The sequence below is a fragment of the Hemitrygon akajei genome, chromosome 11 (genome assembly GCF_048418815.1).
Source record: "Hemitrygon akajei chromosome 11, sHemAka1.3, whole genome shotgun sequence".
Taxonomy (NCBI): Eukaryota; Metazoa; Chordata; class Chondrichthyes; order Myliobatiformes; family Dasyatidae; genus Hemitrygon; species Hemitrygon akajei.
Window position 1 is genome coordinate 32,579,352 of NC_133134.1, and position 59,375 is coordinate 32,638,726.

The 59,375-nt window shown below is 38.4% G+C and overlaps 1 protein-coding gene and 1 long non-coding RNA gene across 3 annotated transcripts; one reads left to right on the plus strand and one right to left on the minus strand.

Annotated features, from left to right (window-relative positions):
- The first annotated feature begins 783 nt into the window (after positions 1-783).
- LOC140735478 (uncharacterized) lies at positions 784-29,298 on the plus strand. The gene is made up of 3 exons (XR_012100753.1): positions 784-1,442; positions 21,728-21,785; positions 28,531-29,298. It is a non-coding gene; the product is annotated as an uncharacterized lncRNA (long non-coding RNA).
- Positions 15,710-53,474, minus strand: mettl22 (methyltransferase 22, Kin17 lysine). 2 transcript variants are annotated; one of them, XR_012100752.1, is made up of 12 exons: positions 53,339-53,474; positions 49,655-49,802; positions 46,359-46,685; positions 41,995-42,035; positions 41,768-41,912; positions 35,867-35,938; positions 31,735-31,788; positions 30,516-30,593; positions 24,072-24,174; positions 21,363-21,531; positions 18,122-18,269; positions 15,710-15,809 (listed from the first exon to the last, which is right to left on the minus strand). XR_012100752.1 is itself a non-coding variant. In XM_073060587.1 (11 exons), exons 2-11 carry the CDS (start codon positions 49,758-49,760, stop codon positions 18,222-18,224), a joined length of 1,143 nt encoding a protein of 380 aa, XP_072916688.1. In that variant the 5' UTR covers positions 49,761-49,802; positions 53,339-53,474; the 3' UTR covers positions 17,291-18,221. The 2 variants fall into 2 exon arrangements, 1 of the variants encoding a protein (XP_072916688.1); XM_073060587.1 differs by lacking the exon at positions 15,710-15,809 and having other exon boundaries at positions 17,291-18,269.
- Between the last annotated feature and the right edge of the window lie 5,901 nt (positions 53,475-59,375).

Here is a 59,375-nt window from a genome sequence, read left to right on the forward strand (position 1 = left end):
TGGCAACGTGGGACATTGGATTCCTGTACCTCCCACACAATGGTAGTACTGGCAAGAAAGGGTGACTGGTCAAATGCAGGCATACAGTGCTGAACACCTGTTCATTTCCTGCCCTCATCTTCGACGATTTTAATCTTGCTCATCGCTTTAATTGGCGCAGAGTAATGGAACTGGCCATGGGTATGTCTTCTGTCATCAGACCTCAGCACAGAGTTCACCCTGAGCGAACGGTGCCCTGGCCGTACCTGCACTCTCCATAGTCTAGTTCGCTGAATCTCCCAGGTGATTGCAAAAATGCCAGATCATTTAGTCAGTTCGAAAGAACATCCTTAGAAGGGAAATTGCAGGCTGCAGACTGCAGTGATTGCAATTCTGAAGAAGTGTAACTACCAGAGTCACCAGTAGTTTTGTGAGCAGTCTGCAAAACATAGCTACACACTCAAAATGCTGTGGAGAAACTCAGCAGGCCAGGCAGCATCTATGGAAAAAAGCTCAGCCAACGTATCAGGATGAAACTCTTCGGCAGGACTGGAGAAATAAAGCTGAGGGGTAGGTTTGAAAGGTAGGGGGAGGGGAGAAAGAATCACCAGGTGATAGGTGAAACTTGGAGGGGAAGGGATGAAGCAAAGATCTAGGAAGTTGATTGGTGAAAGAGACAGAGGCCATGGAAGAAAGAAAAAAGGGGCGGGGGAGGAGCACCAGAACACCAGAGGGAGGCAATGGGTGGGCAAGGAGATGAGAGAGGGGAAAGGGGATGGGAAATGGTGAGGTGGGAGGAAAGGCATTACTGGAGGTTTGAGAAATCGATGTTCATGCCATCAGGTTGGAGGCTACCCATACAGAATGTAAGGTGTTGTTCCTCCAAACTAAGTGTGGCCTCATCACAACAGTGGAGGAAAGCATGGACATATTGGCATGGGAAGTGGAATTAAAATGGGTGACCACTGGGAGATCCCGCTTGTTCTGGCAGTTGGAGCGTAGATGCTTGGCGAAGCAGTCTCCCAATCTACGTTAAGTCTCACCAATATACAGGTGGTCACACTGGGAGCATCGAAGACAGTAAATGACCCCAACAAAATCACAGGTAAAGTGTCGCCTCATCTGGAAGGACTGTTTGGGGCCCTGAATAATAGTGAGGTAGGAGGTGTAGGGTTTGGTGTAGCACTTGTTCCGCTTGCAAGGATAAGTGCCAGGAGGGAGATTAGTGGGGAAGGACGGATGAAAAATAGCTGTTGCTCACTGGTGCCATCTTTTCATGGGATCAAAGAGCTGATAGGTCTCTCACTGTGATGTCATAATTCTTTAGTAGCTGGTGAGGAAGAGATGTGGATGTATGAAATAAATACAAGTTCCTCTAGCTATTCAGCAAGGGCAGCAATGAAGAACAATTGAGAAAGGACATAACGTGAATTGTCCGCTGTTAAAATGCAAGCTGGATACAGGTAGTACAAATTCATATTGAGTCAGTATAGTGAAGCTGTTGTTAAGTTGCTGAGCTCAAATTGATTAAAGGCCATAGTTTTGCTGATCTTTAAATTTGTGCCATTTTAACTACAAAATTTTGTATTGGGACACATCCAAACCAAGGTCCTTATTATTTTGCATTTACTTGCCGCCCACTATGGCACTCTGCAGTTTAAATCCATTACTTATAACTTCTTGGGTTCCAAAATAATTTATTAAATCAAGAAATATTTACGCAGTTTGTAAAAATTGACGAAAAAGTTTTCTTTCTGAGATAAATCAGGGCAAAGGTTTGCTCTGGGGAAGTGCAAGGACTGGCATAGCTCCTCCATTCCCACTAACCTTTTAAACATAGTATTATGTGATTTTATATAAGTGCGTGGACATAAATGATATAGAATGGTAAGGGTCATATGCATCTCCAAGAACCAGCATGTACATTATGTATCATTGTGTACATCCTTCCATGAGGAGAATATTCTATAAACTGTTTATACCTACCTACAAACGTTTGTAGTTCATTTATTGAATTCCAAATGGCAAATTAGTAGATAATACAGCCTTCCAATTATTAAATGCAGGCTTTAAATTCACAATACATTGCTTGGGTTCACGGAAGGTTGTGAAAGAGAAACTTGTTTTAGAAGATCAATCCAAAAAAAGACAAGTCCTTAAGAGACATGAATTTTCTTCATGTTTGGAGGAAGAACTAATGCTTCTCAGTCACTCCATATTAAAAAGCAGCAGTCTCATTCCTCTTAACCATCTATAAGAACCATTAGTGAGCATTAATAGAAAGACTCATTCTGGAGGCAAGAAGCTTTAAAGAACGTCATAGGTTGAAACTAGATTGTGGTGACTTTAAATTTTTAGTGTCAAAGTTAAGGCAGCTTTAACTACAGTTTGATGTTGGGAGAAGAGAGCACAGTTGGTGAATACAAAGTGGAAATGAAGTAGAAATGAAGTAAATCCTGCTGAGAGGGATTCATTGTTGCAACACTCCAGAAGCTATTTGTTGCATCACAAAGAATAAAGATAATCCAAACCGTGCCATGCTTTTAAAATGGTTCACCAACTTTTGGTACTTGCTCTGATAAATAACTTTATTTATTAATAATTTGCTATTCCAATGATTACTAACTCTGATTAAATTTTTTATGTTAGTTGAAGCATTTATGCAACAAACATTTAAAGTTCAAAGATCAAAGTAAATTTATTATCAAAGTACATGTATGTCACCAAATACAACTCTGAGCTTCACCTTCTTGCAGACCTACACAGTAAATCCAAGAAACACAATGGAGTCAATGAACCACCCATTCGATTCTGGTTCCAAAATGGCGGTCCATGACCTCCTCTTGTGCTACAATGAGACCACCCTCAGGATCAAAGAACAGCATCTTACATTCCATCTGGGTAGCCTCCAACCTGATAGCATGAATAGTGTTTTCTCCTTCTGGTAAAAAAAAGTCTTTTCCTCCCCCTCGCCTCTTTCCTACTCTAGCCTCTTACCTTTTCCCACCTGTCTATTGCCTCCCCCTTCCCTTTCTCCTATGGTCCACTCTCCTCTCCTATCAGACTCCTTCCTCTCCATCTCTTTACCTTTTCTACCCACCCACCTTCATCCATCACCTTCCAGCTATCCCCTTTCCTTTCCTCCCACCTTTTTATCCTGGTGTCTTCTCCCTTCCTTTCCAATTCTGAAGAAGGTCTTGCCCCGAAACCTCAAATGTTTATTTATTCCATAGATGCTACATGACCTGCTGAGTTCCTCCAGCATTTTGTGTGTTCTGCTTTGGATTTCCAGTGTCTGCAGAATTTTTCTTCCTTAGAATCAATGAAAGACAGCATCCAACAGGACAACCTACTAATGTGCAAAAGACAACATGCTTTGCAAATACAAAATTAAAAAAATTAATAATAATAATAATAATAGGGAATAAAATCATGATCATGAGATGAAGAGTTCTTAAGTGAGTTCATAGGTAGTGGGAACAGTTCAGTGATAGGGTAAATGACGTTATCTCCACTAGTTCAAGAGCCTGACAGTTGAGGAGTACAGATTGTTCCTGAACCTATTGGTGTGGGTCCTGAAGTTCCTGTACTTTCTTCCTGATGGCAGCAGCGAGAAGAGAGCACGGCCTGGATGGTGGGTTTCCTTGATGATGGAAGCTGCCTGTGACAGCACTCCTTCACCTTGTTATGAGCTTCAATAAACACTCTTTACCACATGACTTGTAGTTTATTGTGATGATTTCACAAGAAAAAGCTAGTTTCTTGGTTAACAGCTTCAGGGTCGCCAAAACAAGGGGTCAAAAAGTTAAATTTAATATAATCAGTAAAGATTAAGTTAAGAAGTTTTGGCAGTTTAAGTAATGCATTTCTCATCCATAGATCTATGCTGGGAGATAAAACCTTTGATTCTCTTGAAAATAGTTATCAGGTAGGCTCTAATTAAAACTTGTCTAGGTTCTCAGCATATACTGTATTGCTTCAATGCTGAAATCAAACTTTTTTATACACCTAATGCATCTGTTCCCATGCAATCCAAAGATTCCCACATTTATAATGCTTCTTTTAGAATACTTCAGCAGTTGTTTTCAAGCTAAGGTTTTGCTTTTAGTAGTGGAATTATTGACAAAGTTGTAAACAACTGTCAATTTGCGCACACGGTCCTATTTATAGGAATATGATCATGACTAGCAAAACTGTTCTAGAAATGTTGATTGGGGGAGAAGTTTGACAACACATCTGCTCTTCTTCAGAAAAGTACCACACGATCTCTTCTATCCACCTCAACAGAGCAGTCAAGCTTGAATGCCCCATCTGAAAAGTTATGTTTCTGATAGTGCTGTACAGCATTAACATTGCTGCATCAGCCAATTTCTCTTGTGCACAAATCTGATTAAGGACAGGAATGTGGGATATTAGAGGTCAAGCTGGAGTCTGTCTATGCTCTTCATTCAAAGGCTGGCAACACAGATGGGGGGCATTCATGGCTGGTTTCAGACCGGGGTTTAGCAGAATTGGTAAGGGATCTATAACCATGAACCGATGAAGCACAAATCCGTGAATCCTCATTTTATTTTTAAGTTGACAAGTTCTAAGATTCCCCTGCTTCCACTCTATTCGTGGTCTTTTGCCTTTCAACGAGCTGGTCCAGAACTTGTTTTATTTAGAGATACAGCACGGCAACAGGCTCTTCTAGACCAACAAGCTTGTGCCACCTAATTACATCCATGTGACCAATTAGCCTACTATCCTGCATACTTTGGAAAGCAGGAGGAAATCAGAGTACCTGGAAGAAACTCATGCAGTTGCGGGAGAGTGTACAAGCTCCTTACAGGTAGCAGTGGAAATGAACCATGGTCACTAGTGCTCGAATAGCGTTACGTTAATTGCTACACTAGCAGGTAGTCAGCTTCCTTTCAATGGTTTGTGTTAGTGGCACTTCATATGTAACAATGGATGGAAATGTTGAAGATATCTCTAGCTCTGGCCTGGACAGAGTCTGCTACATAAAAGTTCAAGGTCATGAGACATGGAAAATGGTTTCCATCCTTCTCTGTGGTTAGATTTGTGACTACAGTAAGCCCACATTTAAGTGGGAATACCCTTGTAAAGCACAAATGTCTCACACATTACTCCTCAGTGAGGTTTGTATTGTAGAGCTATGCCCCGAACAGACTAGCTGGATATGGCATTGTGTTGAGAATACTTCTCCTTGCACCTGACAATTAACCCAATACCATGTGCTCTTCTCCTCCCTCTTCTAGCACAATACCCTGATCTACATGTCTTTTATTTATATCTCCAATTATCCAGAAGTAGCAAGACAATGGCGATGAATTAATGTACTCATATTTGTAAGCAGCTGTTTATGCAAAATATTTGAAATCAGGACAAAGTCATTTAGTACTTACTATGCTTTAAGATAAAACTGTGGACTTGAACAACTATTATAATCTCTAGAAAGCAACAACCCTTGTACAATCATAGTAATGGAAAGTACAAATTAATTTATAATTAACCTTATGATGATTCATTTTTAGCACGTTCAGCTGAGTGGTTAAGAATGAGGCTGCTGAGCTCCAAAATGACTCTGCAAATCGGCAGTACTTTTTACAATGACTGATAACACAATACACTTGCCCTTCACATTTCTAGTGGACTTTAGTCACATAAAGGCCAACAACCTCATTGTTATGCCGCTCACGATTTATGCCATCATTTGCTTGTGTTATTTTTGAATCAATTTAACAACCAGAGCATTTAAAATGCATAGTATAGTGCCAAATATTTTGTCCCTGGGTTTTTGATCTTATAAGAAGTCGTGCATTTTTTAATACCCTGTAAGAATTTTAATACATTTTAAGACTTCTACACCTGGGTCTCTGTATCTCCTTCTGCAGTTGGATCCTCACCTTCCTCATTGGGAGACCACAGTCAGTACGGATTGGTAATAACATCTACTCATTGATAATCAACACGGGCATACCTGAAAGATGTGTGGGTATTCCACTGCTCTACTTCCTATCAGTGTGGCTAAGCATAACTCAAATGCCATCATCTAATTCACAGATGACTCCACTGTTGTTGCATGTTGTTGAGGTTGTGTCAGATGGCGATGAGGCATACAGGAGTGAGACAATTTGGTTGGTTGAGAGTTGTTGCAACACCAGTCTTGCACTTAATGCTAGCAAAACCAAGAAATTGATTGTGGATTTTCGGAAGGGGAAGTCGAGAGAATTTGCACTAGCACTCTGTCTCTGAGCCCAGCACATTGATACAATCATGAAGAAGGCATGCTGGCAGCTTGACAGCATTAGGGGTTTGATGAGAATTGGTATGTCACCAAAGAACATTCTGACTGGTTGCATGATTGTCTGGTATGGACACTCCAATGCACATGAATGAAAGAAAAGAGGCTACAGACAGTTGTAGAGACTGCCAGCTCCATCACAGACAGAACCCTCCCACCATTAAGGACATCATCATAAGGCAGTGCCTCAGGAAGGTGGCATTCATCATTAAAGGCCCTCACCATCCAGGACATGCCTTCTCCTCATTACTATCCTCATGGAGGAGGTACAGGAGACGGAACCCCCCCCCCCCCCACTCAACGATTTACGAACAGCTTCTTCCCCTGTCGTCAGATATCTGAACAGTTCATGACTTTTGCACACAGTGCAGTATTCGTCAATGTAGAGCTGCAGAATGGAGAGCAAGTTGTAAATCTGGTGGGAGCAAAGGATGCTGGGAATAGCGAAGATGGAGCGCCGTGGGAAGGGTGTGGGACAGGTGGCAGAGAAGCAGTGCCAGGGGCAGGGGGGGGGGGGGGGAGGGTGGTGCGAGTGCAGACATATCCAAACCTGAGACACCAGGCAAGGTCATTTGGTTCCAAACAATTAGTTTACTGATCGTTACAGAATGTCTCTCCAGTGCTTCCTGCTCCCTCCCATTTTCCTTCCCCCTTTCCCAACCATGATTCCCTTCTTCTTGCCCCCTTTGCACTCTCAATCTACAATAGAGACCCACATCAGAATTAGGTTTATCATCACTTACATATATATAGCAACAGTACTGTGTAATACAACAGCTTCTTACTTGATGTCAGCAAGACCAGGGAGCTAATTATTTACTTAAGGAGAAGGAAACCAAAGATCCATGAGCCAGTCCTCATCGGAGGATCAGAGGTGGAGAGTGCCAGCATCTTTAAATTCCTTGGTGTTATTATTTTTGGAGGACCTGCTATATTTGCTGTACATATTGCTATATTTCTACACTATTCTTGGTTGGTGCAGCTGTAACGAAACCCAATTTCCCTTGGGATCAATAAAGTATGTCTGTCTGTCTGTCTCTCCTGGGCTCAGCACGTAAGTGCAAAAACAAAAAAAACACAGAAGCACCTCTACTTCTTCAGGAGTTTGTGAAGATTCAGCATAACATCTAAAACTTTGACAAACTTCTATAGATGTGTAATGGACAGTATGTTGACTGGCTGTATAAAAGCCTGGTATGGAAACACCAATGCCCTTGAACGGAAAAATCCTAGAATAAGTAGTGGATATGGCCCAGTCCATCACGGGTAAAGTCCTCCCTCCCATTGAGCATATCCACATGGAATGGTGCTGCAGGAAAGCAGCAACCATCATCAGGGACCTCCACTACTCAGGACATGCTCTCTTCTCACTACTCCTATCAGGGAGAAGGTTCAGGAGCCTCAGGACCACCAGGCTCAGGAACAGTTATTACACCTTTATCATCATGCTCTTGAACCAGTGGATAATGTCTCTCAACTTCACATATCCAATCACTGAACTGCTCCCAATACTAATGGACTCACTTTCAAGGACTCTTTATAGGCCAGAAGGGGTAGTGACAAGATTTAGAATCATAAATCAGATATGGAAGACGACACTGAAAATCAAATAATAGCTGATGCTGGGAAGTTGAAATGAAAACAAAAAGTCCTTACAGTACTCAGTATGTCAAGCAGCATTTCATGAAAAGAGAAACACAGTTAATGTTTCAGAACAGTGGCCTTTCCAAAACTGGAGGAATGATAAAATAAGAAAAACTATTTATTTGGGGGATGGGGGTGGGGTGGGGGGCAGTAGAGGATGGCGGTGGGATGGAGAGAGGAAAGGGAATCTCTGTGATAGGGTGGAGATCAGCATCATCTGAGTGATACAATTGACATCTAGTTAAAATGTGAATCAGATTGTTCAGACAGAGAATTAAAAAAATGGAAAAACATACTTGAAACATGAGACTCGAAATACAGAATATCTGAAACAAAAGAGGCTTAAGGAGATACCCAGAAAGCCAGTCAGCATCTATGGAAAGGTGGGTGACTTTACAGCAGAACCAACCTATTCTGATAAAGTAATGAAAAGCTGGTAATCTGAAACTGTTGAATTTTAAGGGCAGTCACATTCCTCTAACTTACAATGGGCTTGGTCCATCAGGATGGAAGTCAGAATGGGGGGGGATGCAGAATTATGGTGACACATTCCTGGTTTCCCCTCTGACTGAATGATGGCATTAAGCAAAGTGGTCATCCACTCTGTTTGGTTTCCTTAATTCACAAATCTCATCACAAACCGTGAATTGAATACACCAATCTGGAAGAAATGCAAAAAATAAAATGCTGCTTCAACTGGAAAGGTTGTTTGGGTGCTGGGCTAAGGAAAAAGATGGAGGTAAAAGGGTAGGTAATGCATTTCCAGTAATTGCATGGACAAGAGGTGTGGGGAGAGCAAACGGAACAGTTAATCAGGAAATCATGATGGGAAGTAGTCTCATTTAATATTGAAAGGGGAGAGGAAGTGAAGACATATTTGTTTGAAAAAATTGGACGTTATATATGGTAAAGAATTGTAGTGTATTTATATAATCATTTCAGCCCACAACTGTAAATTATATGGAAACATACAAAAGCTGCACTACACAACATAATCTGGCTTGCAATACATTTGTGTTGTCATTTAAGGTAAGAAGCAACCACAACAATTGATTAACATTGTATCTGAGACAAACTGCTGTAAAATGTGAATCTTCTAATTTTGAGCAAGCATTGAAAGCATATATCAGTGAAGGATGTACAGTACATCAAAACAACTTCACAGGGAAGCCAATTGAAAGGATATCAAACTGCTCAAGATGCTTGAATTAGCAAAAACCTTTTCATTTTAGAGAATAGTGCAGCTGAGTTTCAAAATCATTTTTCTAAAGGAGTTCAGACCAAAAGACAAACACTTGAGCAGAGTTGCTTGCTCTAAACCATAAATAGAGAACAATAGTCAGAATTACGAGACAGGCAGAACTCAAAATCATGCTTTTGGTGTGGTGGCAGTTATTTTTACAAAGTAGAGTGCCCTGCCACTTACTGTGGTATAGCTTAAACATTTCATGGACACTTGTTACACAGTGTCTTAGAACTCATCAGATGACATAGTGAATACTGAAATCAATAGAAATATCTGCAACAATTCAAATCATCTTTAGTATAGATTTCTTACTTACTATATTTATCAGGACTCAACTACAGGAGAAGTAAACATCTGTAAGTCACTGGTTGATAAAAGTGCATTTGCCAACCTGACTTGTGATCAAACTTTCAATAAAATTCACTTACCTTTATAGTGCAAAACTGCCTCGATAATTCCTTACAATGAGGTAAACACAATATCCTCATGGGGATTATTTTCATACACTTGATCGTCAAATCCAAGTGTTAATACAACTGTATAATTGCAAGTGATTGTAATATTCTGTTGAGTTTTGATATAGCATCAGCTCTTCATATTACCAACACCCCACATACAATGCCTTCATCATACTAGATGTGAAGGCCAGAGTAGCACTTTACTAATGTAAAATGAACTCTGCCCCAAAGCAATGACATTAATGAAGCTGAAGCTTCAGCGAAGTAAGATGTTGTTCTGTCTCTATTCATAAGTGATGTAATCAACACAAAAGGAAATGGTTCACCCTCTTGTGATGTCACAAATATAATATTTGCGTGTTTATAACTACCGTATAACTGCACCTACCTCTTAATCTGTGATATGAGGTAATTGCACTTTCATGTCAGTTGCTAATGGAATATATTAAGACAGAAAAATATAACCTGCTGGTGGAACATAGGAGGTCTTACAGCATTTACGGGGCAGGTGTAAGGAATTGTTGACATTTTGTGTGCAGGGTTTCAGCCCACCTTGATTTTGTACGGTTAAGATTTGCTTTATTTGTCACGTGTATATTGAATCTCTGATACAGTGAAATGCACCACTTGTGTGAAAGAGTAACAGAACCTTAGGATAGTGCTGGGGGCAGTCCACAAGTGTTGCCATGCTTCTGGCACAAACATAGCATGCCCACAACTCACTGGCCCAAGCCACATGTCCGGAATGTGGGAGGAAACCAAGGCACCTGGAGGAAACCCGTGCGGTCATGGAGAGAATGTATAAACACCTTTCATACAGCGGCAGGAATTGAACTACAACTGGCGATCAATGGCTCTGTAAAGCATTGCTACCACGCTGTGCCACCATGGCCGATTCTTTCTTCCCTCCCTCACCTCCCAGAGTCTGCTCCAACTGCTAAGCTTCTCCAGGAGATTGCTTGTTGCTCCAGATTCATGTCTCCATATTATAAACATTGTTCGCTAAGGTAATCAAGGATTCATAAAAACTAGCAATTGTTAAGGAGAAGAAACGGTTCCAGGAATAAACTATTTGAATGAACACAAATTCAACAAATACAGAATACCAGTAAGATTGAAAGAGTGCAGAGAAAATTTACAAGAATGTTGCCGGGATTTGAGTTATAAGAAAAGGTTTAAAAGGTTAACATTTTATTCCCTGGAGCATAAGAGAATGAGGGGAGGTTTGGTAGAGATACACAAAATAATGAAGGGATACAGATAGAGTAAATGCAAACAGGCTTTTTCACTGTGGTTGGGTGAGACAAGAACTAGAGGTCATAGGTTAAAGGTGAAAGATAAAATATTTAAGGGGAATATAATTCTCACCTATGTCCTCTGGTCTATGGTGTAACTTCACTCAGGGAGTGGTAAGACTGTGGAATGAGCTACCATCGGAAGTGGTGGATGTGCATTTGATTATAACAGTGAAGAGAAATTTGGGTACGTACATGGATGGGATGGGTATGGAGTGTTATGGTCCAGGTGCAGGTTTATGGGACTAGACAGAATAGTAGTTTGGCATGAACTAAATGGGCTGAAAGGCCTGTTTCTGTATGGTACTACTCAGTGACTCTGTCTAGTGTGTTAAACAAACACAATGCCATCAGTCAATCAATCAATATGCACTTGAGAGTAATCAAAGGTCCACGGATTAAAATTACTGCTGATTCTGCAGATTTGCACTCCGGTGATCATTTGCTTTTCATTAACACAAGAGATTCTGCATATGCTGTATATCCAGAGTAACACCCACAAACTGCTGGAGGAACTCAGCAGGTCAGGCAGCATCTTTGGAAATGAATTAAAAATCGATGCTTCAGGCCGAGACGCTTCTTCAGGACTGGAGAAGAAGGGGTAAAATGCCAGAATAAAAAGGTGGGGGGGAAGAGGGATAAAGGACTAACCAGGAGGTGATAGGTGAATCCTGGTGGTGGGAAAGATAAAGGGCTGAAGAAGAAGGAATCCGATAGAAGAGGCGAGTGAACCATGGGAGAAAGGGAAGATTGAGGGGCACTGGGGGAGGTGATAGGCAAGTAAGGAGAAGAGGTAAGAGAACAGGGGGAGAGGGAAGAGGAAGGGAAAAATATTTTCTGGAAGGAGAAATCAGTGTTCACGTCATCAGGTTGTAGGTTACCTGGGCAGAATATGAGCTGTTGCTCCTCCGCCCTGCAAAGGAACTGAGAAAAGTGAATAGTATTTTTACAAGAGACAGGGTGGGAAGAGGTGGGAGGTTTGGCAGCAAAATGCTATAGCTTGGTTTGCCCAATTCACACTGTGAGAGATCTCTGCCGACAACACCACATATTTCTGTGAGAGTGGTGAGTCTATTTGAACACCTGCCTAAACACGATAAATACTGATCACTGAAAACTCAGCTTTTACAGACGTTTGGACTATCGGTGTCTGAGTGAACCAAACAGGCGGGCTCCTTGCCTGGCTTCAGTGATGCTAAGCCATTGGAGCTAATGGATGACATGCTGCTTTTCCTGGGAAATCACCATCCTTGTTTTATTGTTAAAGGACTTTCCATGCAGCAAATGCCTGATCAAGTTTGCACGGTTCTTTCTAATGCAGCTGTGAAGGACTATAGGGAGCTTGCTAAAATGGCTGATAGTCTACACTCAGCTAAGCAGTGGTGCATCATTCTTCCTCCTTTCTCTACCTCAATAAGGCTGGACAGCAAGGCCCCCAACAGAAGGTGGGCCACAACTGCGAAACAGACAATGCTGGGTCTGTGTTTTTACCACACTCACTTCGGTACGAATGATATAACCGCCTTGCAGCTTCGACAGTGCTAACACATCAGGACATCAGAGGTTTGTGAGCACCCTGGGTTCTAGCTGCTAGGGTCATCTAATGCTCATGACAGACCTTTTGGGGGCGATGCTTCCTGTTACACACGTGTTTGAGCATGCTGCCAAAATCGATTATTGAAACAAAGGCAAAGAGTGATGAAACCTCACTAGAGGCCTCCAGTGGCAGCAGGATCAGACTTACAGGGTGATGCTTTGCTTCAGTGGGTGATGTTATACATGGGACTTTGTCCTGGCTAAAGTGGCTACACCTCTGCTCGGTTCAGATTTCCTGTGTGCCCAAAGACCATTAATTGATGTTAGGAACTGCCTGCTTTTGGATGTCAAGGACTTTGGGTCGTTACCCTGCTCCCCCAGTAAGCACATGCCCTACAGCATGAGAGTTTACTCAACTGCTGGGCGAATTCCCAGACACCACCAAGCCCACATTCTCCACAACAGCCACAAAATATGGGGTCAAGCACTACGTTCATGCTCACGGCTGTAATCAGGACCCAGAAAATCTAGCAATTGCAAAGGCTGAGTCTGCCAATATGTAAAGACTTGGTATTGCACACCTGTTGAAGAGCCCCTGGGCTTTGCCCCTCCATAACGTCCTTAAGTCCGAAGGTGGTTGGTGCCAATGTGGCTGTTACCAACACCTTAATGAGGCCACCAACCCCAACTGGTACTCAGTCCCATACACACCCAAGATTTTTCTGCACATTTAGACAGTAAGTTAAATTTTCCAAAGTTGTTCTAGTTAGGGGCTACCATCAGGTGCCTGTGTGCTCAATGGACATTCCCAAAATGGCTGTGATAACTCCATTTGGCCTCTGAGTTTCTGTGCATGCCATTTGGGACTTTCCAATGGTTGATGGATTCTGCATTAAAATACTTGGATTGTCTTTTTTGTTTACCTGGATGACATACTTGTCATTAGTGCATCTAAATCCGAACACGTATCAGAATCAGAATCCGGTTTATTATCACCGGCATGTGACATGAAATTTGTTAACTTAGCAGCAACAGTTCAATGCAATACATAATATAGAAGAGAAAAACAATAAATAAAATTAAAAAAAATAAACAAGTAAATCAATTACAGTCTATGTATATTGAATAGATTTTTAAAAACATGCTAAAATAGAAATGCTGTATATTTAAAAAAAGCATCACTGCACACTTTTCAAGCACTTAAGCCAATACATGTTAATTATTTACCCTTCTAAATGCCAGCTTGGGTTGTCAACCATAGAGTTGCTAGGCCATTGCATCTCTGCATAAGATACAAAAGCCCTCCCATCAAAAGTAACCACTATTATGGATTTCCCATCACCCAGCATGAGTTTTTAGGCTTGGTGAATTTCTATCACTTAATTCCTGTGAGCTGCTGAACATATGCTTCCCCTGTATAGTCTGCTAAAAGGCAAAACTCCTAATCAAGTGCTTGACTGCTCAATGGACATGGCCTGGACGTTTGATGATACCAGACAAGCTCTTTTCAACACGACCCTAATGGCACACTTGCTTCCCAATGCACCGATAGCCTTTACTACTGGCATTTCAGAGTATGGTGTGGGTGCTGTGCATGAAGTTGGTTGGAGGCGTGTGGTAGATGCTCACCTTCTTCAGTCTGCAGCTTCGTCCCCCCAAAGAACGTACAGCACGTTTGACCGTGAGGTTCTTGGTCTCTATCTCGCAGTCCGCCATTTTCATTTTCTTCTTGAGGTTCACCATGTCACAGCGTTTGTTGACCACAAACAATAGCCAAAATATCAGACCCTTGGTCTGCATAGCAGCAATACCACCTGGCCTACTTATCAGAATTCACGACTGATATGTCAAGGGGGAAAATAATGCCATGGCTGATTGCCTCTCATGGCCAGCCATTGAGCCATACACATAGGGGTTGACTATGCTGGCATGGCAGCCAACCAAACTACTGACCCAGAGGTCCAGACTTACCGAACAGCAGTCATGGGCCTGTGTTGGGCTGACATTAAGTTTGGAGAAACTGGGTTTTCCTCTCATGCGATGTCTCAATTGGTCCCCCTTGTCCCATAGTACCTGCAAACTGGAGACGGACTGTTTACGACTCCATAAATGACCTCACGCATCCGGGCTGGAAGCCTTCACAGAAACTGGTTGCACTATAGTTTGTGTAGCACGGCCTTAGAAAGGATACGTGTGATTAGACTGCAGCCTTTGTAGAGTGCCAGTGGGCAAAAATTAACTAACATGTCCAGGAACCATTTGCACCTTTTGAAGTCCCCGTGTGTCGGTTTGACCATGTCAATGTGGATGTTGCTGGTCCTCTAACCTCCCTCCTTTGCACCTCCTTACCATGGTGGACCATACCACCAGGTGACCAGAGGTTGTCCCTCTAGCATAAACAATGACCGCAGACGTGGCTCAAACGTTCATCAGCACCTGGGCTGCTCGGTATGGCATGCCATCTGATAGTTCCTCTGACAGTGGCCTCCAATTCATATCAGACCTCTGGGCTGTGATGCCCTCACAGCAGTCTTTAAGGAGTGGTGAAACCGCTAGCATAGGCCAATGGACTGTGAGTGATATGCCGTGGTGTGATGTAGCCTAACACTAGGAAAGATTCATATGAATGTTAAGAAAAATCATTTGTATTAATCAAGCTGAACGGAAGTCATGGAAAGCAAACATTTTAGAGGTTTCAACACATGAGTATCACTAGTTAGGCTTATTTCTGAACAACCTTAAAGTAAACAACTTATAGCAAAAGCTTGTGAAGCAGGTGATCAACATCTACAAAACCAAGGAAGCTGATGTAGAGAAACACAAGAAATTGAGATTACAGTCTGAGGATATAGCTTTGATGAAATGTGTTGACTATCAACACTAGCAAGTAAATCCATATGACTGACAGCCATTTGAACTAACTGCTACAAAAGGTTCCATAACCATAGTGTTGCACAGTTCTCAAAGCATCATGCAACGCACTCAAATCTGTTGGTCAATCTAAAATGAAAACTTTCAATAGTGGAATAAAGACTGAGTAGACTAGAATGATCCTTTAATTAACAGAAGGATTATTCTAGTGGATGCTGGTAGTAGAGTTAACTTTGCCCTATGTATCCTCTTTAAGAAAATGTACAGTTCTGAGCATGCCCAGTATCTTGGTATTGTAATTTAAAAAGTAGCCATTCTTCTATTTAGTGCAACTGTGAGTTTGACTAATTAATCACATACATTTCAGACTTACCAGCTGCTGTTTACAATGAGCATTAGTGACTGCATACCGTGACTCAAGTTTTTGCAAGATGGTTAGAGGGATCTGATACGGGTGATCCTTGAGAATGAACCTGAAAAACATTAATTTGTCTATGATATATATTTATAAATGTCTAGTGTTGCAGTGTTAGACTTTGGCCACATGTATCGCCTACTGCTGTGGCCAAGAAGTTCCACTTTAGTCTCATCCAACCACAAGACCTTCTTCCACATCTTCACAGTATTTTATAAGTGACATTTTGCAAAATCTTTACAGGCAAGGATATGCTTTTTTTTAGTGGTATGTGTGACATAAATCTAATAGTACACATCAGTCAGGTAACACCATCCCTACAGTAAAGTACGGTGGAGGTAGCATCATTCCATGGGCATGCTTTTCAGCAGCAGGGACTGGAAATCTGATCAGGATTGATGGGAAGATGAACATTGATAAATATTGAGAACCTGGATTAAAAAACTTGCTAGCCTCTGTCAGAAAGCTTAAACTGGGAAGGAAGTTCATCTTTCTGCAGGACAACGATCCAAAGCACACTGCCAGAGCAACCATAGAGTGGCTTCAAGTGAAGAAAATTGATGACCTTGAGTGGTCCCATCAGAGTCTTGACTTTAACCCAATCAAAGATTTCTGGCAACATCAAATTTGGTGACCACTGCTGCTCCCATACAAACCTAGCACACCATGAGCAATTTTGCAAGGAGTGGGCAAATCTTGCTCTATCACGTTGTGCAAAGCTAATACAGACTTATCCAAAAAAGACTATGGGCTGTAATAGCTGCAAGAATTGGTTCAACCAAGTAATGAGCAAAGGGGGACTAATACTTTTCAACTGTTGACATTTCAGGTTTTGAATTTTTAGTTTATCATGTTTCCTGTTATTTGAGCTTGTGATTCACAAATAAAAATTCTTAGTAAATTGATCAAAATCCATGGTTGTCATATTCATTAATGTAAACAAAGGGTTAAGGGCTTAATATTGTTTCAAGGCACTGTATCATAATCCCTACACCCATTTTCAAAGTGGTAACGTTTTCATTAAATTTAAAGTGCAATTTCAACAGATAACACCAATTCCAACTGTGTAATTGTTCTGACTAAAATGATTTCTGCTCCAGTAATTCAGTGAAATCAAGGAAAAACAACATATTGAACATAGAACAGTGCAGCACAGGAACTGACTTTCTCCCATGATATCTGTGCGAAAAAATGATGCCAAGTTAAACTACATATTTCCATCTACCTGCACATGATCCAGATGCCTCCATTTACAGCATGTTCATGAGTGTGTCTAAATGCCTATTAAATGTCACTATTGTATCTGCTTCTATTAGCTCATCCTCAACCTCCAGCACCACTTGCCTCACACGTCTTTAAACTTTCCCCTGCTGACCTTAAAACTATGCCCTTTGACATTTTCACTTGGAAAAATGATTCAACCCACTCTACATATGCATTTCGTAATTTGATAAACTTCTGTCAGATCTCCGCTCAGTCTCCAATGCTTCAGAGAGGAAAATATGACAGAAAGCAGACAAATATAACAGAACCAAACTGTTGCTTTTAATCCTTTATTACCAAAATAGATTCATAAATATATCTGTATAAAGTACAGACCAGTTTCACAATAAATTACACTTAGCTTGCAAACAATAGTAAAATGCTTAACTGCAGCTGAAGTAGTACATTGAGGTTTTGGAGAGGGTGGAGATAAAATTTTCTAGAAATATACCAAAGGTGAGAAATGATAGCTATATGAGTTGACTGGAGAAACAAGGGTTATTTTCTTCAGAGCAGAGAAAGGAGTTAAACAAGAATTGTATATAAACTTGAAACAGCACCATAGGTAAAATTCAGCAATGAAGGAATAAAGAAACAGCTCCTTCAAAGTGATCAGAAAGGCACAAATGGGTTTAAAGGCTGCCTTCTGTGGAATAAGATTCTAAGATTACTCTGAATCAATATGATAACTTACTAGCAATTGAAATTCATTTTGTCTGATAAAAACATTTATTACTTTTTAAGGGAACATACTTCTATTTAGGTTTGTATATTTTAGGCTGGGAACTGAGAATTTATTATTGAAACATTATTTTAATGTCACTCTTTTGTCATATTATTAAATTTTAGAAACAGCATTTATCTTATACTAACAAAATAACTTAAATTATTAGGGAAAAATTGTATGTAATGCTTTGTACTTTTAAATTATAAAGTTCTTCTTACTATTATTTTAATGAGGTATTGACGTATTCATTGCAAAATTCACTGAGTATTTAATCCAAAGACAATGCAATTCAAACAAAAACTTGATTGTATATGCTATAATTCATATGCTGTAGTTATAAATATAATATTGAATAATGTAAACCAGTTACAGTGGCTTACTATTTAAAATTAACTTCATTTCTTTCTTCTGTTAAAGTGTTAACAAAACAACAGCAATAAGCAGCACTGATGCAGGCATTTTCAAATTAGAATAGCCTCTTCACTGCTGTGTGCTGCTAAGTGGTTCAACAATTATTTTCCACAATTCCTGTAAGAAGAAAAAATACAAAAAGTCATTTCTTTACTGTAATGAAAATAAAACTTTTAAACTAAACAAATAAAAGAATTAATAGTGTTAAATTCCATTAAGAATAAGCAATATTATTTTCTTGCAAGCAATGAATAATAATATGAACATACTGTGTGCTCTAAATATATATTGAAGCACTGATAATATACTACCACCAGGTGGCAATCATAATTCAGCAAGTAATGACAGTTATGTTTGTTAAATCTTAACTGTTGAATACAATTTCAAACGTGGCCATTCTTTGTTATACACATTTATTTTGTTGGTTCTTAGAGGAGTCATTATCATTCTTACCCCGGAGACAATGCCATGCCATAGATTAGATTATTCTTTCCTTCAGTTGGTGCATTCATAGAAAATGAAAACTATGAAAACTATCTTCCACTCCCTGTACAACTTATATCCAGTTTTATAGAAACACAGTAACAGGGGATAAGCAGGAAATCAGATGCTTGCGTGCATTGGACTTTCTGCTTTACCACTGGGTTTACCATTGAGTGCAATGGTGAACACAAAATACTGAAGACAGATATTTGCTTATTTTACATTAATATCTGTAATTAATTTATTACTTTAAATATTTAGCAATTTTAATAAATTTTAAACAAAATTATGCAAATCTATATACATTATTTTTATATGTCTTAATCAGAGATTTTAAAACACTTCAAGGGTTTTTGACAGTGGTGAACTATCAAGGTACTGTAGAGGCAGGGTCTTAGATTAAATCACCAGAAGTCCATCATTATTTGCTACATGGTTCACTTCATGAGGCACCTCTCATATACAAATAGGTGCTCAGGTAGCCTTCCACAACTCTTCAGTGTTGTTGGGCTGCATTCATAGAAAAGTGGGCTCAGTATATTCAATCAAATTTTTGAAAATAGAGAACTAGATTTATGATTAATTAAAAAAAACTTACAAAGAATTTTCTAATATTTAAATTTGTTTCCATTGAACATGTAGATGAGTTCACTAACATTCAGTCCTCTAGTGGACTGATGGTCACATTTCAAATTACAACAAGTTTAAAGTTCAAAACAGTAAATTTATTATCAAGATTATGTATATGTTACTATATACTACCTTGAAATTCATTTTCTTGCAGGCATTGACAAGAAGAAAAGAAATACAACAGAATTTATGAAAAATTATATACAACTAGTTATAATTAAGATACAATTCTCTTAAACTGGACAATGTGACCATACATTCAGACCTATCCACTCCATATGTCATTTAACTTCTCTTTGTTCAATTACTTGTTTATTTATTTTTAAAAATATATTATTTGACTTTCAATATTGGTGTGATATGATATTTCATTCATGAATAACTACTTCGTTTGTTGCTCAGATAATTTTAAATTTACAGGTATGTCTTTGAATTATATATTAGTTTAGCTGATTAAAAAACTTTGTTGTATGCACGTCCCAATTAGCAACATTGACTGCACTTAAAACACAATTATGAAACATTTTGATATAGCTAATATATATCACAACATGGAGGGCTGAAGGGCCCGTACTGTGCCGTAATGTTCTATGATTCTATGTATAATATCAGCACTTGTTTTCCCATCTACTAGAATAGCTCCCATTCCGATTAACTTTATCAGTAAACTCTTAAAAGTTTTAGCATTTTTAATATCTCAGCTCTTTCAGTCTACTTTGTTTTAGTTAAAAGAGGTTCTAGTTTAGATACAGAGAAACTATATTCTTTGATTGGGACTTTCAAAGGACGTGGTCTAAATTTAAAGCCAGTCTTTCAGGAATTTCATTATGAAACATTTCTAAATGCAAAGGGTAACGGATGGCTGTAATTATCACAAATGGTAGTTAAGGCTGAGGTAATTGTTAAACTTAAATTAGAGATCAACAGTTTTTAAGCAAATATAATAAAGGATGAGGGAAAGGGTCCAAGATCAGCTAAGACCTCAAATAAATGATGGGATAAGCTAAAAGAACTAAATACCGTCTTTGTGTAACTATGTAGCCTGCAGGTGAAGTTCTATGCCATTTATGTATAAGTAACATACCATGAGTGCATTTTATCAGTCCATTGTATTTTGATAGAAATCTTGACAATTCTGTCATTCATTCTTTGCAATTACACACATGATCTTTTGCAGCCCTACCCCATGAAAAATATACTTGTATTTGCAAAAACATTATTTTTATTTATTTTGTTTTGCTAACATTCTCAAATGTTCACTTTCATTCTTTTTAAACTCTTATTGTTTTCCTGTATCCCTTGCAGTGTTGCTAACTTCTTTGTCATCTTTCTTGTAAATGCTAAATTCATCATTTTGTTTGGTCTATATCCCAGTTTGCAATATTAGATCCTTTTTTTCCACCCCCAATAAAAGTACAAATTTCAGAAAATACTCAGTATCTGTGGAGGGGAATGATAGTAAACATTTTTACTGAACAGTCAAAAGCACAGCACAGGAACACACTGATTGTAATGTCCATCCAAACTAATCTCATCTGCCTGCAAATGGTCCATATCCCTGTACTCTCTGCCTGCTCACATACTTGTTTAAATGCTTTTTAAAAACATTGCTATTGCATCTGTGTCCACTACTTCCCCAGGCAACTTGTTCCAGGTCTCTAATGTCCTGTATAAAAATAGAGTCAACGATCTTTATGTTAACACTTTTCCATTGCTGTAGATAATGCCTGTATTTTCAACATTTTGTTTTTATTTCTGTTTAGGTAACTTGGTTGACATGGATAAGTTTTCTGAAGGATCTGTTTCCAACATATGCTGGACTTCTGTGTTTAACTTTTTAAAAAAGCATTTCCTGGAACTTGTTTGACAATTTAATATTCATAGCTGTATTATGACACTATTTTTTTTTTCCATTTTATTTCTGCAAGATACCTTTTACTCTCACAATATTTTTTGAAGTTTACCCTTCAGAGTATATTCTGTTTCTAGAGTCCACTAATCCAAAATGGTAGGCTGAAACACATGTTTATATTTCTGAATTATTCACCAACCACTAACTCTTTCCCTTAGGTGTGCTCCAAACTTAAAAGTACTTACCAATTGTTCCACTCGCTCATAAAAAAGAAGCTGTGGAAAAATTAGCTTGACCGGTTCTACAGCAAATTTAGTTTTTCCATCACTCAAGTTCTCCAACTCAGCCAAACAGAATCGGAAATGATCATATGCATCACATGTAACATCCATTTTTCTCAATGTAAAGTTTAGTCTGAAAGAAATTATGATTTTATTTTAATAAATTCTCACACTATTAAGCTACTGTTAATATTTTTACAGGTGTGTTAAAATAGATTGAAATGGTGAGAAAATATGAGGAGAATAATTGGTTAATTTCACACTTTTATAAGATATGCAGTTGCCTATCCTGTAAGGATGTGATGATCTTAAATCATGTGTCTTCACAGAAGACTGGAATCTCATATCGTGATGGCATATTTGGAAAAACACCTTTATGAACTGGAGGTAATGTTCCGAGTTTAACACACTGCCTGGGAGCACTTTGCTTGCTGCATTCACTGCTCATCACGTGGCTCCTTCTTTATTGAGGAAATCAATCACAGATTGAGAAAATGTTTTATAACCCACCTCGGATGAATTTACATATATGAACTACCATAGGGCCTCTCTATTTCTGGGATCTCCAACATTTCAATTATTTGCCATCATATGCTGTTTGTGAACAAGGATTCTATGACTCGCAAATTCAATTGGTCTCATCCACCATTTCAACTCTTAAAGGAAACGTTCTTATTTGCAAATTATATTGGCTAATTCTAAATATATCTCAGTTATCTTACAAAAATGTCTATTTAACAGACCAATAAATCACATCTAGTCAAATTTTTAAATAAACATATGTCAAGTACAGAATCATATACAGTATATGATCAAATATATGTTAATGGAGCACAACCATTAACAATTCCTCTATGAAGACAGTTGACAAATATTCTATGACAGTCTATGGCAAATATTCTTTATGGATATTTCACTCATTGCTCCATGTAAATTTCCACCTTCCTAATATTTAATGAAAGGACTAACAACTACATTTATATTTGTTTTACTAATGAATTGACTCATGAAGGAAAGCTATACATTTAACCTGCACTGTCAATCAACCCCTGGTCTGGTATCTTTCACTGTTAGTATAAGCTCTTAAATGGTTGCAGGAATTAATCCAATTGTAACTTGATCATGTAACTTGATCAAAAGAAAATTGAGATTTGCATTCTGTAAAATGTGATATCCTAAAATAACAATTAATAGTGCAAAACATAAAACTGGAAAACTGAAAAAAATTATCAGAAAATTCTGACAACTCTGGAACAGCACTATGATGTAATTATTATGAACATTAATTTGTCTTTGGTTTGTCACAATCACAAGTCTTCAAAATACCCAATACTTTAATAATAGTGGTCAAATCTTTGAAGATTTTCTCTCAGTTCTTGTTGAAATTGTTGCAAGCAATTTGGTATTTGTGCAATGGCATATTAGGAAATTGAAGCTGGTGGTTGCATTAAAAGCAGTGGATGAAGTTTCATGGCTTCAGCAACTTTGAAACCCCTGACCATTGAATTGCCTGAGTTTTGGCTGTTTTATTGATAAGCTGCTGCATTTGTCAAAATAATGTTAATGATGTCTTGTTACCCAAGTCTATTTTGATCACTTTTCTTATTTCTTAACTACATTATTTCTTAAATTTACAAAGATATCAATGACCACTTCACTGATCTGCCACTCTCTAGCAGAGTGGAAGGAAACAAATAGCCTGGATTGATAGAAACTAATCTGTAATCCCCTACCAGCTGTGGCTGATTTACAACTTACAGACCTTTTTGACCCCAGCCAACTTCACTGGTATTCTTTTTTATACACAAATGGTCCATAGTAGACAACAATAAATATAAGCAGAAAAATAAGAAAAAGAGCCATAATACCGACAAAAACATAAAGTGATGTCGAGAAGAGAAAAAAAACCATAGAAAAGCAGAGTGTCAGGTGATATGGGGAGCGAGTATGAAACTGGGCTTAGGTCCAGGGTTCAATCAGCCATTGCCTTATTGAATGGCAGGACAGGCCTGAGGGTTGATGGTAGTACTTCTGATGTTACTCATGTTCTCATTTTGGAGTAAAGGAAATAAAGTAACATAAATGGAAAAAGCTCTGGGCACCGAAGGGAGAAAAGAGGCCACATTTTTCTCAATAGTTCATGACATATGAAGGGTTCCGGCAAAGTTATTTGTTACCTATACATAATCTCCCCTGAACTAAGTGATTCATTAGGTCTTTCTAAGGGTAGATAAGAATAAAGCACATGGCTATTTATGTGGTTAATAAACACATAAATGGCACCACATCCAAGCCCTATAGTAAAGCTGTCAAGAGTTTCATATCCAAGTTATAGCATAGGTTCTCCATCATACTGATATGGATCACTTATGGACACTTTTATAACAGCCCAGTCAGTTATTTTGAAAGGTCATCTTAGTTGTTTATATGGCAATGTTCACAAATGAATTATCCTCAGCAGGAAACCAGTCCCCACCTTGATGTAATAACACTTTTATGACTTGCATTAATTAAAAAGTCAACTGCCGATCTAGACTAAACTTTAATGCACAATAAATAACGTTATACATAGGTTTCTGGTGCATTTCCTCTAAGATTTTCACTCCAAACTGCAAAATGTAGATACTGCAGTTCCTACAAGTTGTGTCTTGTAAATTTCTTTTCTGAACTTACCTTTTCTCTACAGAGAGATATAATGTGCTTCGATTTCTCAAATTGCTCAAAATTCTGTAGATTGTCTGAAAAAATGCATCTGTCAAATCATCATCATAGAATACTGTAATACAAGGAGGGAAGGAATACAATTACTTAAATGTACATGGTATTTAATGGGATGCTTTACAAACAAACTTAATATTAAAATGAGCCCAAAATGATTCAGCTAATTTGGGATAAAGACGCCACGGCAATCTCAAAGAGCACTTAAATCCAATGGGAAAAAAGCTTCAATTCAACAATAAAGAATAACAGGAAATTGGTGGAAATCATTTGCTTAATCTCATCGTTAATTCTGGGATGAATTTGGTTGGGATTATTTATTGGATTTATTGTAATTTATGTTCATGTTATTACAGCTGTAACACACTAGTGAACCAATTGTGGTATAGCTCAAGTTTGGGGTTAACTATTTCAGAATAATAGAAACATTTTATGATATAAGCCTCAAAGCATATTACTGCTAAAATTGTATACAATGGACAGTACTAAAGTTCTTTCTTTGTTAAGTGACTGCTGGCAATATTCAAATGCAAATAATGGTGTTCAGAACTCACAGTCCAAATCTGTGAACAGTTTCTTCTGAAAGCCCAAGGACAGTCAAACTTGGAAATCAGGAAGACATAATGTGAATTCCTTGCTCTTCCAGAAGCTTTGATGTAATAGTAGCTGTGCATCTGTGTTGTATTTTCAAGATTTAAATCCATTAGACAGAGGGGGGAAAGCTAGGGCAGATATGTTTCACTTATTTCTCTTTATTTTAGTTTCAGAATATGATTCAGAACCCAATATCTAATTCTGTTATACAATTTTATGAAAGCAACACTGAAAATCGCAGGATATTTGCCTTTTTTTGTAGCACTTACTCAAATATTCAGGTTTTTCTCATACATTATTCCTGATCAGTTACTATAACATGATTCCACTGTGTATAAATTTTCTTTAATAACTCACACTGTGGCACAGTAATAAAATACAAGCTATTTTTATTTTCCTTACTGCTACTGCATATAGCTTATGTCAGTTTGAAGTCTGCAGTGTGTGATCAAGTGACTATGATCCTGATTGCAACAAACAATCTGCTGGAGAAACTCAGTAGGTTAAGCAGTACTGTGGGTAAAGGAAATGTTGACATTTCTTGTGTCTCCAAATGTATGGGCTAGAATGGCCACCTTCCTTTCTGATGCACAAATATCTTTAATTGAACTATTCAATATTTTAAATATTTATCACAGTTCCCTTACCAGTGACAATGAATTAAAAAATTATTCTTTTCATATATATAAAAGCTGGTAGCCAATGATAGTCATGCCACTTATGGCTATATTTCTAATAATTTCTAGAATTTTCTATGAATATCCATTTATTCACCACAAGGATTACATTGCCAATTATTTTCATGATATTATTAAAAATACACTGTACTAAATAATGCAAGGTAAGCAATAAGAAAGACATTTAATTAAATGTAAACTTGAAAAGCGGCTTTATGGGTCAATCATACAAAAGGCCAAATTATATGAAAACTTCCAATACAGTGTAATCAGATAAAAGCAAGATGATAGCATTTGTTCTGATTGTTCTCGCTACAGCTGTTAGTAGGCAATACTGCTTTGACAGTAATATAACCATTTTTGGAATTCAGCATTCCATTTAGCACCCTCCTAAATATGCATAATGCAGAAAAGAATCACTTCTGCTACCACTTAAAAGGATCAATCATTATTTTTAGTTCAGATATAGCTGAATTCACTTCCCTATTTCTAAATCATGCAAATGTTTTCTGGACTTACAGAGTCATTGCATCATACAGCATAGAAATAGGTTCTTCGGCCCAAATGATTGGTACCACCCAAGATTACCATCCAAGCTGGTCCCATTTGTCAACATTTGGCCTATAACCTTCAAAATCTTTCCAATCCAAGTAGCTGTCCAACTGTCTTTTAGAAGATGTCATTTCAACCGCTGGATTCCACATTGATGGCACATTTTGTGTAAAAAATTTGCACTTTCAATTCCTCTTAAATCTTTCCCCTCTCATCTTAAACCAATGCTATTAGTTCTTGCTATTCCAAATGTGGAAAGAAGCCTGTGTGCATTCAATCTATCTAGGTCCCTTCTGATTTTATACACCTCTATAAGTTCACCTCTCAGTCTTCTAAGCCCCAAAGATTAAAGTCCTCGACTGTCCAACTTTTCGTTATAACTCAGTCCCTCAAGACCTGGCAGCAACCTTGTTAATCTCTCCTGCACTCTTTCCAGTTTAATAACATCTTTCCTATGAGCAACCAAATCTGAACACAGTACACCAAGTACAGTCTCACCAAAGACCTGTGCAACTGCACCATGAGCTCCCAGTTTTATACTGAAGCCCAGCATGCCAAAAGCCTTCGATACCAGCCTGCCTACCTGTGACTCCACTTTCAGTGAACAATGTGCATGTTCATCTTCTGTTTTACAACATTCCACAAGGCCCTGCTGTTCACTGTGAAAGACCTACTTGAATTTGACTATCCAAAATGCAACAGCTCACACTTACCTGAATTAAATTTAATTTGTCATTCCTTAGCCCACTTTCTCAGCTGATGAAGACTCCCTGTAATTTTTGATAACATTCTTCATTGTTCACTATAGAACTTATCTAAGTGCAATCTGAAAACTTAATAACCATGCCTTGCATATTCTTATTGAAATCATTGATTCAGATGACAAACAATAATGGGCTCAGCACTGACCCCTGAGGTACACGGGTTGTCAAGAGAGGCAATATTCAGTAATTTCTCTGTGTCATCTCTAGCCATGGGCACGGTCCCAGAGGACCAGTAAGTAACTAATGATGTTCTAATAGTATAGAAGGGAAATAAGGATAATCCTGGAAACTAATAGACCCAAGTCTCGTATCAGTGGCAGGGAAGTTACTGGAGAGGATTCTTAAGGGTAGGATTTATGAGCAAATAGAAAATCATGGCCTAATTAGGACAGTCACCATGACTTTGTGCAAGGCAAATCATCTGTAACTAACTTAGATTGAGTTATCAAAGGTGTTTTTAAAGGTAGAACTATGGATGCTGTCAACATGGATTTAAGTAGGGCCATTAACAAGGCCCTCATGGGAGACTCATCTGAAAGATTAAGATCCATGGTGAACTGGCCATTTAGATTGAGAATTGACTTACCTACAAAAGACAGCAAGTAGTGGTTGATGGAACTTATTCTGGATGGAGTTCTATGACTAATTGTGTTCCAAAGGGATTGATACTGGAACCTCTGCTATTTGTGACATATACAAATAACCCGGATGAAAACATAGAGGGGTGAGTTAGTAAATCTACAGACAATACAATTGATGGTGTTGTTGAAAGTGTAGAAGACAGGCAAAGGATATAGTGAGATATAGGTTAGTTGCAGTTACGGGCCAAGAAATGGCAGAAGGATCTAAACATAGCCAAATGTGAAGTTTTGCACTTTGGGAGATCAAAGAGCAAAGCCCTTAACATTGTTGATGCACAGTGGGATCATAGGGTCTAAGTTCATAGTTCCCTGAAAGTGGCTACAAATGTTGATAGGGTAGTAAAGACGGTATAAGGCATGCTTGCTTTTATGAGTTGAGGAACTGAATTCAAGGGTCAGGAAGTTATGTTGCGGTTTTATAAAACTCTATGTAGGCTGAATTAGGAGTATTGTGTTTGTTTTTGGTTTATAGGAAAGATTTTGAGGCTTCAGACAGGGTGCGGTAGTGGTTTACCAAGATGCCGCCTGTCACGTGATAGAGGGAGAGGCTGGAAAAACTTTGGTTGTTTTCTCTGGAATATCGTAATAGAGATTTATAAGATTATGAGAGAGATTGATTATAGGATTACGGGAGCTAGTAATTTTTTCCCAGGGTTACAATGTCTAATACCAGAAGGCACGCATTTAAGGTGAGAGGGGTTAAGTTCAAAGTAGATGTGAGGGGGAAGTTCTTTATAGATAAATAGTGATGGGTGCCTGGAATGTGCTGCTTGGGATGGTGGTAGAGGCAAATACAAAAGAAATAACAAAGAGAATCTTAGATAGGCAAATGAATATGCAGGAAATGTAAAGATCTGGAGGAAGATTTTAATTTAATTGGACATTTGATCACTACTGTGTGCCATGTTCATACCTTTTAAGAAATCAACAGTTCCTCTACTGTAAAGTGTATATCCCCATGACCTCCCCATTTACCTTTCCTAGTTCAGAAGTGTTTCTCCATGGTAAAAACAGAAATATTTATTAGGATATTACCCATCTCCTGCAGCATCACATAAAGGACTCTCCTTTGGTCATTAGAAAGTAATCTCTTTCTAGTTACTCTTATTTCCTTAATATATTTATAAAATCTTTTTGAATTTTCCTTAAAAGTTTTCTGCCTATGTTATCTTGGTTTAATTTGCAGTGATCTACAAGAAGTTTAAGCAGAGGAGCTTAATTCATAAAAGAAGATGGATTGTGAGGAGAGAACAAGCTCAGGATTCCAGTGATGGATTGTATCCATTCCTCCACACGGTTATGAGACATTGCTGCATCTGTCCCTTCTGTATATTTGCTTTCATGTTTGATTGTATTCTGCCTTATCCTGACAAACCTTTATACCTTCATACCTTTATATCAAATAGACTAGGTTACTGCAACACACTTTTTACTGGTCTTCCAAAGCATTCTATTGACAACCTTCAATCTATGCAGAATGCTGCTGCTAGACTTTTAACTAAATCCAGGATGAGGGAGCGTATCACGCCCATCCTAGCTACTCAGCTTTGGCTTCTTGTATCTTTTAGAATTAATTTTAAAGTTCTCTTATTTGTTCTTAAAGCTCTTAATAGTCTGGGACTGGAGTACATTGCAAAATCACTTTTGTTTAATGATCCTGCTCTAGCTCTTGGGTCTTCTTCCACCAGTCTCTTAAGTTTAAACAATCTTGCTCACGAGTATTGGCAGGTCTGTTTTTTTTTAAACTATGCTTCTAAACTGTGGAATCAATAACTATAAGGGATGCAGTTTCAGTTGACACTTTTAAATGCTAGCTCAAAACCTATTAATTTAACCTTGCTTTTAACTGACATCTTTTTCTCTTTCATTTTCCCGTTTGCACTTTATCTTATTGTAAAGCACTTTGAACAACGTTGTCTATATGAAAAATGCTCTGTAAATAAGTTGAAATGTTCTTGTTTTCATTATTATTATTATCCTGCATGGGAGAGGTGTGTGACATTGAGTAATAAGGCTATCATGATTGCAGTTGACACAGTGTGCAAGCTATGCTGACAGTGAGACTTGAGTATTGCTAAGTATGGGAAAGTGGTGTGGAGCACGCTAATATTAGGCACGAGTCCTGACTGAAAGTGATCGGTATTGGATGAGTAATGGAATGACCAGAAGTTATTAATGGATGAGTTTACTTGACTAATCCCAGGACATTTGAAGCTATTACCAAACCTTGACACTTGCATCAGATCACTGAACGTCTTGTGACACTATATTCTACATGATTTCTTGAACTTGCTGTACTGCAAATAATGGACTCAGTGGGTCAAAAGGCCAGATCCCATGTTGTTTGATTCTCTGACTCAAGTCTCAGGAGAGGATCCCAATCTTTGCTTCTTTGTTTAGGCTTTTTATACATCTGAACATTTCTGAACTTGCTTTCTCTTACATTATGTTACTTCTCAATTTTCCAAGTTAGCCTCAGTTGCTAAAATAAGGACAGCCACAATTTGATATGAAGCTAGTTTCAAGCAGTGATAGCTAACTTCATTTGCTAGATATTGGTCTCCTGCTGAAAAACATAGTCAGTACACAAACAATTACAACTGGATGAATGCTATAATCATTATAATTAGTAAACTGCATTAAATTGGTGTGGTGTACACTACAGGAGTCAGGTAACATGATTATTTTTTGGAGATAGTAAAACTTAGCTCCATAAGCTATTAAAAAAGTACCAATGGAGGGAAAAGTAGTGAAATATGGTCATGAAATTTTGGAATGGAAGGCCTAAATTTATTTAACTTAATCAGATACATGATAACTGCTGAAATATTACCATTATGTAAGAAGAAGAATATTTCTTCAAGAAAAAATAGTAAGAGCTCTGGATGATGCATGGCCCTTACTTCCTACAGCATTATTGCCAAAAACAGAAGTCTATTATACTTAGTATATTGACTAACTGCACTCAGAAAGTAGATTGTTTTCCACATCTTTTAAAGAGAGTGAAACTTTAGGTATTATGGATAAGGAAATGATCACAAAATAAACCACCATCCACGAGGTGTATTCCAAGGTTTCCAAGAAAACATTACATTTTAAAAGATAAAAACAGTTCTGCAGTATTTATATTTTAATTCAAAGCATTGTAAATACAGAACAGGACCCTCTTACCATCAGCAGCTAGAAGCACATCAGTCTGATCATACAATTGAGCTATTTCTTCTTCCGACCAACAGTATGGGCTTTTACCTGCAGTTAAAAGATAATTTAAAGCATAGCACATTATTTTAAGAGATTGCATTTGTAACTCCTATTTTAAAAATAAATGATATTTATGATTCTGAATCCAATTTTACTTTGGAAACAGAAACCTAAAATTGAAAGGAAAATCAACAAGAGTTTAACAATTATTATTGGCAACTTTAGTGCATAAATTATTTAACTTTTAATACATAAATTATTTCTAGGATATGTTTAACATAAACAATGGTATTAATTTCATGAACTAGTAACCAAACAAAAAACAGAACAAGTCAAATAGATAGCAAGACTGAAAGGTTAGAAATGAACTCCAGAAAGTTAAAAGAATAAAATCCAGTGGCACCATGCAAAAAGAGGAAGATACCTTAACAACAACTTGTGTTTATAAAATGTTATCATGGAAAAAGATCTCAAGGCACGAGTCAAAATTGGACAAACAGCCAAAGGGACAATGATCAGGAGATGTTTGGTCAGTAAGGTTGATTCCATGCTATGATGGATTAAAGGAATGTTTAGGAAAGGGCAAGAGTTTTAGCGAAGAATTCAGTGAATGCATCACTTCATTGTAAAGGATACAGCTGTGAATAGTTAAGCAATAATAGAATTAGGACATATGGAATTCTAATCAGAAAAAGAACAGTGGGTGCAGAATTATCAGGCTGAATGTCACTTGGATAAAGAGAAACACGCTCAAGAAAACCTAAGGCGTTGGTTAAGAGCTAACAAAGACTGAAGGATTGGATGTGTACACCAGAGGTTAGAAATAGTTGAGATGTATGGAGAATGATTGATGGAAATTATGTTGCTTAGAGATGCAAAATATATATGATTTCAGAATTAGATGAGTTGAAGTAGCAAAGGAGGCAGTTATATTATAGGGCTGGGGAGAATGGGATCTTTGTGCACTGAAAGAAAAGTTAAAAGGAGAAGATGCTAATTGGGGTATAGAAGTAAGAGTACAGAAATAGAGTGAAGCAAGTTGACACCTTGAACTCAAATGACGAAGTCAATGAACACTGATGGGTTTCCCAGTCTGCAGGGAAAAGCTCAGAATATAAATTTTTAATGTAATACAGAGAAATTTTCACTTGAATGGTGATATAAAAATCCAATTAAATAGAATTCTTACCTATGCAAAATTCACTTTTCAGCCAGTCTAGTTCTTTCACTTTTATTTCACTTCCTATTATATAATACATAGTACAAAATGTCTCAATTAGGAAGTATATAAATAATATACATAATATAAATGATGTCAGAGAAGAGTAAGTTTTTATGTGTAACTCCTCAATTCAGGATCAGCTCCTTCATCTGAACAGTCCATGAACCCATAAGCACTACTTCATTATTCCTTTATAGCATTATTTATCTATTTTTAATTTATAGTAATTTTATGGGTTTGCATTGTGCAGCAACTACAAAAAAAACTGTGTCATATAGGACAGCGGTAATAAAACATGATCCTGAATCTGAATTACAGAAGTGCTATTTGACAAAAAAAGAAATCAAATCCTTAGAAAGGAGTGACAAAGGATCTGATGTTGCAGAATGCTTATGGGTAGTTAAGAAACTGCAAGGGTAAAAGACTGTGAATGGAGTTATATACGGGCCTCCGAACAGTAGTCACAATGTGGAGTACAAATACAACAGGAGATAGAAAAGGCATATAATAAGGGAAATGTTATATTGGTCATTTTGGATTTCAAGATGCATGCAGATTTGGAAAATCTGACTGGTGCTGAATCCCAAGAGAAGGAATTTGACAATGTGTACAAGATGGCTTTCTGGAGCAACTTATGGTTGAGCCCACTAAGGCAAAGACAATTCTGAATTGGGTGTTGTGCAATAAACCATATTTGATTAGAGACCCTAAGGTAAAAGAACCCTTAGGGGGAAGTGATCATAATATGATAGAATTCACCCTGCACTTTCAGAGAGAGGAGTAAAATTTAGATGTTTTAGTATTACAGTTGTGTAAGGGTAACTGCAGAGGCATGAGAAAGAAGCTGGTCAAAGTTGATTGGAATGGGAACACTAGTAGGGATGACAGTAGAGCAGCATTGGCTAGAGTTTCTGGGTGCAATTTGGAAGACACAGGCCACTAACAATGTGCCACACATAAGCCTGCTGAACAAGATAAGAGTCTATGGTTTTACAGGAAAGATAATAGCATGAACAGGAAGATTGGCAGACTGGAAGAAGGCAAACAGTGGGAATAAACAGAGCCTTCTCTGGTTGACTGCTACTCAGTAGTGGTGTTCTGCAGGTGTCGGTTGTTGAATCCACTACTGCTCATGTTATATGTAAATGATCTGGATGAAGGATTTGATGGCTTTGCGGCCACGTTTACAGATGATGCAAAGATAGGTGGAAGGGCAGGTAGTGTTGAGGAATCAGAAAGTCTGCAGACTTGAACAGATTAGCAGAATTGGCAATGAAGTGGCAGAAGGAATACAAAGTAAGGAAATATATGGTCCTGCACTTTGGCAGAAGGAATAAAGGCGTAAATAATTTTCTAAAAGGAGAATGGATTCAGAAATCAGTGGCGCAAACGGACTTGGGAGTCCTAGTACAGGATTTCCTCAAAGTTATCTTGCAAGTTGAGTTGGTAGTAAGGGAGGCATATGCAATATTGACACTCATTTCAAGAGGACCAGAATATAAAGCAAGAATGTAATGCTAAGGCTTTTTAAGACATTGGTCAGACTGCATTTGGAGTAATGTGTGCAGTTTTGGGCCCCGTATGTAAGAAAGGTTGTGCTGCCATTATAAGAATGATCCTGGGAATGAAAGGGTTAACGTATGAGCAGCATTTGTTAGGACTCCTGAGAGAATCATCAGGGTCTCTCTCCCCCACATCCAAGACACACACCAGAAGTGCTGTTTAAGGACCCCTCCCATCTGTTCCACAATCTCATTGATCTCCTACTGTCACACAGAAGGCTCTGCAGTAGAAGAATAAGGTCTGTGAAACAGTTTCTTTCCCTCAGGCTGTGAGACTGCTGAACGCCCTGCTATCACTCAGTACATTTTATTTATGACAGTGCCAGTAGCAGTAATAGTGTTGTATATTTAACTATATGTCACATTGGTACTTTATGTCAACTTGTGCATCTACAGAATAGCTTTTCATCCGTTAGTATAACTGTGTTAATGTTATTTTATGTGCTGCATGTGACATATGCACTGCGTTTTGCACCTTGTTTTTCTGGGGAACGTTGTTTCCTTTAGCCTTACACATAGAATAGAGAACAGTACAGCACAGGAACAGGCTCTTCGGCCCACAATATTATGCCAAACCAATTAAATTAGTAGTGAAATGGCTAACTAATCTCATCTGCCTACACAATGTCCACATTCTTCCATTTCCAACACATATATGTACCTATCTAAATGTCTCTTAAAAATCTCTAATGTATCTACTACTACCCCAGGCAGTGCATTCCAGACACCCACCACTCTGTGTAAAAGTCATGTCCCTCACATCTTCTTTCAAATTACCCTCTCACCTTAAATGCATGCCCTCTGGTATTAGACATTTCAACCCTTAGAAAAAGATCGATTTATGCCTCTCATAATCTTATAAATCTCAATGGGTGCCACGATAGCATAGTGGTTAGCCCTACGCATTGGAGTTTCGATTCAGTCCTGACATCCTCTGGAAGAAAGCTTGTACATTCTTCCCGTGTGCACATGGGTTTCCTCTGGGTGTTCCAGCTTCCCCCCACAGTCCAAAGACGTCCCTATTAGTGGGTTAATTGGTCATTATAAATTGCCCTGTAATAAGGTAGATTTAAAAAGGTGGGTTGCGGGGTAGCACAACTCAAAAGGCCAGAAGGTCCTGTTTCACGCTGTATCTCTATATTTTAAAAATCAGATCTCTCCTCAGTCCCTGCCACTTGTTATAGATCTACCTGTCAGTTCACCGGCAGATGGTAAGAGTGGGCTCCCTCACCTCTGCCCCTCTGACCCTTAACACAGGTGCCCCTCAAGGCTGTGTCCTAAGTCCCCTCCTTTACTCTCTGTATACTCATGACTGTGTCACCAGCCATAGCTCCAGTTTGCTAATTAAAATCACTGATGATACTACATTGATTGGTGTAATCTCAAATATTAACGAGGCAGCCTACAGAGAAGTTATCATCATTCTGCATCCTCTCCGAAGTCTCAATATCCTTTTTATAACATGGTAAACAGAACTGTATGCAATACTCCAGATATGGCATAACTATATTTATAAAGCTGTAATATAAATTTCTGAGTTTTGAACTCAATGCCTTAACTAATAAGGCAAACATGCCATATGCCTTCATAACCATCCCATCAATCTGTGTAGCCACTTTTGGGGAACTATGAACTTAGACCCAAAGATCTTTCTGCTCTTTAACACTGTAAAGGATCTCACCTTTAACTGTACCATCTTTCTCTTTGCATTTGTACACTTCAAGTGGCCAAGTTAAACCCCATCTGCCATTTCTCTGCCCATATCTGCAACTTATCTATATCCTACTCTTCTGCCAGTCTTCTATGCTACCCGTAACACCACCAATCTTCGTATCATCTGCAAATCTACTAACCACCCCCCCATCCACATTTTCATCCAGGTCATTTATAAACATGACAAACAGCAGAGGTCCTAGTACAGATCCTGCTGAACACCACTAATCACAAACCTCCAGGCAGAATAAGTCCCTTTGATCACTACCCTTCCTTTTCTATGGGCAAACCAGTTCTTGATCTAAACTGCCAATTCACCACAGATCCCATGTATCTTAATGTGCAAGGTTGAATGACAATGAACTTGAATTTGACCTTGAAGATACAAAATTAAAAACTACAAATGGCTAGACCACAATTGAGAAGCACAGAAATGATTATAGCTCCTTCACTAATTTAATTATTTTCAGATCTATTTTCTCTAAAACTCCTTTTTACATTCTTCTCCAGTAATTATTCTTATAGCATTTTCCACAAAAGCTTATGTTATGACAAATATTCAAAAATTGGTACTTTATTAGTATTATACAGCACTTGGACACAACTACAGTATTTGTAAAGTTCTAAAAACTCAGACTGACTCATTGGCTCAAAATTTCCTTGCAGCAGCCTGCCATCTTCAGAAACAATATTTCAAATTTTCTGTAGCAATTGAGTTAACACTCTTAGCTTAATTATTAACCATTTAGAAGCAAATCATCACAATATGATCATGTAAAATATATGATTATATTTCTTTCAAAGATTTACTAACCTTAACTTACCTGTTGTCCCATAAATATGTTTGTTTGCAATTATATTTCGTTCGCACATATTCAGCAGATCTTCACCAACATCTGGAAATGTAAAATGTAAATTTAAGTCCATGTGCTTAAGACCATAAGACATAAGAGAATTAAGGCATTCAGCCCATCAAATCTGTACCACCATTCCATCATGGCTGATCCCAAATCCCACTCAAGCCATACGTCTGCCTTCTCACCATATCCTTTAATGCCTAGACTGATCAGGAAATGATCAACTTCTGCCTTAAATATATGCACGGCTTTGGCCTCCACTGCAATCTGTAGCACAGCATTCCACAGATTTACTACTCTCTGGCTAAAAAAATTCCTCCTTACCTGTTCTAAAATGTCACCCCTCAATTTTGAGGATGTGCCCTGTAGTTCTGGACCCCCCCCCCAATAGGAAACATCCTCTCCACATCCACCCTATCTAGTCCTTTCAACATTCAGTAGGTTTCATTCTTTTAAATTCCAGTGAGTACAGGCCCAAAGTTGCCAAATGCTCCTCATATGTTAATCCCTTCATTCCCAGAATCATCCTGGTGAACCTCCTCTGGACTCTCTCCAATGATAACACATCCTTTCTGAGATATGGGGCCAAAAACCATTGACAATGTTCTAAGTACGGCCTGACTAGTTCTTAGAAAGGTTCACCATTATCTCTTTGCTCTTATATTCTATTCCCCTTGAAGAGAGAATGTATCTTTAAATGATAATTGTCTAATGCTAAATGAGTATAATTTAAATAAGCATTTGCTGCTTATGGAATGTCAACAGTCATTGAGTCCAAGCTACTGTGAGGCCTGTACATTAATACTTTGTTTATCTGTTGCCAAGAGTGTACTTTCTCTAGGAATTCATCTCACATACCCAAAGGCCAAAGTGTTCCAACTGATATATATGTATATATTTAACTGTGCTTCAGCCACTTAAAGTTTAAACATAATGAGAGAGTTAGCCAGTAAGAATGTACTTTATGACCCTTGCATGACTCTAATCCTGTGACTGCAAAAAATAAAAAATTGCAGCCAAAGATTTTTATTCTAGAAATCTGGAAAGGGGCTTTAATCAAAAGTTTTCATTAGCAATCTTACTATTCAGTTAGTAAATGGAACACAACTTTTTGGACCCAAATTTCCATCTATTCGTGCAGGTGAAATCAGTGCTACTTTGTTCTACATGGATTCAATTCTTTCATTATAGACACATTGAAAGAGGAACAGAACAGCAGACATGTTAATGAAGCACAGTGGTGGGAGCTCAGCTATTAGCTACACTTCCTCAAGCAGAATGTGTAGAACAGAAACCTTTTGAAGTATAGACTATGCATGCACAGATCACACTTCAGTGAGGAAGCAGACATCCCTCAGTTCAAGATTGTTTATTGATGAACCACAGTTTCAATGTATCACCTGCAAAGCCTTTACAGTGGCTATTAACTAGTCTTCACTTTTTTATTGGATATGCTTCCATCCAGCCAGGCATCAGACATAATTAGCAAAGAAGCCATGATGGCTTGAATTGAACAGGACAGGAATAGAAAATTTCAGTTTTCTTCAAATATAATGTCTCCTGCACAACAAACTGAGATTCTTAAGAGTTTGTATGCTTATTGGTTTCTGAAGTGGGTATTTCATCAGTTTATTGGTTTCCTCAGTGGGTATTTTGGAGGAAGCCACAGTTGCACTGACCAAAGAGTTCAAGAAGGATAATGATCATGCAACTAAAGTTTCATCAACAAAGGTAATGTGAATCAGGAATGGAATCCATCACAAGCTCTCTGTAAATAATCTCCTCAGTGACGTGATTGTTTAACATTAAATCTTAAACAATCAAACTTTTACTCAGTGCAACAAAGTAGACAAATGTAAAATCCACTGTGAACACAAAATAGCTTGATTCCCATCAAAGAAACAACAAAAACAGTGAATCAGCTGCAGGGTTTTGTTAATCTAGCGAATTCCAGACAATGTTTCTGTACCAAACCCTGTGATCTAAGAACCAAAAGAGATTTGATAAAACTGTTTATTGTGTTTAATTGAAACATCATTTTTGAAGTAATACAATAATTTTCCTCTACCATCAACTTAAATATAAAATTTCTCTGAGTATTAAATGAAAAAACAAATCTTAACCAATTTCTGATAAAGTGATTACTTAAATCGTAGTTATAACTAACTAGAACAACAGCACTGACTAAATCTAGATATAAAAATACATTTTAAGCATGATTCCATCTCTAGGGTTCTTCAGTCCTTAGCAGCAGCTTTCCCTATGGGGAGAAAACAGAAAGTAAATTATTTGGAACCAGAAAACCAATGGACTATTTCACACTATCTGGTTACTGCAAGAAAAATAAAAGGAGAAAAGAAACAACTTCAAAAACTGTATTAAGTACTGAACTGAAGCACAAGAAATGCATACCTTGCCTTCCCTGTCAGGTGTCTGTATTTTTTATTTGTACAGTTCAGCAGTTCTTGAGACAGACAAATGTTGAAGAACTCCATCACCTCAGCAAATTAGCAGGAAAATTAGTCATCACAGTTCCTCCAGTTGTTGATCCACCTCATCAGATCCTCATTCACTAATTCTTTTCAGTTCTCTTGGTTTTCTCTTGTAGAATTTAGGTAGAAAGATTCAAGGCACTGAATTATTTTTCAACATGCTTTTAACAACATTGTAAAAAATTTATTTCAATGTTATTAATTGAAAGTTGATTTTAGGTAAATTTTAGAAGATTCTCACCACCTTTCTTCTAGTATATCATATTTATCTGAATTACAGGAGCTGCTTGCAACATTTTATACTTTTGCTGATCACAGACTCCTGATTTATCAATTATTTCTCCATAACGTTGATAGATCAATGCTCCACAGTCAAGAACAAAAGTGTAATTTATATTTTATTGTCCAATTTCTACCATTTTTAAGCACATTTTTCCAAGAATCTTGTATAATTCAATTAAACATCATGAGTCTTTGTTCTTCAATATAAATATTCAGTTATTTTGCTGTCCAACGATAAATTCAAAGCTACCCATGGCTTTATTTTTTTTAACCACTGACATGCTGTGTTCATGGATCCAACATCAATCCAAGAAGACCATCAGATCCTACTTCTTCAGATGAATATTGCTTATCAATGTTTGTGCTGTCACCATCCCCTTTTTATATTAACCTGAAATGATATACCATTTGTCAGCCAGCTAATTTCTTAGTCTGTCTAAAACAAATTTAAACTCAAACTATTTGTTCTATATCATCTTCATCTTTCTATAAGCTTACTGTCACCAAATTAACCTTAAAATACTGTTTCAATTCCTGAATCATTTGTGTTACTTCTAAATTTCAAAATAAGGAAAACAGCCAAACTTTTAGTTATATCTCTCCATAACAAAGAGTGAACCATTCATTTTATTGTCCATGTGTGACCCTTTCCAAGAAAACAATCAAATTAGTGCTGGTCATGTCTTAGGAAAGTTGTCCTTTTTAACTGTATTTCTTTCAGATAGTGGCCCAGGTCAAATGAGAACTTGCAAGCAATATTTGGAACAGAATGCAGCTCTGGCAGTACCTCCAGACGAACTGGACAGATCAGTATAAAAGGTTAAACAAAGAATGAGAGAAACAATGAAAACATATCGGCTCCATGCATCTTATTGGCCATACAAATCTATAATACTGGTATCAGTCTTAGAAACACAAGTTCCCTTATGCCCTGTGGCACCATTTAACAAGATTATAGCTGATCCTTACAACTTCATTCATATGTCTTAGTTCTACAATCTTTTAAATACCCTGTTTAAATGGCTGAAATTTGAACTGAGAAGAATAGTATTGATTTTCTCACCTTGCATAGAGAAATGATTCCTGACATTACCCTTGGATAATTTAGCTCTAATTTAAAGTTATGCCTCTTTTCTACATTGACAGAAGAAATAGTTTATTTGTATGGACACTTTTAATCATATTAAAGTATTTGAACTTTATTACCTACCAATCTACTGTACTTGAAGAAATACAATAGCAAAACAACCAGGCAGAAGTGATTAGTTTAACTGGTCATTTGATTACTAAGTTAATTAGTTAATCACAATGTTCTGTGCCAAAGAGCCTGTTCTTGAACTGTACTGTTCGATGTTCTAACCACTTTCCCTCTCCCAGCTATTTATTCTTGAAATTAATGAAAGATTACGCAATGGAGAATATCTTCTTAAAATCTTCTTACCTCAACACAAATTATCATCACACTACTGACTTGTGTCATGTGGATGATGGAGAGGCCTTGGTCAGAATGTATGTCTTCCACTGTGGGAAACCTAGTCTGTGAGCCACTGTCCATTTGTGGCCATGGACTTTATATTTCTGGTGCTGCTGAGTTTCAATGACGATTCCCCAAGATGTTGGGGGGTGGGGGTGGGGTGCATGGTGGTTATTGATAATTGTATAATATCATGGGATGTCAAGTATAATAACTAATTTTTATCTTTGGAGATGCTAATTGCTTGCACTTGTGTGGCGCTAACTTATTTGGCCACTTTACCAGTCCATGCCTCAATGTTGTGCAAATCTTGTGTACATGTCCATTTCGTTTGCTGAGAATGAAATCGAAATTTGTGCAATCATCAGCGAACCACTCTACTTCAGACTTTATGATGGAAGCATGGTCATTGATGAAGTAATTGAGATAGAGACCTGAGGATTTTTTGCATATACACTCAGTGATCATTTTAGTATAATTTGCTTGCTAATGCAGACAGCTAATTAGCCAAACATGTAGCAGCAACTCAATGCACAAAAGCATATATACATGATAAATGGTTCTGATGTTGTTCAGACCAAACACCAGAATAGGAAAGAAATGTGATCTCAGTGACTTTGACTGCGGAATGACTGTTGGTGCTGGATGGGGTGGTTTGAATATCTCAGAAACTGCTGATCTCCTAGGAATTTTACATACAATAGTCTCTGGAGTTTACAGAGAATGGTGTGAAAATAAAAAAACATCAATTAAGTGGCTCTTCAGTGGGCAAAAATGCCTTATTAATTAAGAGCAGTCAGAGAGAATGGCTTGCAATGGATGGACTACAGCATCAGGCAACCAAGAACATGAACTACCGGTAAGTGATCACTGTATTAAGTACAGGAGATACTTCCTGTTATTTTCTCCGTGAGGATGTCATCTAATTACGTCAGGCTGTGGTGCCTGGTATTCTCATCATTCCACTAAGCCTCCCCAATCCTCTCAAGGTCCACCATTGTTGTCAACTATCCTTTCTAGGCATCCAGGCAGCGATTTCATTAACTGCTTCCCATGCAACTCTATTTAGTGATACAGTGCTGAGTAGATTCTTCCAGCCCTTTGAGCCACGCCGTCCAGCAATTCCCGACAAACCGGAGTAAGCTTAACATAATCACAGGGCAATTTACAATAACTGGTTAATGTACCCAGTACATCTTTGGACTGTGAGAGGAAACTGGACCACCTGGAGGAAACACATGTGCACACAGGAAGAATGTACAAGCTTTCCTACAGAGGACACCAGAATTAAGCTCAGAATTCCAATGCCCTGAGCTTTAATAAGAGTCGTGCCAGCCATTACACTACTGTGGCATCCATGCCTCATACTAATGTCATTATTGGATTTTATATACACAGATTCATCACAACACAATTAAAAATAAATTGCAATGTTGGACAAATTAGAAAACATTTGTTCTCAAACCACTCAACTCACCCCCATGATATGACCATTTTAGGAACAGTAAGTCCTTACGCAGCTATAGTTGGTACAATTTCAAAACTTTCATTAATCATGGGTAACCAACACCAAACAAAAATCAATGTGAATTAATCATCCAAGCATGCTTTTTGTCTTACCTGTGCAATAAATGGTCTTTGCAACAGTTGCCATGACGATGCTGGTCATGCCTGTGCCTGCTCCTAACTCTAGAATCGTGTGGTCTTTGAATAGGTAGGTATTGTTTAAAATGTAATCAGCTAGAAGGAAAGCACCACGCCACACCTACAGTTGAAAAGATTGCAATCAAAAAATACTTCTTAAAATACATATTTTATTTACATTTTGTAAGATATATGTACAATACCTGCTTTCCAACATCCTCCAGTGCAGTACCCATTGTGTGTTCTGCAAAAAAGGAAAAAGTAAAATAGATTGTATTTGATAAGGCAACTTTTATGTACTATTCAAGATAAGCAAAACATTTATACTGCTCCTTTAAGGTGAACATAAATCTATAACTAACCTCACGTCACATACGGAGATGTTGCAAGTGACTAAAAACTTGGTCTAAGAAGTCACTTTAAGGAATGTTTCAAAGCGAGGTAGAAAGGTTTTGAGGCAATTCCAGAGAGAGCTTTTGCAAGTGAAAGCATGACAGTAGAACAATTCTAAAGTTCTCAACGATAGGGAATAGTATCTCAGATTGGCTGGTGGGGTGGAAATACAGCTCTATCAAAGGAGGTGTAAAGCACTTCTTTTCTCTGCTAGCCTGCAGCACCTGCCTAGCCCCCCACCACCCCGATCAGGGTCATGCAAAACTATGGGAGCAGGTGGTAAATGGTCATATAAGCAGTTGGTACATATCACAAGTCATGGATTACATGACCATAGATTGTAGGCAATCTCTGAAGAGTCAGGCAATCCCAGAAGAAGGCAATAGCAAACCACTTCTGAGGAAAAATTTGTCAAGAACAATTATGGTCATAGTTAGAGAAGGAAGACCATGATTGCTTATGTCATATGACATGGCACATGATGATGATGATGACGATATCTCAGAGAATTATATGGTTGAAGGAGATCATGGACATAAGATTATGGTCTTTTACATTATGATTTTTCACCTTATTTCCTATCTGCACTATCTCTGTAGATGCTGCACTTTATTTTGCATTTTATTACTGTTTTACATTGTACTACCTCAATGCACTTTGTAATCATTCCATTTATATGAACAGTATGCAAGACAGGTATATTCACTGTACATGTTATAATAATAAATAAATTTCAAATCATCCTTAGCAACATGACAGCATTTAGTCCTGTGTCTTCTATCCTCAGCTATATTAAGGTCAATTAGCGTTTGTGTCCTTCCAAGAGATTTTGGCACCTCCCAAACACAACACATCACCACCTCTATTTCTGAAAAATATACTTCCTACCATTAATCTCACCCACAAAGCGATTCTGTCGTCAGTTTCGTGTCTACCACACTTTAAAAGATCGCCATAGATCTCTGATGTGAATCACTGCATTCTACTTGAAATGACAATACGTCTCCAAGTACACAAAATTATAGGTACTTTTAATGATGCAAATATGAGGAAATCTGTAGATGCTGGAAATTCAAGCAACACACACAAAATGCTGGTGGAACGTAGCAGGCATCTATAGGAAGAAGTACAGTCAACGTTTCAGGCCGAGACCCTTCGTCAGTCCTGAAATATTAGTAAGAATTTTTTAAAATCTGCTTATCAGGCTCCTGTTCATCCCTGCCAGAACTGATGAGGCCCATATAAAGCAAGGAATAACAAGGGTAGGCTTACCATAGTTTATGTTAGTATCAGATACATATACAATGGATGCATTTTTCATCAATTGAGCAATTTTGCTCAAAAGGGAAATGCATCACAGAACAGTTAAAGGGGAAATACCTGCAGATAGATATATTAATATGACAATTTTTACAAATCTTTTGTTTCAATTCATCACTCTACTCAAAGGTTGACAAATATATTATGCAGCATTTGGCTACCAGTCATTATCTCTTCCTGATCTGGGCCATCATCTTTTATCGGCACTGTAAACGGTACAATCATGAAGACGGCACACCAACAGCTCTACTTTGTTAGGAATCTGAGGAGATATGTTAAGTCACCAAAGACACTTGCACATTTCTACAGATGTATAATGGAGAGCATTCTGATTGGTTGCATCACTGCCTCATATGGAGGGTCCAAGAGGCTGCAGAGGGTTGAATACACAACAAAATCCATCATGGCACAATTTTTTTCAGCATCAAAGACATCCTCAAGAATTCCACTTTATTATTCCTTTCTTTGCACTGTTTTTAAATTTTGTAATTTCGAGTAAATTTATGTCTTTACACTGAACTGCTGGCACAAAACAGCAAGTTTCACGTCATGTAGGAGTGATGACAAACCTGATTCTGGTTCCCTTTAGTTTGTCAAAATTCATAAGCAATCTTTTAAATTGGCTCAGCCTGAATTGAAATTGCACCAATAATTTACACTGCATGCTTTGACAAGAACTTCTGAATATCCAAAAGAATCATCTCTGATTTAACTCAGCCCTTTTAATTACCCTTAGCAGGTCCCCTGTGACAGGCACACAGCTAACCAGACAATATACAAATGGCAATAAATAACTGAACTATATACAGTATTCAGATGTACTTCAGTCTACACTTTAATTTTTAAACATATTTGTTCCTTTAATTGAACTACCTATGTCACATTTCAAACTTCCTGTCACTACGCCACCTCAACATGCCTACACTAGAAGGATATTATTAATTTCTATGCTTACACATAATTCTCAGCATTAATTGGATATAAAAATTTACAATAGAAAGTGATGACAGTAAGTCCATAAGCATTCAAGTAGAGTCAAATACTGTATATATGCACATTTTGCATTACACAATTGATAAAGAAAAATAAGTCTGACCGAATATCCATTCCAAAATAATAACATTACACATTCAGACCAACATAAAGGTAATGAATACACATTGCAAAATAAGTGTTTGACAAAACACAAGAAATTAAAAAGAGGTGTACATCACTAGACCCTTCAAGCCTGTCCCACTATTTAATATGATCATGCCTGATCTAAGTTGATTTCACATTTTTTTCTGTGCCATTTCTCTTAAATCCTCATTATTCTCATACACAATTCATATTCCTCCTGCGTATTCGCCAAGCTGACACCATGAAAACACTGAATTTTCCAATTTCAGGTAAACTACTTCTCTCTGTCCCTATTCTCTCTCCTCCTGATCTACCTATTTCCTCCTACATTCACCCAAGCTCCCCATTATCTGCTTCTTCCACTGGTTTCTCCTTTACCCAATGTCCATTCTACCTCCGCATGCCTATTATTTAATTAGATTAGATTCAACTTTATTGTCATTGTGCCGAGCACAGATACCAAGCCAAATGAAACGCAGTTAGCATCTAACCAGAAATGCAAAGAATAGTTCCATGTTCAATCTTCCTCTCCTATCAGATTCCAGATCTGCAGCCTTTTGCTGTCTCCATCTTGTCACCTCCCTCATGATTTCCACTCTCCCTTCCTTGACCAGACTGTTATCCCTCTTCACCTGGATTCATCCAGCACTTACTGTGCCCCTTCACTTCGCCTTTTTTATACTGGCTAACTCCTTTCTATTCTTCAGTACTGATGAAGGGGCACAATTCAAGACAAATTGTCCATTTCTCTCCACAGTGCTGCTTGACACACTCAGCTCCTCCAACATCATTTTTCTATAACTCCTTATTTTAAAATTCCAATCTCTTTGCAATGAAGGCCAAATTATTTGCCTTCCAAACAATTTGTTGTACCCATCTCCTGTCTTTTGTAACTGATGCAGCAGAACACCTTGAACCTCCATACAATACTTTTCTCTTGCAGACTCTTTATATGTATATAATAATTTGATCTATTATACTTGAGAGCCTGGCTTCATACTTTCCTATGTCAAATTCCATTTTTGTGATGTTTTCTTCCTTATTAATGATTACTTTAATCATCACACATTATTACTTTTACTTTCTTTTACATAATTTCCAATGTTTTTTCCTGCTCCCTTTCATATCATTACATGGTTTTGTATGGCGTCATTATGAAAGGTTTTGTCTTTTTAATACTTTTTAAATTGAAGAAATTGAGATCTATTGCTTCTAAAGTAGGGTTTTAACACTAATTTAAAATATTTTTAAATGTGGTTAATTTTATCATGTGTGTTTATAAAGAAAATCCATGTTCTAGGTTCCTCATTTATTGTGATTTCAAGCAGAATACAGTGGTTTACATTAGATATTTATAATAGTTATCCAAAGTATACTAGATAATTTGCAAACTTTAATGTCATTGCCCCAGAAGGGCTGCAGACTTATCATTCAAATAATCTAACATAATTGTACAATTATAAAAGCAATTCTGCAACCAAGTTTAAATAACAAAGCCAAAGGGCAAAGAAACCAGTGAACGGTCTTTTCTGCAACAAATATTAATAAGGCTAGCTATTCTACAACAAACACTTTACTCCTGCATTATCTACATAAAAATATATTTTAGCTAGCTTCGCATAAAATACAGGGTCCTCCTGTATTCAAATATAACACAACTAAAAATTCAAATACATTATTTATCTCATCATGTAATATCCTCATATCATGCAAAATACCATTTATATTGACTTACCTATTCTGATCTCATTGCAAACAGAACAATCTTCCTCATACTCCTCACTGAAAATTTCTTCCCCTTTACTTATTATTGTGGGATATACTATCTCTCGCCATTGATCATTTTCATCAGAATGAAGAACACCATCAGATCTTCTAATTACATCCAGATCTCCATCATCATCGAGCAGAACATTAGTGTTCTCCATTCTTGTGTCAACTTTCTTCTCACTATCAGCGTTGCTAATTAAATCACCTCTGGTTTCTTCATTGCTCAGGTGTTCCAAATCACCTTTGCTGTAGGTATTAACATTATGTAGGATTTTGAACTTCGACACAAAAACTGTAAATTTTAAAAAAAGGAAGTTAGAGTACTTTTAGTAATGTTAACCAACATTTTACCATTTTAAAAGCAGTAAAGTACAACCTTTCAATATCAATATTTTATTTGGATTGCTTGTGAATTGCAAACATTTAAAATGACTTACACTTTAAGATTTAGAAAATATTTCAATATTATATGAGATTGTAATAGAAATTGAGCACAGTGAATTAGACATACTGTTGTAATATTCAAAGGGCTTCCTATAAATTATAAACATTTTTCTTACTAATCTAGAATTGAAAGCAACATCAGAGCAATGTATAATCTCAAACAGTAATCCATTTTGATACATCCTTTTCAGAAGAATAAACTGCATTTCTGTAACCTGGAGAAACATTTTAAGTTTTCGGTCCTGAATTTTCAAATTAACAGATATGAATGTTCAATTTTTATTACAATCATATCACTTGAAAACTTGAAGTGCTGACTGTTAATTCCCCTCCACAGATGTTGCCTGACTTGCTGAGTTCCTCAAGCATTTTGTGTATGTTGCTCTTGAAAACTTTAGTTAAACAGCCAGACTGAAAGGGAGCACTACAGCAAGTGGGCATCATAGAATGGAAAAGTTTAGTTTTTGATAAAGCATCTAATTAGTCCCACTCTTCTGCTAGTTTTCCATTGCACTTAAAATAAGTCCTTTTTATGTAAAACTAACCTTTTATGAATAAATATTCAATTTGCCTCCACCAATCACACAGCTTTCCAAATCATGAAAAACAATCTGGATGATAATGTGTTAAACATGATTAGCAAATTTATGTATGACACCAAGATTTCCGGTGTAGTAGACAGCAAGAAAGGCTATCAAAGCTTGAAATGGGATCTGGAAAAATAGGCTGCAAAATGGCAGATGGGATTTAATGTAGACAAGTGTGAGATGTTGCACGTTGGAAGGACAAACCAGGGTGGGATTTACACAGTGAACAGTAGAGCAATGAGGAGTGCAGAAGAATAGAGGGATTAGGGAATACAAATCCATAATCCCTTGGTGTCACAGGCAGAGAGTGTCATAAAGAAAGCTTTTGGCATATTGGACTTCATAAATCTAAGTACTGAGTAAAGGAGTTGGGATGTTATGTTGAAGCTGTATAAGACATTGGTGAAGCCAAGTATGGAGTATTGTATGCAGTTCTAGTCACCTACTACAGGAAAAATATCAATAAAATTGAAAGAGTACAGAGAAAATTTACAAGGATGTTGCTGGGACTTGAGGACCTGAGTTATAGGGTAAGGTTGAATTGGTTAGCACTTTATTCTGTGGAGTGTAGGAGAATGAGGGGAGATTTGATAGAAGTATACAAACTTATGAGGGGTATAGATATGGTTAATGCATACAGCCTTTTTTCCACTGAAGTTGGTTGAGAATTGGGTTAAAATATTTAAGGGGAACATGAAGGAGAATTTCTTAACTCAGAGGGTGGTGCAAGCGTGGAACGAGTTGGCTGTGGAAGTGGTGTATGCAAGTTCGACCACAACATTTAAGTTAATTTTGTATAAGCACATTGGATGGAAGGGATATGGAGAGGCGTGGTCTAGGCCAGTGGTCCCCAACTCCGAGCCGCAAAGCAAGCAGGAGTGCCGGGGTGCAGCAGTAGGCGGAACGCACCCAGCACTTCTTTAAGAAAAAAGCCGTAATTATTAGCTTGCTTATTTCGGCTTTTTTCTTAAAGATGTGCTGGGTGCATTCCACCTACTGCTGCACCCCTGCTTGCTTTGTGGCCCGGAGATTGGGGACCACTGGCCTAGGTGCAGGTTGATCGTACTATGCAGAACAGTTCAGCACAGACTAGATGGGCCAAAAGGCCTGTTTCTGTACTGTAATGTTCTAGGACTTTATGAGAGAGATTTAGTAGGAATGAGGGGAATTGTTTTACCCCATAGGGTGGCAGTATAAGAAATGTGCTGCAAAAGTAGTATTCGGTAAAAGCAGTTGGGCCAAAGGGCCTGTTTCTGCTGTGTGCCTCTACTTCCATTACTGTAACATCAGTTAGCCATATAAAAACACATGAAAATACGAGTAGAATTACGCCACTTCATCCCTCAAGCTTATCCTGCCATTTAATATAACCATGGCTGATCTGCTCCAGGCCTCAACTCCATTTTGATTCCAGTTCGACATAATCTGCAATTCCCTAACCTTTCAAATATTTATCTACCTCCTCTTTAAATATATCCAACGACTTACCCTTCACAACCTTTAGAGATTCACTGTCCTCTGCGAGAAGAAATTCCTAATTCAGCCTTAAAATGACCATTCCTTTATCTTGTAACAACTGCCTTCATTTGTGGCTCTACCACTTGTGAGAATATTCAATATCTACCCAATCATGACCTTTAGATTCTTGTATGGTTAAATATGATTATTTCACACCCTTCTAAACTCATCTTGAATGCTTTTTACATGGAGTAAGGGTCACAGTCACTCCTTACATTCCAAGCCTTAGGTCAATTCCAGGCTACAGATCTCTGTAACATATAAATGGTCTGAATGCTTGCTGCTGCATTAAGGAGGTTACACAAACCCCACATTCAAGTAGTCGATATCTACCTTTCCTTCAGCTCAATGGGCAGATAGATAGTTGGCACAGACATTAGACTGAACTGCAGGCTTCCCCAAAGTATAGTTACTAAAGATTGCATTCATGTTTTTCATGGAATATCCTGCTAAAAGCACCTGGCTTTGGCCCTGGACGTGAACGTGCCTCATGTGGGCATTATTCTGCACTATCCTATCTTTTTCTGACTCATGCCCAATTTTCATATTTTAGTTTGATGATACTACTTGAGACTCCTTGATTAAGTCCCTCAAGACCCTAGAGAAACAATATACACATGTTGTTTTGTTGTTTCATCTGCCACAGTAAAATCCCACAAGTCAAATGTGAGTGTAATGAAAAATAAGATGTAACATTACTCTCAGACAGTACCTGGTTGTCCATCTCCATTTAGTCTTACCATCAAGTGACTAGAGTTTGGGGTGTATATATGGACATCGGAAAGCACTATGTCACTCCTGAATGTAATTGAATCCATGCATTCCTTATGTCTGATCCAGCATTACAGGATGTCAAATCACTATAAACACAGAAACGTTATAGCAAACTGGTATCTGACAGGATGACAAAACAAAACTGAACAAAACATCCATTCTATATTAAAGGATTTAGTTTTTCAAAAATTAATCTATAGTTGCATTTCAATTTTCAAGCTAATGAGCAATTTAAACAGATACAGAAGTTATGTTTAAATGTGTGATAAATGTCAGATCAATTCTTAATTACTTGACATACTAATCAGTCAACTTTGTCATAACTTGTACTTGTGATAAATAAAGCTTTAATAAAGAAGTGAAGCATTACAAAGCTCAATTGTTAAGTTATTTGTAGAACAAATTAAATACAACTTTTCTGTTTTGTATTTTATATCTTGCACTTAAAAAGCAAACATGATTTCATTATTGAAGTAACGACAGAGAAGATGGGGAACTATCAGCCTCTAAGTCTAACATCATTAGTGGGGAAAATTCTGGAATCTACTGTGAAGAATAACACAGCATCCTGAAAAAATGGGAGGATTAAGCTGAGACAGCATAGATTTATGAAAAGGAACACATTTTAGAATTTTCTAGATTGTTGAGAATAATTAATAGATCAAATATGGTGGAACTAATTGTGTACTTGAAATTTCAGGTTTTAGTTTACATACAGCAGGTTGGTCAATCAAGTTAAAATGCTGATCAAATTAAAGGACAGAAAGCAAAGACTGAGGATTAATGGATCTTTCTCAGCTCGCAAGGCTGTGACTAATGGGGTACAGAACTTCATTTCCAGCTGCATTGCCTTGAAAAGGTATTCAGCTCCCAACCCTTTGTTCATTTAAATGAGTATTATAACTAGGGATTTTGATCAATTTAACTGAGAATTTTTATTTGTTAATCACATTCTCCTTTTTTCACAGTAGGGCCCAAAAACAGGGGAAATTGTAAAGCAAGAGAAACCAAGAATTCAAAAACTGTAATGTCAGCAATTTATTCATCCTCATGCACCCCCCCTCCCCCCCCCCTCCGCTCAATACCTAGTTGAACCATGTCTCGTAGCTACTACAGCCAGTAGTCTTTTTGGATATGTCACTATTAGCTTTGCACAACGTGATGAAGCATGATTTGTCCATTCCTCTGTGCAAAATTGCTCAAGCTGTGCCAGGTTAGTTAGAGAGCGGCAGTGGATAACAATCTTGAGGTCTTGCCAGGGAAGTTTGATTGGGTTGAGATCAGGACTCTGACTGGGCCACTCAAGGACAATTATTTTCTTAATTTCTCTGTCTTCAGCAGCATTCATCTCTCTTGAATCCTGACCAGATTTCCAGCCATTGCTGCTGAAAAGCATCCCCATAGCATGATGTTACCTCCATCATACTTTACAGTAGGGATGGTGTACCTGGCTGGCATTCTGATCTACGCCAAAAATGCCACTAAAAAAAGCATATCCTTGATCGTAAAGACCTTGCAAAGGTACTGTATAGATGTGGAAGAAGGTCTTGTAGTTGGATCAGACTAAAGTAGAACTTCTTCGTCTCAACACTAGGCGATATATGTGGCGTAAATCGAATACTGCGCATCTGCCAGACAACAGCATCCTTACTGTAAAGCATGGTGGAGGTAGCACCATGCACTGGGGATGCTATTCAACAGTAGGGACTGGAAATCTGATCAGGATTGATGGGAAGATATGAATGCTGCTAAATACAGAGCAATCCTAGGTAAAAACCTGCTATCTTCTGCCAGAAAATTTAAACTAGGGAGGAAGTTCATCTCTCAGCAGGATAATAATCCAAAGCACAGTCCTAGAGCAAACATGGTGTGGCTTCAAATGAAGAAAATTGATGTCCTTAAGTGGCCCAGTCAGAGTCCTGACCTTAATCTGATCAAACATTGCTGCCAAGACCTCAAGGTTGCTGTCCACTGCTGTGCCCCAACTAATCTGGCACAGCTTGAGCAATTTTGCAAGGAGGAATGGGCAAATGTTGCTCCATCACATTGGTGAGACTTATCCAAAAAGACTACTGGCTGTAATAGCTGTGAGAGTTGGTTCAACTAAGTACTGAGTGGGGGTGAATAATTTAATTTGCCAACATTTCAGTTTCTGAATTTTTGGTTTTTCATGCTTTACAATTTTCTATGTTTTTGGGGCTCTACTGTGGAAAAAAAGGAGCATGTGATTCACAAATAAAAATTCTGTTAAGTTGATCAAAATCCCTAGTTGTAATACTCATTTATGTGAAAAAAGGGTTGGGGCTGAATACTCTGCCCCCAAGGCACTGTATTTATTAACTACATCAAAGTGGTTCTGAGGGGATCAAATATTATATTTCTAAGTTTGCTAATGACACAAAATTAAATGGGACTGTGAGGATAAAAAAAACAGGCTTCAATGGGATATAGATACACTCGGAGCGGACAAGAATAGATGTGAAGGTATCTGCTTGGTACAAAATAACTGATAAAGAGGGTACTTTAAAAAAAAGTGATAGATTTGAATAAAGTTAATTGTCCAAAAGCTCTTTCTTGTACACTAAGTCATTTAAAGCTAGCAAAAAAAGCATGTTGGCTTTTATAGCAAGAAGATGTGAACACAGAAGTAAAGATATACTGCAATTATAGGGGGCCCTTGTAAGATTATTTGAGTATTGAGTTGTGTTCTGTTCTTTTGGTAATTTCTAGCCTTCTTAATTAATTCAGATTTCCACCATTGCTGTGTTCTCCCTCTTAGTTCCACCGTACTCTTTTTTTCTTAATTCTGTGTCTAATGCCGACTTCAACTGTACTAAAAAGATGGCACCAAAAGCCTTATACCACTTAGGACACCATTGGGCTTCATCCTCATACAGTGACTGTTCACTTTACAAGTTAAAACACCTCTTTTTCAATTCCCCATTTCTGATGAAGCGTTAACTTTAAACTTTTGTGTCTCCCCGATGCATTGCTAGCTGACCTGTCGCACATTCCCAGGACTTGCTTTTTTTTCCAATTTCAAACCATTCATTCAAGTTCCAGATTTAAGTCCGGTTTGGGACGACACGCCTCGAGCCAGTCAACTCCTTGGATATCCAGTCTTATCGGCATGGTATAGTGAGTCGTATCTGGGACGTAAGTCTCTAGTCCAGTCCCGATCCCTTCTGGACTCCACGACTTCAATCCATCTTCGGAGAACGCAACCCGGGTTCGCTCCTCTCCACAAGTCCAGTTCGCTCTGAGCTTCTGGAACACCTGTTCTGTCCCATCCGGGCCCGGGGATCTCTGGTCCAGGTCATGTTACCTCCTGTCACCATAAGGCCCAAACCCGTTCCTCCCCTGTGGCTATTGGTACGACTGTCAATGTTAGGTCAGAATCTAACTGACAGCCGTTATATTGTCGGGAAATGAACGTGTGTGTTTAACGGGGGGAGTCTTCTCGACCCCCTGCTCTTCGCACGACCACCGGGCGCTGTCGCCAAGCCTCGGGGTGATCCCCGGTCAGCCTCCTCCCCCCCCCCCCACCCCCCGTGGAAGGCACCGCAAAGAATTCGACAAAGCTACAACCCGACACCTCGCAAGGGCCAAGTCCGTGCCTCACCGCTCCTCACGGACGCCAAGACCAGCGGTCCCGTTCCTCTGTCTGTCCCGTCTGTCTGCTGCTTCCTCCCTGCAACCGGCGCCGCGCACTAGAGTTCCGAGTCACCGCACAAACACACAGAGGCGTGGATTGCCGTTCCGGTTTAGGTATCAGAGTCGAGGATGACCTTTTCCAGTATAGTTTTAAAACGTGCCAGTCAGCGCCCATGTGGTTCTTCAGTATGATGGTACAGCCGCGCTTTACCTCATATATCTGACAAAATTTTGCACACCCTTTTAAATATCCTCTTAAACTTTGTTTTGTGTAGATCCCTTACTCTATATATGCACCTGAATTTCCTTATCTCTGAAACCATTCATTTGGGAAACTTTCTTTTGTCTACCAAGATCTAGGAGATAAGTAGAGGTAGAATATGGCAGAACTGTATGGATGATTAATTGGGCTACAGATAGAATATTATGTACAGGTCTGTAGCCTATTTTGTGGTTAGAGTGTATTAGTTTGTTTCCTTTGGGGAAAGTTGAAGCAAGTTTTAATTGAGCTGCATAAAACTTGGATGGAATGGATAGGAAAGACCCACTTTCCTTGGCAGTGAGACCAAAAATCAATATACATAAATTTAGAGCAACTATGAGTTGAGAGTTCTGTGAGTGATAAAGGCCAATAATTCACAATCTGACAAACCCACCTTATATCTAAAAGATTTTTTACATTCCAATAAAAGGTTTGTGGATTCAGCTTGGACAGGCAGAAATCACAAACTCTGTACTTAAACTGTACTTAAAACTACATCTATTAGGACAGAACAGAGCAAGTATTAAAATGCTTAACTGGGTATGCATGGGCCCCTCTCACTGCAGCACACCTCTCAGTCTGTCAATCCACAGCACCATTCATGACCAGCGCATTGGTGAGGGCTCAAAGAATTACTCTCTTGAGTCCCCAACCACTCTACTTTTATACCCTTTCCATTGATATGAAATGCTGCAGTAAATGGTCAAAACCACTGAACCAGAACCTGTCATCATGTGCCGTCATTCTTTACAAGTCCCACCCCTGTATTCATCTAACTTTCATGTTCCCACAGCTGCATTCCCACAATATAATCATTCAGCAGATCTTTTACATTCAAGGTCACCGTGGAGAGATATTTGACAAGTCCAAAGATTAATCCATTACAAGACATTTCTCCCCTGAAATGTTGCAACTTCATTACATCCAGCCTGCAGGCTTTAAGTCAACCCTTGAGGACACCCCACTATATTACAAACTCATTGCAAAACTAGTACTCATAAAAGTGTAACCCTCTTACTAGGCTCTTATACAAACACGGCTCATTAGCTAACTCTGCTAACAGCCTCATGACTCACTGGTGAGAAGGCCACCTTTCATAAATGATATATGTCTGGAGTTGGTATGATTTGGGGTTCAACTAAACAGAACGTTGATATGTTTCAATTAAAGGAACCTTGATTCGAGCAAAGGCTGTATAAATACTGTCCATACACAATTATTGGTCAGCAAGAAACAACAGATTGTGCACCACATAAAATGATAAAGAAAGTACATTTACCAATTTCAGCTTTACCAAACAGTTAATAGGAAAAAGAAAAGGGCTCATTACTGTTAAACCAGTTCAATGTGCACATAATGTTGGAGTTCATACTAGAGTCGTCTTTACTCACGCGCTGGCCCACAGTCAGCGTGAGAGCACCAGCCACATTCCAAACTTCCCTCAAAGACCATCTTGAATAAACTCTCAGGAGTATTGGCCCTTCCTCCTTGGAGCTATTCATCTGCACAAAGCACTTCTTGCAACAGGGACTCTCCTTCCAATGGCATTCTGCGGCATCTTCCCTTGCGTCCCTCTCCACAGTTTCTGACAAAAGACCCCAAACCAGACTACTGTCCATCACAATCTCTCTCTGCCCTGCTCTCTCTAGAACCTTCTCCTGATCCAGCCATCCCGAATGACTGACACAACATTCCTAAGCTGAACAATGTGGCCCCTTATCTTTAGCCGAAACTAAAATGTTCTACCAGCAGGATACATTGCTTTTGCAGAAAACTGTTAAAATGAAATACCTACCATGTAGCAATAGAAATATTAACCAGAGCATTACGTTCCCTGTCCACCAAAAACAGTCATGTCCTCATGACTTTGGAACTTATTAAACCATTATTAATAGCATAGTATTCAAATGAATTTTGTGATTTCAGGACCCCAATCCATTTGTAAATGGAAGTAGCATATCTCATTGTGGGAATGGACATAACACTCTGTTTCCCTGGTACATCCTCTGCCAGCCTAGTTTGGGGTTTCCTGAATCTCTGATACATTCTTATCTCACCTTCAGCTTCTCTAGCTTCAGCCATTCCTTGTGATATTTCATAGCAACTAGAGGATGCCTCCCCCTGTCTATCACTCATATTTCCGGAGGCTAAGGTTCCCCTGCCCCATGACTGAACTTAGCTTCCTTCAGTTTAAGCAGGTGCTGCTGAACATCTTCAACCTCCATTGGTGCTAACCGGTGAGACTGCTCTTGGTCACTCTAATAGGGTGGCATGTACTCTTGGAGCAACCAACATCAGACTTGTCAGTAGAATAGACATCTTTGCGATCCAACATCTTCTCAGTTAACCTCCTTTTCCATTCCTCGGGTATCAGTGTGTCACTGAAGTTGAATGACTGACGTCAACTTTCTTGATTCAGGATTCTATTTCTCTTTGTTTCCCCTGGAAAACTAGACACTACCATCACAGGAAAAAGAGGGGCAATCAGCATTCCATATCTGTCATCCTGCTTCATAGACAGCCAAAGAATTCGTCAGTTCAGTTCTCACCAGCACTCTTGCGTGACTCTTCTTTCTGATCATCAGGAGCATCCATCTGGATGGCCAAGATGTTGGGCTTTTCAGCAAATTTGGGGGTTCCTGTTAATCTAGCTACTCCTTCAGGGTGTAACATGACAGGTTTAGATTGGGTGTACCACATAGTTCCTTGCTTCTCAAAAGCAGCTCTGAACACAGGCTGAACGGACAAGGGTTTCAAAAAGATTTCTTCTTGAATGCACTCATGAGCCTTCTCACCAATGGAAGTATTTGTTCACACAGTAATGGAAGCTTCACACTTTTTAAACTGGATCCAGGCAGATCAACACTAGTATGTCAGTAGTCTCAGTTACTCCAACATCAGCTTCTGAAAACTTCAGTTTCAACAACAAGTAACCATTGTACTTGACAGTACTCATCAGTACTAAGCCCACAAATCTCAAAGGTACTGAGTGGCATCAATGGTAAATGTGTCAAATACTGGTTGTAAAGGAATCTATAAAACAAAGTATCTGTAGAACCTGTGTCAAATATGGCTCCAGCATAAACACCTTCAATCTGTATGGATACACAAGAGCTTGGTCCCACTAAACCTTCAGGAACAGTGTTTTGCACTTTAGTATTTCCCTTGATACACTGATTGTACATATCTTCTCTGAGATGCCAGCCTGTTCCTTTACTGGGTCCCTTCGTAGTTTGATTAACTGCTGACTTACATTTTGAAGATTTTACTGCCCCTCACAGTCTTGCTTGAAATGTCCATCTTCTCCACAGTTATAGCAGAAAATACCTGTCATCACTCTAGTCTAGAAATCCTTTTCAGTACCACTACACTGCTTTTAAGTCCTACATGTGGGTCGAATTTCCCAATGGAAACGTTAGCAGACATCCATTAAGTCAGCTCAGCTCGAAGGTTTTTCACCTCATCCCTCAGAAACTCTATTTTTGTCGCATCAGGGGTCACTTTAATAGCAGAGGCTGCCACTGAAGACTCTGCTCAGCTTTTGGAAATGTTCTGCTTCTCAATCATGTTTTTCTCCTCTCATACTTCTCTGAGTACCTCGGTAAAAGATGGAGGGGGGCGCATCTTGCAGGTCATTTGAATGTGTAGGGCTATCAAGTCATGTGACAGCAGGCCTTTCACAACTTGCTCCATCCTCAAGCAATTCCTCTCAGACAGTTGAATGCCCCCTTTGTAGCACAAACAATGCAGCAGTTTCTCCAACCTGAAAAAGTGAGCAGATAGTTCTTCTTCCTCTTGCAATGTGTGCCTAAACTTCATTCTAAGATTGGCTGCACTTTCAGCAATGCCTAAAGCATCTTCTGGAACTTGCAAGTAATTAGCTGTCTTGGCTAATGCTTATTCTCCCTTTAGGAACCTCACTATATCAGCTGCTGGACACTTTAAACTCTCTACCAATCTCCATTTTTCCATATTGTCTGAGTACTGCCATTCATCCAGTAACTGAGATGTCTGCTCAGCCCAAGCCTCAGGTTCTTTTTCCCCACATTGGGTTTGGGCGTAACTCCACAGAACACTTCCAGCCTACAATAATGTTGGCTATCTGCAGATATACTTCGGCATTTATCAACCAGTGATATAATAGCTGAAGCAAGCTCAGAATTTAAATCAACCATTTAAGGATCCATTAAACCTTTCACATCAGACAACTCCTTTCCCTCACATTTCAGAAACAAGAACAACTTGTCTTTAAAGCCTTCTTCCTCAGCTACCTTCCCCACCCCACTAAAAATATGGACTGCCCACGGCCTCTCCAGGGTCTCTGAACGTTTCAGGCAATGCGATTTCAGTCACACCACTGCTAGTCTGGACTAACATGATATCCTTACTAACTGATTGGTCAAAATACTGTTCAATCAACGTAACTTTTCCCCACACTTTTACAGAACTCATCGGGACTTCGAATATCTACCCTGCTTAGAATACAACCATTATTTGTGGATAACCACTTTGAATCACATCAAACCTTTACCTCTGTGGTATCAACAATGAAGTACCTTAATCACTTTCCACAACAGTAGCCTAACTACTGGCTTAACTGCACAAACCGGTTAATCAATCCTAAAACAGCAGTCATACAGCATCTGAAATCCCGGACGAGCCCCCACAAATGTAAAACTCTCACTGGGCTCGTATACAAACTCAGCTAACCCTGCTAACAGCCAAGTGATTCAGCGGTGAGGAGGCCACCTTCCATAAATGATATACACCTAGGATCAGTGTGATTTGGGGTTCAACCAAACAGGAATGTTGTGATATTCTGATTTAAGGAACCTGAATTTGAGCAAATGCTGTGTAAATACAGGCCATAGACAATTATTGGTCATCAAGAAATAACAGATTGTGCACCGCATTAAAATTATTAAGAAAGTATATTTACCAATTTCAGTTTTATCAGACAGTTAATGGAAAAACAGAAAGAAAATAAAGGAAAGGGTCCATTACAGTTAAACCAGTCCAATGTGCACATAATATTGGAGCTCATACTGGAGTCATTTTTAATCATGTGCTGGCCCACAGTCCACGTGAAAACACCCACCACATTCTGAACTTCCCCCAAAGTCCATGTCGAACAAACTGGCTCTCTCTCAAGAGTATTAGCTATTCCTCTGTGGAGCCATTCATCTACACAAATCACTTGCAATGGATATTTTCCTTCCAACAGCATTCTGTAGCTCCTGCCAAAAGACCCAAACCAGACTACTGTCCATCACAATTCTCTCTCCACCTCACCCTCTCTAGAATCTTCTCCCAATCTCACCATCCTGATTGGCTGACACAACATTCCTAAGATGAACAACATGGCCCCTTATCTTTAGCTGAAACTGTCAATACCTCCAGTTGATCTGTGTTTTTGTGTGTTTCCCCGTAGCTGTCAGTCTGTGGTTTTGTATCATCATGTGCTCCTGTCCCCACTCCTGCTCTACTCCAGCCCCTGTATCACTGAGTACTCTGTCTCTCTTCTGCATCTCATTATTACCTGTATTGCTGCCACCTGTGTCTCCTTGTGCTCCACCTATCATCTGCCTCTGTTTATTGCTCAGTGTATTTCAGTCCTGTGTTTTCAGCTGTTTGTTGCCAGATTGTGCCAGTGAATTTACTGAGTCTTTCCAGCATTTGTATCTATACACTGTCTGTCTGAATATCAACTCTGCCTGTTCTCCGATTCTGGTTTTTGGATTTC

Excerpts from the sequence above, each read along its gene's own strand:
- mettl22 (XM_073060587.1), bottom strand. The coding sequence starts at position 49,760 with ATGGATTCAATTACATTCAGGAGTGACATAGTGCTTTCCGATGTCCAT. Across the intron at positions 35,939-41,767 it reads AAAGACCATTTATTGCACAG|ATGTTGGTGAAGATCTGCTG; the intron begins GTAAGACAAAAA and ends TTACATTTCCAG. Across the intron at positions 31,789-35,866 it reads ACATATTTATGGGACAACAG|GAAGTGAAATAAAAGTGAAA; the intron begins GTAAGTTAAGGT and ends ATTATATAATAG.